This window comes from Vigna umbellata, chromosome 10 (assembly GCF_029865625.1).
Source record: "Vigna umbellata cultivar VRB3 chromosome 10, Vumbellata_1.0, whole genome shotgun sequence".
NCBI lineage: Eukaryota > Viridiplantae > Streptophyta > Magnoliopsida > Fabales > Fabaceae > Vigna > Vigna umbellata.
Genome location: NC_142174.1, coordinates 15,874,062 through 15,946,150, shown reverse-complemented (window position 1 = coordinate 15,946,150; position 72,089 = coordinate 15,874,062). Strand labels below are relative to the sequence as shown.

The window sequence follows — 72,089 nt, the reverse complement described above, 5'->3', positions numbered from 1 at the left end:
TTTATGTTTTCATAATTCCTTTTTATAATCCACCACATACATACATGTAGTCTTATATACAATTATACAAAAAAGGATAAATTTTAGTGTATATAATTTTTCTATCTATTTTATTTGTATATTTTCTTTATTATTTGTTATCTTATCCATATAACTATGTTTTCAAACTATTATAGATTCTGAACACGAGTCCTATTATTTAAATTTTATTAATTATTTTATTTATAAAAATACAGAATCCTCCTTTTCTTTTCAAAAGTGCATTATGACAACTTTTTACATTTATAAACATAGGATCATTCACCTTTTGTCATAATCGTTACTAAAAAGTAAATCTTGTATAAATGCTTCTTCAAATATTACAGCAAAATATTAAAAAAAAGTAATAATACATTCTTTATGAATTTTTGCAATATATTAATCTAACTTATTAAAATATAGAAATTTTTAATAAATTATGCGATTTATTAAATTTATAATTTTGAATAAATTTCAAATAATATAATAGAAGAGAATATCTTAAAAATAGCGGATGAAAAAAAATGAATTCTGACATATGAGGTTGCCTGTTATAACACAACCACCCGAGTCATGCAATTACTTCCTGCACCCATCAGATACTATGCAGGCCTCTCCTCATTATAGCTACAAATAAAACAAAGAAGGGTACAAATGGAATTCAGAAAATGATGGCTGCAGAAAGATATTGATGGGAGTGAAGAAAGAAATTACCCCCGGGTCCTTATTAAACAAAGAGCACTTGGCTAAAAGCCCACCGCCACGCACCCTGAATCTGTTTTAGCGATCGATCGGGTGATAAACGGCATTCGTTTAACGTTTTAATTGCCCAACACGCAACGCCCTACTCAAACTTCTCCAGTTTAAACCCTAGCGAAGGGTTTAAGCTCGCGCTGAGCCAAGCTTCTTCATGTTCTATTAGGAAGGTGCATGCTAAGCTATGGCCGCTGCAAGGTTAACCTCATGTGTGGCAGTAACATCCGCTGCGGTGGTTTCCATGTCCACGTTCTCCGATCGTGCCTACGCTGACTCTTCCTTCCGATTCCCTTTCTTCTCTTCTTCACCTTCCAATGCGCCATCGCCGCCGAACCAGTCTTCCGACACCAACTCGGAGCCTCCGGCGCCTGAGGAACCTAACAAGTCGGGGTTCGACCCGGAATCGTTAGAAAGAGGAGCTAAAGCTCTCCGTCAAATCAACAGTTCTTCCTACTCAAAGCAGGTTATTTTATTTGTGGTTCTGGAATTAAGTCTGCATTATTTGTTCTGGTTTCAACGAGGAGTGACGGATGCTCTTTGTATCGGGAAGGATTGTAGTTTTCTGATTTTGTTTTTGCTTTGCAGGTGTTTGATTTAATGCGAAAGCAGGAGCAAACTCGCCTCGCTGAATTAGACGCTGAGAGAGTTCACTACGAACTTATTCAATCTCAAGGAGATATTGTAAGTGGAGTTTTCCAATAACTTCCACATCTTGTGTACCTCATGATCATTTCAGTTTTTGCCGTATATTTTGTGCTTGACAAAATGGATCAAACTACACTATCAAATACTTGGTACAGTCTTCCATAAAGCTTGGCATACATGCGACATGCAACTAAAACTTGGCCGACTGGTTGGCAATTTTGTCAACATTTTATTTGGTTTGCAATTTTCTTGTTTTTTACGAATTTATCCATATTTTGTATTTTTATAGATTTTCATCGTAATGCTCACCACTGTAGGTTAAAAGTGTGATAACAATTATTAGAGGTTTCTGCAAATCTATGTTCTTCTAAGGATTTATCATCACAGGGAATCATTTTGTGTGTACTTTTTTTAAATATTATCTTCCTCTGAGATGCCAAATAAATTTTATTGCAGGAAAGACAGCGGAAAATGGCTGAAGAACAACGTAATTTAATACAAGAGCAAGCCCAGAGACAGGCCCAGGTGCTGCGATACGAGGATGAATTGGCAAGGAAAAGAATGCAGGTACAGAATAAATAATAAACAATGTACACTGTTGTGTAATTTGTGAATTTGGAAACCTTAGGTATTTATATACCCATCTAGAAATGGTTTTCTGGCAGAGCAAAAGGTTGTGGCTTTGAGAATTAATGTAATTAGAAAAAATATCTAAAAGCAACTGATCTTGAACTTAAACTTATGGTCAGTAAATCTTTTTTGCTCTTTGGTCCTTGCCACTGGATATGCTTTTGGTAGAAAACTTATCATCTGTTAGTCCTTTCAAATTTTATTTTAACGAATTGTATGATCTTATAGCTAATGATTTTCTGGAGAACTTTTTATATTTAGCCTCCTACCCACATTGGTGTTTAAATGGAGCAGTAGGATTTGGGATGAAAATTCTATGAAGTTGTCAAACTGTTAGTGATATTTGAATGGTTGGAGCCTCATGCAAATCAAACTTTGTCAGATTTGAAGTTTTGTAAGATTAAAATGTTTTACCCGGAATAGTTATCCATAAGTTGCTATTCTCAGACAGATCATGAAGCCCAGAGGCTACATAATGTTGAATTGGTCAAGATGCAAGAGGAGTCTTCTGTAAGAAAGGAGCGGGCAAGACAGGCTACTGAGGAACAGATTCAATCTCAGCAGCGTCAGACTGAGAGAGAGAGAGCTGAAATAGAAAGAGAAACTATTAGAGTTAAGGCAATGGCTGAGGCTGAAGGCCGAGTTCATGAAGCTAAGTTGACCGAGGAGCATAATAGGAGAATGCTGATAGAACGACTGCAAGGTGAAAGGGATAAATGGCTTGCTGCAATTAACACAACTTTCAGTCATATTGAAGGTATGCAGCTGATAAGCTTTTGGCCTTTGTGGTGGATCATAGATTTTGATTCTCTTGTCTGTGCTGTGCTACTTATTCCTATTTATGGTTAAATTTCTATGCAGTTTCACTTTCATCATGTAAATATACGTTTTCCTTTTTGTAAATGTGATAAATATCAATATCAGTATACCAATTTTTGGTTGGTAAGTTCATAGTAAAGCAATGTGCAGCAGTACCTCTTGTTTACTGAAAGAGTTTCAACTTGTTGCTATTGATAATTATGCCAAAGCAAAATCCATTCACAAGAATAAACTGGCATATTGAATGTCTGAAACAAAAGGCAATGACGTGGTATAGTGTCTGCATCCACAGTATATTTTCTGTACTTTTCCATGACGGAGAATGGATATCAACTTGTAATATTGCATTCCTTCTGCAAGAATATGAAAATTCTTGGCAGTAGAAGTTCCTGGGATTGTTAACCCTTTCACTTCGATAAATTTACAAGCTTCTTTTCAGTTCTTATCTCATACAGTACCACTCATGTTTGCATGATATTACATATCTGCTTACAAAATGTACAGTTCTGACTGTCAGGTTTTGTATCATCAATAATATTTTTACATGATTATAGAAAATTGTGATTTGAGTTTTAGGTTCTTGGATTGCCAAGGTGTGTGACAGCCAAAGTGTTAATAGCTTGTATTATTCCATCTTACTAAATTGTTCATGGTAACCTTGTTTTTGTTAACTGTTTTCATTGGTAGATGATAGGTCTATCTTTCCTTTGAAAATTACCTCAGCTGGGTTTTTACAATTCGCAGGTGGTCTAAGGGCCTTGTTGACTGATAGGGACAAATTGCTTATGACTGTTGGAGGAGCTACTGCACTAGCTGCAGGAGTATATACAACTAGGTAGATGTGCTGTTTTTCATGTTGCATTTGATACCAAGTAACTATACACAGTTTCAGGGTCTGTTAATATTACAATCATCTCATTGATGTCACCATAATAATGCTTGTCAATGTACTTTTATCCATAAAAGGACTTTGTGAAAATAGTTGTATCTAAAATGCATAATATAGATGTACATTGCTGTTTTATGGTGCCATTGGACGCTATGCAAATGTATAATGACCTATCAATAACATCCACACCATCTGTGGCAACTGTAGATGTGTAATTCTGATATTTATGGGAGGGAATAGTAAGAATTATTTGTGTCTTATGCTACGGAAGTGATGGCCAGTACTTAGAATTAATCTCCCAGCCTCAGGTCAATTACCAACCCTTCCATTCCCAGCCACAAGGAAAAAAAGTGTAATAAATGAATCATATAAAATTATATTTTTTTCATACTATGATGTTACTACCTCCCTTTTCAATGATAAACCAATTCAAGCCTTTATTACTGTGGTGTTATCTTGATTCTTGCACCACTTACAAATTCTTAAATGTTGTCATGAAAACTCTTGGTGATAGATTACTCTAAACCATTTACATTTACAACTTGATTAGTAGACAGGTTCAGTGGATAGGGCCAACCCTTGGTGAATTTGTGTTTGCTGGATAATATACGTACTGTGTTCTATCCTAATTTTTCTAATCCATGTTCATCACAACAATTCTTCCTTTTTCTTAATTTCCTTTTAAAATGATATCTGATTATATTGTATTGTGCTTCCTTTGTTTTACAGAGAAGGTGCTAAAGTCACCTGGGGCTATATTAATCGAATTCTAGGGCAGCCATCATTGATCCGGGAATCGTCAATGGCAAAATTCCCTGGATCAAAGATAATTTCTCAAGCCAAAAATAAACTTCTACATAGTAGTACTTTGGCTGGGGCAGAAAAACCTTTTGGGAATAAAAATGGTCTTGGAAATGTGATCCTCCATCCATCGTTGCAGAGAAGAATAGAGCATCTTGCACGTGCAACATCAAATACCAAAGCCCATCAGGCACCATTTCGTAATATGCTTTTTTATGGGCCTCCAGGCACTGGTAAAACTATGGTTGCAAGGGAAATAGCGAGAAGATCGGTATGATGATGTTTAGTTCTTTAATACAAAGTTCTGATTTATATTTCACTTTTCTCCTTTTACATGATCTGTTAAGCTGTTTTTACTGACAACCTGAAATAATTGTCCGAATGTAGTGTTTGTGATGAATGATCAAACCAAGTAAAATGTAGTGTTTGTTTATCTTGCTAGTCGTGGAATTTTCTTTGAATATCATTTTAAGGCTCATTATTAGTGCTATATGCAGAATTTGTTTAGAAAGCAATTCTTAACTACTGTTGACATTCCTTTTTTACGTGAAGGGTTTGGATTATGCCATGATGACCGGAGGAGATGTTGCACCTCTTGGCGCCCAGGCTGTTACCAAAATTCATGATATATTTGATTGGGCCAAGAAATCTAGAAAAGGCCTATTGCTTTTTATTGATGAGGCAGATGCTTTCCTTTGCGAGTAAGTTAGAGCTTGAAATGCATTTTTAAGACTGCTGCTATAACAGATATCTATATAAATTACTATCTTGCAGCAGGGTAGCAAAAATTATTTGGTTTTGGCATAACATGTGAAAATATAACTGTCGTATTACTACAGTCTACATTGATTATGTTTGTACTTTTATAACGGTTTATTCAATTTATATTGATTTTTAGAATCACGAAGTGAATTGAACTTGTTCGGAGATTTTTTTTTATCATTAATAAAACTCACTTATATGAAGATTAAATACATAGAGGAACCAACAAGAGCATTGTATGGACTTTGTATAACAGATATCTATATAAATTACTATCTTTCATTTTACCTTATTGGCTGTAACTTGAAAGTATTATAATGTTCACCCTCTATACTGTAGAAACAATTGGTGTGATAAGTTGGATAGTGATGATCTCGTTTGTATAGCAATTGCTTAGTGATATTTTTGTATTCAATGCAGGCGTAACAGCACACTCATGAGTGAAGCTCAGCGAAGTGCTTTAAACGCATTGCTCTTCAGAACTGGTGATCAGTCTCGAGACATAGTACTTGTTCTTGCGACAAACAGACCAGGTGATCTTGATAGTGCAGTTACTGATCGGATTGATGAAGTGATTGAATTTCCGCTTCCAGGAGAGGAAGAGCGTCTGAAGTTATTGAAGCTGTATTTAAACAAATATTTATGTGATGACAATAATGGTTCTAAGGGAGGCTTCTTGCTAAAGAAGCAGCCTCAGAAGATTACTATAAAAGATTTATCAGAGGATGACTACAGAGAAGCTGCGAAGAAAACGGAGGGATTTTCAGGCCGTGAGATCGCCAAACTCATGGCTAGTGTCCAAGCTGCTGTCTATGGGCGCCCAGACTGCATCTTGGATTCCCAGTTGTTTAAAGAGATTGTAGATTACAAAGTGGTGGAACATCACCAGCGACTAAAACTAGCAGCTGAAGGTGGCCACCCCGGCCAAATATAGTTTGTTTGAGCATTAATTTGAATCCCTATCGACCTGCTAGCATAGATTTTTGTTCATGATGTTATGTGTGCCATTATTTGTGCGGCAGATGAAGCAGATTTAGAAGAATCTTTCCGGCTTTATAAATCATTAGGACTAGGAGGCTTTAATGACTTGGAAGCAGGATTCCAGCATAACCTTTCCACTTCATGCTAAGGAGAAAGAAGCCATGTTTTTGAGAGCATCAGAGAAGTCAAAATTACATTGATTAATAACTTTTTAGGATACGCTCAAAGTTGTAATTTAAATTGCATTTTTAATGAATTTGATTTCATTCAAATTCCAGTGAAGATTCTTCAAAAGTGAGTATGAAAAATAAGTTTATTTTTTTCCTAAATAGTAATAATTATCTATATTACATTTAATTTCAAAATTCTTCCGGAATTCTAAACCTCAAATTTCCTTTCGTACATTTCAAAGAACATTATTTGTATTTAATATTTTTTCAATAAATTTTGTATTTATAAATATATAACGTAAATATGTTATTTAAGCATTTAGCATATTTGTCCGTGATATATTTCGCTACCAGTTAAAATCTAGGCTCCATGTACATTAGGTTTAGCTGTATTTTTATTTCATAATATTACAACTTCCAATATGCATTTGATTTAAATGAAGTTAAACAATAATATATCATAGTTTCTATTTCCTTCTAATTTCTATCTTTAATGTCTTGTTCACTTTAACTTTAGGGAGTTTGGAGGAGTTGATTTGGGAAGAGTAATTAAATGAATTTGAGAGTAAGTTTTTTATTGTTTATTTAAGTGGATTTGAAGATAAGTGAGAATAGATTTAGAAGTAAAGTTTGTGAGAATTAGCGTAGTATTTGATTGATATCACATTTAAAAAAATTGTTCAAATCATAGAAATTAAAGATTACCAAAATGTCCTAGTTATTAAATATAAAATGAAAATTGTTAATTTATATTTAATTGTAAAAATGTTTATAAAGAGTAAAAAAATTAAAAATAATTATTAAAATTAATTTTAAAATCTAAAAAATTATAATTTAGTAAAATAAATTAATTTTTTTGAAATATAATATTTTTTAATATAATTTACTACTAAGTTGTTTGATTTTATTTGTTATTGAAGGAAATTTAATATTTATAAAAAAATAATTAACCAAAATTCAGCTAACAATATTAACAAATAAAGAGAAGAGAATGAAAAAAACTAGCAAAGAAGTTTACGATATAAAAAAAAGGTGAGAGCATCATAAAGTTAGGGTCTGTGCTACTGAATTTGGGAATAATAGTTCATAGGTATCACTTTTGGCCACTTTGCTTTCGGTTTTTACCTACAAGGTGGCTTTGCTATGGGTATATGGTTGGTTGGTGGTGATAGTCCACCCTAAAAAACGGTTGCGAGGGAACATGTTAACATGAGAGAGGAACCGAATACAGCTCTCAAGGGAAACGAATACACTTATTGCCTACATGCACTTCTTCTCTCTAGTGTAACCAAATTCCACAACATGGAACCGAATACACACATTACTTCATTTCTTCAATTAACTGGAACCTAATACAAATAGGTAGGAACCGAATATTTCTTCTCCCAACTCCTTCAACCTCAGATCTTCATGTTCGAGCTCTTCATCTTCGTAACCTTCATCATCTTCAACCAAACATTACTCCAACTATTCACCATGAATCTAAAATCATGCTTTATTTATTATTAGACATGAAAACATAAATTGGAATCTTTTATAAAATCTTTGGATTCGAATACCTAAATTTGAACGTGGTATTTCCTCAAATTACGAGGACAAAGACGAGATTTCAAAGAAAATCATCTCAAATATCCGTCTTTTTGTGGGTGACTAAAAAAGTGCATAACGCGCAAATTCATTTCGAACACAACGCGTCCCATAAATTTGAGCTCTCATTTTCTCGTGAACAGTAAAATCAGCCCAAGTGAAATCAGTGTAAGCGAAGTAACGTATTTCATTCCAAAATATTCTATTGGGAAAATGTCCGGTGATTGGTAGTTTAGCCAATGCTTGAGCTGCTGACATCAAGCTTAAACATTTATTTCTAGTTCCTTACTGATTTATTTTGGCAACAGGAAATAGATTGCCTTTTATAACAATCTTTCCAGGCATAACTGTCTTTGATTTGGGTATGTTGTTAAGTTATATGAGCACTAATCTCCTGACGTTTTTACCTTCTATTTTGTTCTGAATATAGTGGAAAGTTCTACTGAATTAATGATTCAAAGGGAGTCTATTTTTATTGAGAAAAAAAGCAAGTATCAAATCTCGTAGTCGTTACTTCCTAAGATGAACTGGATGCAATTTTTTCGATAAATATTTTTGATCTAGATGTAAATATGCACTTATAAGTGCCACCTTACTCAAAAATTGGCTTATCCCGTAGAAAAGGAACTGTCCAAAGAATTATCAAAGAATGAATAATTAATTTTAGACTTTAAAAGCACTATCTTAAAATTTGCACAACTAACTAATATTAATTTTATTGTGAGTTATGATATGGTTTTTATTAGAGAGAATTAATTAGGAAGAGATTGTATATCTTGTCGTCTGATGGATTTTTTAAGGAAAGGTTCATTAAGGAAGGGATAAATATTATTTTTAATCCAAAATTTCAAAATAATAAATTTATTATTATTTTTCTATATGATATTTAACTTTTTTACTTTTACTTAGAATTTAAACTCACAGTTTTGACATAAGAGAAAGAAATTTGGGAAATGAAAATAAAATAAAAATAAAGTGAATAAAGTAATACAATTCAGAGGAAATTATTACGCAGGTAAAGGAAAATGTCGCAAGATACATTCCAGAGACTTTGAAAAGAAATCTTCTTTGTGCCAGTCTTCTTTGTTTCTTTAGGGTAACAAGTGTGGTAGATATAACATTTCTCGTAAATTATCATTACATGGATATGGATTGAACGCGATTTGATTATCCGTGAGTAATTGTGGCCGAAAATTCTTCGAATATTTATCAAATTGAATATTTAGATTTTAATTGAAATAAACTGATTAAATTAAAACATAGAAATTCATCCTTATCGTCCATGTTACACTATCAACACGTTAAAAAGAGATTCCATCGGTTGAAGAAAAGAGATATACTCTGAGGGAGATAAGACAGCTTATGTGACATAAAGATAAATGGAAAATATTAGTACCGTGAATTCACTGATTACATCAATGAGTGATTAAAAAAGCGGTGTTCATATTTCACGTTATGCACCCTAAATTCTAACATCTAAGAAATTCTATATATCAATCAAAGCACGGTTCTCCAATAGGTGGAGGAGCAAAACCCGTTTATGCCATCAGATTGCAGCAAAACACGGCCCATTCCGCTGCACCCTAACACTACACGTTTCCTCAACACGTGTCCAAAATCTGCCACTTCTACCCTCAAACTTTCGCCACGTTTCTCCCAACCACCACGTGGACTTCATGCTCCACGCTCTCACACACATCATATATATATATACACATATTATATTACCTTATCCTCCCTTATATTCTCATATCACGCGATACAGGGACAAGGAAAAAGAAAACAGTTTTCGTTGACAAGAAAAAGATAGAGGAAAAATGGGAAGCAGAAAGGTTGTGTTATTGTTGATGGTGTTTCTTGCAGTGTGTATGGTGACATGCAGGCCTTATGACGATCTGGGTAAGGATACCAAAGCCAAAGCAGAGGACGCAAAGAAGTTTGCCTCCGGCGAGCTGCATGATGCCGAGGAAAAACACCCGTCTTTCTCTGATTGGGCTCAAGACAAATTCTCTGAGTAATCTTCTCTCTCACCGTTGTGCAATATAATGCAGTTTCCTTTTCCACCATCTACTGATATATATATTTTAATATTAGTTGTTTTTATTTTAGTTATATATATATATATATATCCAGCATGCATGTTCCGTTTTATAACTTAGAAAGGTACCAGTTTCAAGAAGAAAAGATGCCACCCGACCATTATCTTATCCTAATATTAAGCTATGAGAGGTTTTCATGTCTGGGGAAGTTTTGAATAAGATTGATCATGTATGAGAGGTTTTGAATGTGATTATCTTAGAAGGATGTCTATTGAAAAAAAAAACCGAACATAGGATAATCATGGGAATTTATAAGCACGTCAAGAGGTAGATGTCAATGTGATTGATGTGATAAACCCAACAGTGGTACATGTTATTGGTGTTTGTGTCCTCCTTGTTGATAGATCCAACACAAATGAATCTTAAATATTGTTGTTTTGCTCATTTTTTTCAATTGTTGTGGCAGAAGCTTCGGGGCTGAAGAGGATAAAGAAAAACAACCGACTGAAAACATGATGAATAATGTAGAAGATGTTGCCACAAGTGCCGCGGGGACAATGAAGTCTGCAGCATCAGGTAACATTTGTTCATTCATCGCCACACCATCTCTTTCATGTATGCCTCTCGATTAAATATTGGTATCAAATTCAAACAACGTAGTATCTTTGATTTGTTTGTAGGAGCTTCGGATTACGCTTCCGAGAAGGCTACGGATGCCGTGGAAGCAGTTTCAGGGGCCATGGCACAAGGAAAGGAGAAAATGAACGACGCTTATAATGAAGATGTCAAGGTCATCAAAATGCCAACAGATACCAGAGAAAAATCGGAGATACCTACAACGATGCGAAGGAAAAAATTCAGACGGCTTCAGATAAGGCTTCAAGTGTGGTTTACAATGCCAAAGATAACATGGATGAGTCCATAGAATATGTAAAAGATAGAGCAGGCAATGCCTATGACGAAGGTAAGCAGAAAATGAACCTGGCATCAGAGAAATTCTCCGATACTAAAGCAAGTGAGGTTTATGATGAAGCTAGGGATAAAGTGAAAGGAACAATGGATTGTGGAAATATGGATGTGGATGGATTTGATGAGGCCAATGATTCTAAAGAAAACATAGGCGTGCGAAATGAATATGGAAGGGACAAAGTAGCCGAAACTTTTGACCAGGCTAAACGTGAAGTGGAGGAAGCATACGCATCAGCAAAGAATACAATGACTGAAGAGGCAAAGGCTAAGTACGAGGCTGCAAAGGAGAAGGCTTCAGATGCTGCAGGAGATGTCGGAGCTAAGATGAGAAACACCCCAAACCAATGAACCTATGGTTAGTTACCACTTACTCTTAACTATGAAAAACTCTCTTAGATTCCACAAAGTTATCATCGTACATATGCGTCCAGGGTACATGTTTTTGTATGTTTTTTCCTTAAACACTCGTCAGTTGTTAGTTACTTGTTAGACATTATGAAAACTCTACTCTCCCTAATGTTAGGAGAAGAAAACCCTGAAAGGCCCCACAGTTAGGTTCTTCTCTGATCTATCACGATGCCAGGTAGATTCATACCGTACCAAGTTGTGTTGTCCCATGATGTTTTGTAGGGACTAAATTTGTAGCTTTTAGTAGGTTATGTAAGTGGATCCTCAGATGAATGATATAAATTGTTGGGGCCCTTTACTAAATTGCGTAGTTTCTTATTTTTGTTACAAGAAGAGATCGTGAACATGTAAAAGGTGCATGGTTTAATAAAGGTAATTAATCCTCTCTTTTTAAGTATTTCTTGTGCATTTTGTTAGTGGTTTTCTTTATGGTGGTCCATAACTCCAAATGCCAGTTCATTACTCATTTACTCGCGCTACTAAATAAACTCAAGCATACTTATAATTTAAGATAGCAACTTTTGCCCCCCCCCAACATACATTGCTACCAGTTTCAAATTATCTTACTTAATGGGAACATCAACTTGCACGTCTACTTGCAGGAATCATGGGAATAGCCTCTAGCACACACCATATTTAGTCTACGTGTAGCGTTGCTTATATTTACGAAGCTCTGGAGGTACACCAAAATTTGAGCACTTCTGAAAATAACGAGGATAACTATAGACTGAATCTTATCAAAGATTAGATACCCCAATGAGGTGCATGACAAAATCTTTCAGGATTGATTTTACTTTTTCAATCTATGGCGTTTCTTATGAAACCAAAATGCTTATATTTTTAACCCTTAATCTTGATCAAACGATTGAACTTATCACTGATTTTTTATTCTTCATGGTTTATAATTCTTGTTATCCTAGTTGTTTCTCCAGAGTCATAATATTTGACAGCATTACATTTCAGAACGGTTTTTAATGCTAGCTAGTAATTCTTTTTGTCAGTGAATTTTTCATTTTTTAATTATTCAGTGTAGCCTGTAGAAATTTTAGTTTGATCAATGAAAATGTATGTTACGTACCATGCTTGGAATGATAGAAATGGAATATAGATGCATAAACCAAACTGCAACATTGAAATTAGTTTTTGTGCAGACGTGAAGGCAAGTACGAGTAACAAGAAGTGAAGAACCAAATATATTGCTTATTTTAACCTTTAGAGTTTAACTTTGATTGATATATTATCAACGTTAAAATTAACAATTAAGTTAAATATGACTTTAAAATATTGTAGTTTCAAATCAGCAATTAATTTAAATATGATTTTTATAATTGAATAAAAATCTATAATTGAATAAAAATTTCATTTTTATTGTATTATAATTGAAACCAGATATCTACTCCGTGAAAATAGCTTCAGCTTCAGAAGAAAAAAAAATATCTATAGAGTTGTCTCTGTGCCACCAGTAAATTTAGGAAAGGTAGAGTCAGTTTGAATTAAATGCCATTTTATGCAAGAAATACAATATATTTTTTACACTCTAGGACTAGAATCCCAAATTAGAAAATAATTCTATGTACAATAAAAAATGCAGTCTCTATAGGGCATCAATTCATTCGACATACGCATTATATTATATCCATCCAAGAATTGAACATTGGAAATTAATGTGAATATGTTGCCCATTTTCATCAACTTACTTTGGAACATCTCGGCTCTTGAAATCGTAAATAAAGGGGAAAAGAAAAGCCTTTTCACTCTTCATATTTTGGATTTTTAAATCCAAACCAAAGCTTGTACAATAGAAATGTTTGGCACAAACTCGTACTTGCTATTTACATTATTACTTACCACATTATTCGTAAGTATAAGAAACCGATTCAGATTAATTACTACTCCTGAGTTTGACTCAATAATTGTGACTCGAATCTCATCGCATTTCTTGTGGCTTTTTCGTACAAAATAACTCTACTTTCACCGTTGACAAGTACGAGGGTAAAGGGAAAAAGATAGAACAACTGAAGGGGGAAATTTGTATACTCAGATCCTTCTTTTCGTTATTTATTTGTCATCATTTGACTACATCTTCCTGGTTCGTTCGCGTAGAGACAGTATAATACAGACATTATGCATATTATTATGAAAAGGGCAATTTGAGAAAAAAACGGATATTGTCTGCTAATTCATGTGTCGGCCGGTGTCTATGTATGGAATGAGTAGGAGAGGACAAAATTGTGGTTGGGTCATGACTCGTGAGTGTGGGATCTATTTTCTCTCCAAAGCCTTCTACATTGATGAGCAAGGAAGTGAACAGGTTCACGAACCAACACTTCCATGATTAAAATACAAAAGTTCGTCAAATTATTATGCATGAAATATTGTTACAGCTAGTTAGACCAAGTACCCCATCACAAACAACAACGTATACCAATATCATATCCTACTTCATCACAACAACGACCAAAAACTCGTCTTTTCCCTTTTTCATTTCTTTCTCTATAGTGGTGAAAATGGTTAGTCAGTGGTCACGCCAAAAGAAGAAAGAGGTTAGAAACTGAGAATTAATCCGTACGTGTTTTTCTGCACCAAGAAAATCAGTGCAAATTTTCTATGCTGCCTAGTCCATACGAAAGCGCGTGTTGATTAATAAAGAGCATACACAGCGAAAATGAGTAATTATAATGGGAAGTTACACAGCTGCTGTCAATTTAATGTGTCTATGTGCTATAGCTAGCTAGCTCTAGCTTCCTCTGCTTGAATAATATATATATATATATATATATATGCACATCTAAATCTACAATATTATTGACTTAAAAATTAATCTGGTGTCTCTTTTTGTTATTATTTCTTTCCAAACAAGATGGAAGACAAGGGATGTAGAAAAGAAGAAGAGTGTAGGCTAGGCTTACATTGGGTGCTTCTTGTTATTGTGCATCCAAACCTTGAAAACTTGTCTCTTTACGCCCGCTTGAGAACAAAATTGCTGTACCTCCTGCTCATTATGTTTCTGAATCTTCCAACCAATCTTTTCAGCAAACTCCATCATCCTATCCTTCTGGTGCTGAGAGAATTTAGTCCTAAACCTCTTCTTGGAAGAAAGTGGCGCCTGCACTGATAACTGTGCTCCTCCGGTGTTGGACTGAAACATGTTCAGATCTTCGCTTGAGGACTCAGCTGGGCCTCCAAAGGCCATCATCACTGGGGGAACCAGACTCGGTGTACCACTGCTACCAACTAATCTGTGATGATGGAGGGAAGAAGGAGAGGGTGTAGGGTAGTGAAGGTGCCCATTGTGCTTGTTGGGGTAGTAGCTGTGATAATTGGGAACATGTTGTTGTTGTTGCTGTACCAGTGACAGTGGCGGTGGTTGTTGTGGCTGTAACTCTCCGTCAACCTCTTTCCTGTGGAAGTTGCGGTGACACTCACACGCGGCGCATCTTAGTGATTCCAGCGTACCTTCTTCGCCACTTGCCATGAACTCTCCACAGCCATCCACCACGTGGCTCCCCATGCTTGCCGCGTGGTTCCGAAGACATTCTCGGTACCTGATCGACGGGGTTGAGGTTGAGGTTGAGGTTGTTGCTGCTGCTGGTGGTTGTGGTATTGTTGTTATGTGGGGGTGTGGTGTTCTTAGAGGATTCGATGTGGGAGCAATTGGGGTGGTTAGATCTGGATCTGGTGTGAGTGTATGAGGTTGACGAGGTGCAAGAGGAGGAGGAGGTGGTGGTGGGTAGAGATTATGGTGAGGTGGGTCGTTGAAGATTAATGTGTGAGTTTGATGAGGTGGTTGATGATGAGGTTGATCACGATCATGATGAGTGGTACTTCTTTCACCAAGTGTTGGAGAAGAGAGCTTGGAAGAGGAAGAAGAAGAATCTCTGTTGGGAAGGTTGTAACCTAAACTTGTTGGTATCTCTATTTCCTTATCTTGGCCTCCCATTTCCATCAGACTTTGCTTTCTGTGGGTTTCCAAGATCTACCAAGCTACGTTTGATCTCAACCCTCTATGCTCTCTCTAATTATGACAAGCTCTAATCTTTCCTAAACCATCATCATCTTCCTGATTTTTGCTTTAATTATGGTTGTAGATCTTCCTGTACCCTCCTCAACCCTAATTCATATTATCCCATCTAATACAACACCAGACTCAACCAAAGGCATAATTACTAGCACGCCCACAATTATTCTTTCCTTATTCTGATTTTGACGTTCTGGGTGCTAATCCCACCAACCAATTTTCACTAATCAATCCTATTCTCAGAAGTGAATCAGTGATTTAACTGTATATATAGCACCACTACAGCCAGGGAGGGAATAGCTTTATTATTATTTTATTTATTGGGGAAAAAACAAAGAGAAAAGGATAATATATTTTGGTAGAATAGAAAAACCTTATGGAATGAGACTACAACGGGGTCCCTAGAGACCCAGATAATCTATAAAAAAAAAATACTCACCTCTGTGGCTAGAATGTTAGACTGTGAAGACTTGAGGAGTAGAAGTAGAAAGCTGAATTGCACCAGCAAGAGAAAACAACACAAGAGGTTGGGAAACACAAAGAGTAAATTGTGAAAGAGTTAAGGTTGATTAGGAAATAAGAAAGGGATGTTATGAGTTAATGTTGGATTAGAGGAAGTGGTGTGGAAAAGTTGGTGTTAGGGTGGGAAGAGGGGGAAGAAGAGTGTTGTTTCCTACCAGCCATCCAGGCCCATAAAAACCAAGTAGGAAAGGAACAGGGGAAGAGGTTGTTTTGAACTCAGAAGGAGTGATGGCTAGTACAGTAGTACTGCAAGAATTTGTCTTGCAGAACAACCGACAAGTTCATGTTGGTCCTCTCCCACAGCCTGCACCCTGGTCCAGTTTTTAATGATTGCCTTTCTCACACAATCTCTCCAATACCCTTCAAATGAATGTGTGTCCCAAACCAGCATAATTCAGTACAAATTAAAGGGAGAGGAGAGCATTATCCTACAATTAACCTTATATGCACAAGTTTATGGAGTAATGAGACATACAAATGATAGTGATAACCCAAATTAGAATAAGATAATTTATTGAAGATAAAGATGAATAGAATCCAAGAGGAAATTAAAGGGAGTGAATGGTTGCTGGGCCACTACTACACACACAGCCTTGTCTTGTTATGGTGTGTCAGATTCTCTCTCTCTCTCTATCTATCTATCTCTCTCTTTGTATTGTTGTTGTGTTGTGTTGGTGAGTTTGTGCGCCTGCTGCTGCATTATCTGCAGCCCACTATTTTGTTGGACCAATGCCTCACTTTACTTACCATCTACCTTCTTTCACGATGCAATTGATGCCTTATTTGCTACCTTTGTTAGCATCTTCTTTCACATTTCTCTTTCAGGCATCAATTTGTGCTCGTTTACTTTCTAGTACACTCTCTCCTTGCCCACTACTACCATCAAAAAGACACGCCCAAATCTATATATTTTTCACTTTTCCATCTTTCTTTCATACTTACACTTCTTTTTTACTTTAAATTTCAAACCATGATTTCATACCCCCGGCTTTCACTTCTTAAATACATCCAATGATTATACTAACAAATATCTTTCGGTTTAATACATTATATATATGAGCATTTTTTTTATGTTACAAGTAAAAATGGACAGTTTGATTAATTGTTAATTGGAAAATCAAACAAAATTTTAATTGTAAATTTCATTATTAATATCCTATGACCGACCCATTCACTGAGTGGTGAGGGTCGTTTCCACCTCAATTACTTCTACAAACTGAATGGTTATTTTAAAGAGCAAGTCCGCATTTGATCAAATATCTATTAGACATCTACGTTACAAAATGAATACATTTACATGTAAAACACATTTATCAGTTTTTGTATTGTGATTAGGTCAAATCCAACTAAAATTACTAGTGAAGCAAAGAGATAGGTGATGCATTCATTGTAAATTTAAGGTTTAGTACCTCCTTTGGTCCCTCGAAAGAGGGCAAATTAAATGTTCAATTGGGTCCTACCTTTTTTTAGAAGTTTAATGTGGTCCCAAATTTTGTAAAAAGTGTGCAATCAAGTCCTTTTTGGAAACGGCGTTGATTTTTTAACAGAGCAGCTGACAGGGTGGACTGAAGTTAGCTACGTGGCTGTGAGAGGGTAATACGTGGCTGTGTGAGGGTGATACGTGGCTGTGTGAGGGTGATACGTGGCATTCATCTTGTTCTTGTCACCCAAAATGATCACGGCATTCAGGAATCATGTTATTTAGAAGGAATAGAATCTGCTAGCCGAATTCCATACGCAAACATACAGAGATGAATCTATTGTTAGCAAACATAGTATACTTGAATTTTTTTTTGCTTGAGTTCCCCTCATTCCAAGACCAAGGACCGCCGCTGAAGGAATAAACCAGAAGCTCCGTCCTTCGCCGCCGACGAACCAGGTCGAAGAAGTCGAACCATACCGCGAGGCCAGCCTTTCACCTACAGAAAACCAGAACCAAAAACAAAAACCAAAACCCAGAGATCCAGCGGCCAACCTTGGCGAAGTTTCTTTGATCTCCGCAAACCTGTCGCTCGAGACCCACCGCGCGAACCACCATCGAAACCCCAAGGGTCGCGCCTTTGCCGTTGTGTCGCTCACAAGCTCCGTCGCCGCGGACCACCCCAAAGCTGTCGCGAGTTGTCCCAACGTGAGAGAAAGGAAGCTGCCATATGTATGCAGAGCAGCGCCGAAGGAGAAGAAGAGAAGGGAAAACTATATCTTTCCCTCACATGAGCGTGACGAAGCAGACATAAGAAGAAGAGGGTAGAAAGAAATTGGGATTTCCAATTTAGGGTTCATAATCCTTTCAGATTGGGAGTTTTCCCTTTTAATTCTAATTTTAATTAGGTTCCTAATTTTCAAATTTAGGATTTTTCGAATTAGGAAAACCACGTATTACCCTCTCACAGCCACGTAGCTAACTTTAGTCCACCCTGTCAGCTGCTCCGTTAAAAAATCAACGCCGTTTCCAAAAAAACTTGATTGCACACTTTTTACAAAATTTGGGACCACATTAAACTTCTAGAAAAAGGTAGGACCCAATTGAACATTTGCTCCCTTTCGAGGGACCAAAAGAGGTATTAAACCTAAATTTAAAATCCGACTAAAATTACTTTCGAAACCTAAAGGTGAAGCAAAGAGATAGGTGATGTATTCTTTGTAAATTTAAGATTTTACTATAACCGAATAGTTATATAATTAACTTAAGCATGAGATATTAAGGATTTAGAAAAACTTTGCAACAAAAACCTAGGACAATGTTGAGAGACTTGAAGAAAAATGTAAAATGAGTGTTTTGATTGTGATTTATTAGTTTTTCTTTTTCATTTTCAAGTGCGTTCCTCGCTCTAAAGAAAAGTATTTTCATGATATATTGATATAAAGGGACGTGTTCATATAATATATCTATATTGTATTGTTTATGATGACTTGTGCTGTGTTTTTCCCCCACACTTTAACCAAAAAAAATGTTTATCAGTTACGATATTCGGTAGTGTGTAATACATATTCTTTTCAACAGGATGATTTGGCTTAAGCAAATTCTTAAGTTAAAGTTTGTAAAATATGCAATATATATACCAAAAGTAAATAAAAGCAGAAGCGGAATCACAGTACAAGTAATATGGTCTAAGTTAGTTTAAAATAATTTTATATATATTTCCTTAAAAATTAACACTGTTATTTATTCTTACATTCATGAGTTTAATATGGAGTTATTTTCTTTTTAATTTCCTTAAGAATAAACCTCTTTTAAATTCTAATTAGACCCAGGAAATATCGTTGTCAATGATTCGTAACATAAGGGGAAAATATGCGATGAAATCTTCTGAGTGAACTGGAATAAGAAAAAAGTTGTCAACTAATAGATCTTTGGAGATGCTATTTGATTTTCTTTACATTTTAGGTAAAAGAAAAGTTTAAGGCTTTTCACAACATTTTATAAATTAAAGTCCTTCAAAACCTAAAATAAGTTTATTCGAACAAGTTAATTTTTATAATACATACATACATACATATATATATATATATATATATATATATAATTCTTCCAATAAAATAACTATAAGGCTCAGTTTTTCAGATAAAATGATCTCAAAACAACAGAACTAATCTGACGCTAATCAATCTATTATATATTAATATGTTTAAACTAACTTAGTTTATAAATAAGAAAAATTAATCCAGATTGGAACTTCAATTTGTGATGATTATGTTTAGATATCTTTTTAATGAAATGGAAAAAGAAAACATAAAATCGGTCAATATCACACTTCGACAAGTCCTTCTCATTACTTCAAACATACAATCCTAATTTATTTTATATTACTTCAGTTTTTGTGTCTATCATAATTCTTTATTTATTTTTTTCATCAGCCCATTTGCTAATTTATTATTAATTATTTTTTGTCTTTTCTTTCTCTTGTATCCCTTTCTCCCTGAGATGTATAGATTTCGAGAGAGATTGAAAAAATCTTTTTGGAATAACATGATGACATTGCATGCCATGCCAAACTTTGTTGAGAGAAAAAACAGTACGTTTTTTTTTTATCATTGATTTGAAAAGTAATCATATATAGAAATCTATGGTAGAGAAGTAAAGTTATTATTGTTGTTATTTTAATGCGAGGAATGCATCTCTAACATTTTCCATGCATAAGCATAAAATGAATATAATATCACGTAACATCACCTCAAACACGTAGGAATCATATCTTATCGTACTTGTTTAAATAAAAGGAATTACGGAACTTAAATAATTGTCATTTCTCAAAAAGAGTATCTAACTACTTGTGCAAAGTAATTAAAAAACATTTTTTTTCTTACATTTTTTAAGGAAGATCAACTTAACAAAAGCTATTACATAAAAAAGCTTGTTGCTTTTATTTAATTTTATAAAAATAAAAGAAAACTTATCAATATTGGAGAGAGTAATCAAATGGAAGAAGGAATGTAAGAAGAAAATAAATTAGTTTAATAAATTAAATAACAATTAAGTTTAACAATATTTTAACTTTAAATAGATACAGATTAAAAATAATACTTGAAATTGGAGAAGTTAAATTCAGGAATATTTATTATTGAGTGGAGTTAGAAGATGATCACAAGTTCAAATCCTCTAAAGGACATTTATGGCTTAAATTTGAGACAAATCATGAAGGGACAAGGAAAAGAAAAACGTAATTTCTTTATTTTTCTTTTATTTTGTGCAACTGGGAAGGGAGGGAATAATAGAGGTGGACTTCAATTTCACGTGTCTATCTAATTTTGATGGAAGATGAAGAAATATATTTTTGTAATAGTCTTTAAGTTATATGTGTTATTGTATTAGTTTTTTGTTTCACTTTTTCTGAGGTTAAATGAGAAAAAAAAATTATATAATTTTTATTTATTTATTTATGTATTTCATCTATGACCCTAAAGAAAGCATATAGCCTTTAAGTTATAAGCAACAACCCACATTTTCTAGTAATTAAAATTTACTAAACTACCTTTATATGAAAAATGAAATTTGGTAATGTAATAAACTTTAAGTAATAAAAAGATATAGAAGCCAAAATAATTTAATATAATGATTCAATGCAGCAACCAAAGTTTAAATTGTAAAATGACGACCAAAAAACCGACAACAGATCATATCGAACAATTATGAAATTTTGCACCTAAAAATCACCGTTTTATTTGTCTATTTTTAATTTTTTTTTTAATATAAACTAAAAAAGAGTATCGGAGAATGTAAAATACATAATTTACTTAGAAAGAAAGCATTATTAATTAACATCACCCTTGATGTTTTTAACCAAATGAATGTTGGAAAGAAAAAAAGAAAAACTTTTCAAGTACGACGCATCGTTTTTTGTCGTCTAGTTTTTGTCTGATTGCGAACTGTTGTGTGTATCTATCTATCTCTTACATATCTACGTAATACCAAGGACCTCATCACCCTTTCTCTCTCTCTTTTTCGGGTTCAGAGGAGAGATTCTTCTCTCTTTTTTTTCCTTTTAGAATATGGTACAGGATAGGATCCAGTTTTTTTTTTTTTTTTTATGCACAAAAATAACATTCCCATAATACACTATTTTTACTTTAATCACTAATAATTACTACAAAAAAGCCGAAATGGTTTTCATATGGGCCCTGCAGAAACGACAAAACCCACTAAGCAAAGCCCAAAAGACTCAGTGATGGACCGTCTCACAAGGCCACGAAATATGTATAATTGACTTGTACGAGGCTTGTATGATAAAACTATATGTAAAATAAGAGAATTTCTTTCACCACTACAATTTTTTTTCCTTGTAATAAAATTTCAAAATTATACCTGTGCTGTAATTATAGTTTTGGATTATACAATATGTAGATATTCTTGATTTTATAATCTAAAAACTTAAAAACATTATATTTATACATTCTAAATTATATAATTTGTAATACAAATTAATATTTCAGATTGTATAACATTTTACATAGAAAAGTAAAATAAATTCTAGATTAATCCATAACAAAAATTTATATTTTAAATTGTACAATCTTTAATTTAAATTTAGAAAACAATCTTAAATATAAATTATATTATCAGTAATGCAAATTTACATTACAAACGGTAAAGTGATACTTAATGCCACCATTTGTGTTTTATACCCAACTTCTTCCATGTGTTTTATACCCAACTTCTTCCATTAATTGTGTTTTATACTCATCTTCTTCCACTATGGATTGTATTTTACTTACATTACATGTGTATTGTGTTTTATACCCATATTATTTCATTTCACATGCAAGAGTAGATGACAACGGGTCGGATCGGGGATGGATAATGTCTAACCGCAACCTGACACGACAAAAAAAAACACCATCCGCACGGATACCTGCTTAAAAACTATTTGTGGATATTTTAAAACCCGCAGATACTTGCAAATATTTTAAAAAGTATATTTTTATAAATTATTAAAATAAAATTACAAAAAATATATAAAATATAATATAAATTAAATTAATTATAAATTAAAATTTAATTTTAATTAAATTTAATCTTATAAAATATAAATTAATGTTAATTTTAATTAAATTTAACTTAATAAAATATAAGTTAAATTTTTATTTTTATTTTTTGCGGGGTAGTGGATATTCCCAAGTACGAGTAGTATAATATTCGCACCTAACTTGTTTATAAGCGGATATTAAAATATCCGCTATCCGCAGTCCGCATGTAGTAAATATTTGCGGGTATTAACTATTCGTCGCGAGTTTTATCCTTATGCATAAGTATATGCGAACCACACAAAAATGATCAATATTGAAAGATGGAGGGAGGTGCAAGGGTATGTGCTAAACATGGAGGAATGACCAAAGTTGAAGATGGTGGAGGTGGATGAAGAACATGAGGGTAGAGATGGAGGGAAATATGGAATTGCGGTGGTGGTGGAAGAGGGAAAAAGATAAGGTAAATTTGTCTTTTATTTTGTTTATGGAGGAGAAAAAAGAATGTATGGAGGTACATGAAGAAATACCCGTAAAATGAACTTGTAAACTATACCATTCATGAGTATTACTTCTTGACTACTTGATAAACTAGCTAAAAATTGTAAAACTAATAGAACGAATTAAAAAATTGCTGAATAGAGTTATTTAATGAGCTATTTTGCAGACAAATATTTTATACTTAATTATTTGAGATAAAATGGAATTTCAAATAAATCAGCAAAGACAAAAAGTATAAATTAACTTATTTTATAATTTACTTAAAATAAGTCACAAATGCGAGGTACTAAATGAAAACAAAGCTAGAAGTAGGTTGTATAAAGTCGAGTCAAAATTGTTCATACTCGTTTTTATTTTTCTTAAAATAAAAACAAATAAACACTCCACATAATGTCTTGCAACGAAATCACAACTTTGAATAGATAAATTTCCCAAACTTATAGATTGTTTTTGAAATCAGATTTTGCTATGTAAACTCATCATCTGGCACGTACTTTGGTCAGTTTTTGGTACCTGGCAATGGAAAAACAGAGGAAAGAAATTGCTTGAGGCTCTTATTATAGAGCCAGGGTCGCTCCAGGTGAACCAGGTGACCCGCACTCTTTATGCCTTCATATGTCGCATTATTTCCCACCTTCCTGTCACATGTTACACAGCAAAAAAAATCAGATAGCATTAATTAGAGGCAATAGGTTGATTATCATTGTGTTCAACCCTTCTCGGCTGTATTGTATAATCATTTAATGAATAGTATATGCTTTATTAGACTGGCACGTTGATTTGACTTACAAGTTGAATCATGCAAGGTCTATAAAAAGAAAAAAGGAAACACGCTCACATAGTATGAGATGAAGTGAGTTTCTAATTTTTTCATACACTTGGTGGGCAACCACCGAATGAAATTTGCAAACGTTAATAGGACACATCTTCTGATTTAAATTTTTAAATGACTTTATCATATAAAAAAAATGATCTTATTTTTTTATTTGCAATTAAAACTTTGTCAATGTTTGTGAATACAGAATACCAGATTGTGAGAAAAATCATTGTGAAGAGATGCTATTTCTGCGGTTTGAATTTCTTACTCTTTCATTTTCTGCGCAAACTCTAGTTTAAAAATTTTGTCATCCTCACCCCATAGAAGATGTATTCGCTGCAAAGGAAGAAGTGAAATACTGAAGTTAACATGAGGAAAAGATGAAGACTAAGAAAGAATTTGAATGAAGATGAAGATTATACCTGGTGAAATTTTGGGATTTTGATCTCTTTGTAGCTAATGACTAAGGCCTCCAACAGCTCAGCTCGCTCCTTCCTATTTGAGTACATTGCCTGCAATTGATTGTGCTTACACACTAAGGAAGTAAGCTTTCAAATTCAAACAAAAACTCTTTGTTTTCAAATATCCTTTTATAAATTTCAGCATAACATTTTCTTCAAATATCTTTATTTAATAAATATGAAAAAGTTATAATAATGAATAAAAAAATATAATAACTCATAAATATTAAAAAATAAAGGTATATATATTAAATAACTAATTTAAAGTTACCTTTTAAAAAATAAATAAAAAAACTCCTTAAACAAAAGGAGTAGAGAGTATAATAAAATTAAGGATAGAAATCTCAAAGTGAAACCAATCCTCTTCGTCTTATATGGTAAGTTAAAAATGGGCTATCTCAGTTTAGTTCATTGTTTTTATAATCTTATAATCTTATTCATTCTACAACATGCTGATGAGTTGACTTTACTTTCTTAATTTATTTTATGAAAAGAAAATATTTCAATACGATTTTACATTCATTTTCATTTTATATATTATTTTTACTCTCCCACTTAAAAGAATATTAAATACGCATAGGTAATCTTATTTTACCATTATTCTTATTTTATATGTTATTCATTTGATACATATTTCATTAATCATTATTATAAATATAATAAGTAAAATAAAGACTAGAAAAAGAAATTAATTACATATTTAAATTATTCAAACATTACTAAAAGCTTTAAAAATAAGTATAATAAAAAATGATAAATAATTATATTGATAGATCACGGATTTATATATGCCTTTGTTTATTTTTCGTTAGTAAAGCCATTAAGTGTGCTTTAAGAAATCACAAATAAACTCTATTTTGCATTTTTTACATTAATTGCTTTATAATATTCTTATTCTCGTAAACATAACCAATTTTATTAATCCATAACATAGAACAAAATAACCAAATGAGTATTTAGTCTCCGTAATGAAATATTATATAAAATGTAATTACCATATTATGAAAATTGATTAGAGAATATGTTTAGAACTATTTGTTATACACACACATCTTTTATAATTTTAATATACAATTTAGTAATTATGTTTTTCATTTTAATAATTGTTATAAAATTAAATTTCTGATAATAAGTATTTTTTTATCGTAAAGGAAGGTAACACTAAAAAACATAAAGGCTTACTTATACTTCCTTTAGTAAATTAATGTTCTATGTAACACCTTTTCAACTCCTACAAATAATTTGTATTTATAATACAACATCATTTTAAAACTAGATATTTGTTGACAGTTATATGCTCGGATTTCTAATTACATTCAAATTTGCAGCATTTTTTAATATTATAAAACAGAAATTTAATATTATTTCAAAATTATTTTTGTTAATTTTCTCTACTAATCTATAATAAACTTAAAAATATATATACATGTTAGAGAATTTATTATATTATCTTTATTTTGCTGATTGCCCAAAGCTAATTTTTGTTGTTATTTTCTCTTGCCATTATATCATATTACTTATATTTTGTCAGAATAATTATAGATGATACATTTTTATTTTTATTTAATATACATTACAACTGATAATAAAAAAATATTTTTTATACATTTAAAAATAAAAAATAAAATAATGTTAAATAAATATAAAAAAAATCTGTGTTTGTGAAACTATCGTCTGATTAAGATGTGTTGGCACTTCTCTGCAGACACTTTGTGGTAGGTTTCGTTTTTATCCAAATCTTCACTATGTGACGATAAAAATAAAAGATTAGGTGGTGTGTTGTTTTTCTTATAGTTTGATTTTGTTTATTTGATTTTTAAGGGGTAAGTGTTTTACTTTTCTCTTTTTAAGTTAGAAAAGCGTTTTTTGTTTTTTATTGACTTGAAGATTCTTTTTATTATTAACATTTTCACTGCAAATAAATTTTTATTCTCTATAATTAGCTTTCCTTAATCGTTAAGATGTTTGTTTTAAAGAATTGATTTGGAAAAAATAAATGGATAAATTTGAGGGATTTGAGAATGAGTTTATTGTTATTCTCGTAGGAAATTTAGAAGTGAGAGAGAATTTAAAAGTAAAATTTATAAAATTTAGTGTAGAATTTCACCGATGTAACAGATAAAAAAATATTATTTAATTGATAAAAATTGAAGATTATCAAAACATTCGTAATTATAAAAGTAATATAAAATAATATTTGTTAACATTATATTTAATTGTAAAAATATTTATAAAAAAAATAATTTTTAAAATGTAAAAGAAAATGTAATTTAATAAATTGAAGTAATTTTTTTAAATATAGTATATTTTAAAAAACACAGGGGAACCGAATCCATGAGAAGATAACCGAACACAACGTGAAGTGTATCTCATCTATGCACTGAAACCGAATTCATGAAGAGGGGATCGAATACAACATGAAGCTGTATCTCTTCTATACATTGGAACCGAATCCATGAAGAGAGAACCGAATATAAGATGAAGTTGTATCTCTTCTATACATTGGAACTGAATCAACGCCGGCATAACCGAATACACCCATTAGTTGTATTATGCAACATGGTGGAACTGAATACTCCCAACCCTGGAATCGAATCCACGCGTGAATAAAGTCCTTCCTCAACCTCCTCCAAACGTTAAGAAAAAAGGTTGTGGTATTTTACAAAGGACCGCGATATTCCAACAACATTTTCTTAACACATTTTTTACAACGTCAAGTGTCGTGCTTTCATTGGTTTGTTTTAAAAATAATATTTTATAAAAACCTTCAAAATGGAAGTCCGTAACCCTTCTTTTAACTGAAAATCCGAAAATACCCCTTTCTCTATTTCATTGGAGACAAAGGTCCCTTCTCGTGAAGGTCCAAGGTCACGTTTCGCAGAGAAACTTTTATGCGTGCCTTAGAGGACCAAGAATTTCTAATTGAAGAACTTAAAAGGAGGGTTGCAAGTTTGGAGGCACAATTGGCTGAAGAGAAGGCAAGAAGGCAAAACAAAGATGACGTTGGACAAAGTGTGCCGCGTAGAGAACCATCCGTGAACACTGGTTTTGTATCCCCTACTGACATTGACGGAAATGAACAACCTTTGAAGACGTATGTTAGGGTTCGTTACAAGGAAAGAGCACTTAGGACTCCATACACCAGAACCGTAGTGCTTAGAATAAAAAATGAGTGATATGTGTATTTAGTTGATTAATGGAAAGTAAATGATAATTGTAATAATTGTAAATAGATTAAGAAAACAAAGTGTAATGTATCGGATTTAGTTCAATGATATAAAATTTGAGTTTTTGTTTGAATTGGTCTCATATTTTATTTTTTCAATACCATTGTTATTATGAGTTGTGGGTTTGTGGATTTCAGAATGTGGTCAAGTTTAGTGTCTCCTAAGTTGCAGACTTGTTTGTAAGATGTTGGTGTTTGAGTGGTCATTCTGGGTAACATGGGTGACCAATGTCAAAACCAGTTCATTTGAATGACAATTTGAGTGGGGGTGATGTGATGTGAGGCCAAGGAGTGTGGAGTGACCCCTCATCACTTGGAGGACCAAGCTGTGCAAGGGATGACTGAGGGTGTTGAATAAATGCTCTGGTAATCGTTTACAACTTCCTGGTAAACGATTACCCGAGAGAAAATGAGATTTTGTACAGAAAGTCCAACTGAGGTAGTCAGTCAGGTTAACAGGGGTGACCATTGTCAAAAAAATTGGGTTTGAGGCACTTTTGCACTTGTCTGAGGCTGTTCCTGGTGTTTCAAGGGTGGGAGAGGGTGGTTAGTGATGTGATGATGTCCCAAGGAGGGTGGAGTAACACCTCATCAGTTCGAGGAACCAGCTGTGCAAGGGATGACTGAGAGTGTTGAAAAAAGGCTGTAGTAATCGTTTACAACCTCCTCGTAAACGATTACCCGAGAGAAAATTGGATTTTGTACAGAAAGTCCAACAGAGGTAGTCAGTCAGGTTAACAGGGGTGACCATTGGAAAAAAAAGTGAGTTTTAGGCACTTTTGCACTTGTCTTAGGCTGGTCCTGGTGTTTCAGTGGTGGGAGAGAGTGGTTATAGATGTGATGATGTCCCAAGGAGTGTGGAGTGACCCCTCATCAGTTGGAGGAGCAAGCTGTGCAAGGGATGACTGAGAGTGTTGAAAAAAGGCTGTGGTAATCGTTTACAACCTCCTAGTAAACGATTACCCGAGAGAAAATTGAATTTTGTACAGAAAGTCCAACAGAGGTAGTCAGTCAAGTTAACATGGGTGACCATTGTCAAAAAAAGTGAGTTTTAAGCACTTTTGCACTTGTCTTAGGCTGGTCCTGGTGTTTTAGTAGTGGGAAGTGATGTTTTGGCACCCCATGATGGAGGGAAAAAACAATGTTTATGAGATGAACAACTTGGGTGAGATAACATGCTGTCAACTTTGACCTTTACTAGCTATTTTACTGATAACTTTTCCCACTGACCTCCAAATGATGTGATTCTTTTTTTATTAGAAACTAGACTCAAAAATCTTTCCAATGACTACTAATTTGTAATTTGTGGACATCTGAGTTGGTACATTTTATTCTTTAAAGTTAGCGTTTCATATATTTTTGCCAACTCTGACATTTGCTTGTTCTTTTGCTCATAACTTTCTCCACCGAACTCCAAATGAGTTGATTCTTGTTTTGTTTGAATCTATACTCAAAGACCTTTCAAATTATGCCTTAGAAATCAAGTTTACACCTTTTTTGACACTGTAATCGATTACAAGGACACTGTAAACGATTACCGAGAGAAAATTAGATTTTGTACAGAAAGTCCAACATAGGTAGTCAGTCAGGTTAACATGGGTGACCATTGTCAAAAAAAAGTGAGTTTTAAGCACTTTTGCACTTTTCTTAGGCTGGTCCTGGTGTTTCAGTGGTGGGAAGTGATGTTTTGGCACCCCATGATGGAGGAAAAAAACAATGTTTATGAGATGAGCAACTTGGGTGAGATAACATGCTGTCAACTTTGACCTTTGCTGGCTATTTTACTGATAACTTTTCCCACCGACCTCCAAATGATGTGATTCTTTTTTTATTAGAAACTAGACTCAAAAATCTTTCCAATGACTACTAATTTGTAATTTTTGGACATCTGAGTTGGTACAGTTTATTCTTTCAAGTTAGCGTTTCATATATTTTTGCCAACTCTGACCTTTGCTTGTTCTTTTGCTCATAACTTTCTCCACCGAACTCCAAATGAGTTGATTCTTGTTTTGTTGGAATCTATACTCAAAGACCTTTCAAATTATGCCTTAGAAATCAAGTTTACACCTTTTTTGACATGTAATCGATTACAAGGACACTGTAAACGATTACCCGAGAGAAAATTGGATTTTGTACAGAAAGTCCAACAGAGGTAGTCAGTCAGGTTAACATGGGTGACCATTGTCAAAAAAAGTGAGTTTTAAGCACTTTTGCACTTTTCTTAGGCTGGTCCTGGTGTTTCAGTGGTGGGAAGTGATGTTTTGGCACCCCATGATGGAGGAAAAAACAATGTTTATGAGATGAGCAACTTGGGTGAGATAACATGCTGTCAACTTTGACCTTTGCTGGCTATTTTACTGATAACTTTTCCCACCGACCTCCAAATGATATGATTCTTTTTTTATTAGAAACTAGACTCAAAAATCTTTCCAATGACTACTAATTTGTAATTTTTGGACATCTGAGTTGGTACAGTTTATTCTTTCAAGTTAGCGTTTCATATATTTTTGCCAACTCTGACCTTTGCTTGTTCTTTTGCTCATAACTTTCTCCACCGAACTTCAAATGAGTTGATTCTTGTTTTGTTGGAATCTATACTCAAAGACCTTTCAAATTATGCCTTAGAAATCAAGTTTACACCTTTTTTGACACTGTAATCGATTACAAGGACACTGTATACGATTACCATAGTGTTTTTTCTACAGATTGGCTCTGCACTTGTCCAACTTGGTCCCCTAAGTAAGAATGGCTTCTTCTCCACTTCTTGGGGTCACCTCCCATCAATTTCCACTCTCTACCTCGACTGAAACACCAACACCAAGTAAATACAAGTGGACTTGTGCCTGAAAGTAACAATTTTTACCAATGATCACCCATGACACCACAGCTGAGTACTTCAGTTCAACTTTCTGTACAAAACAGTGACTTCTCTCGTGTAATCGTTTAACAGGCCACTGTAAACGATTACAACAGTGTTTTTTTTGTAGATTAGCCATGCACTTCTCCAACTTGGTCCCTTCAGTAAGAATGGCTTCTTCCCTACTTTTTGGGGTCACCTCCCATCACCTACCACCCTCTACCACCAGTCAAACACCAGCACCAAGTAAATACAAGTGGACTTGTGCTTTAAATTAACAGTTTTTGCCAATGATCGCCCAGGACACCACAACTGACTACTTCAGTTCAACTTTCTGTACAAAACAGTGATTTCTCTCGTGTAATCGTTTACGAGGCCACTGTAAACGATTACGACAATGTTTTTTCTGCAGATTAGCTCTGCACTTGTCCAACTTGGTCCCCTCATTAAGAATGACTTCTTCCCCACTTCTTAGGGTCACCAAACATAACCTCCCAACCAGTAATGACTCTTAAATTCACTTGTATGGTTTTTTGGTCAACAAATTCCACAACTTATATTCATTTCTGAAACCATTACCTACATTTTAAATACTTATTAATATTTTGCGGTCTTTTTTCAATATAACACCTTTGTTCATTATAACACACATAACGTAAAAAGAATTAAATTCATGACACCCAAACCGCCACCAAACTTCGAATCAGAAAAAAATACAAGAATAGGGTTAGAACGACAGAGAAGATAGAGGTTAGATCGAGAGAGAAGATAAAAGGGATGAAAGAAGTGTAGAGGTGAGAGCAAAAAAACGAAAACCGCGAAACCAAAAATGTTAAACTTGTAAACTTTTCTTCCAATTTTGCCCTTAGTCAGATAACCTCTCTCTATTTTTTTTTATTAAATTTGACCAATGCAAAGACGCCACCTGGCGTTGTCAAATTGTTGGCAAAAATTTGTTGTCGACATATCATTTTTCTTTTACAAAAGTTTGAGAGTATGAGTAACATTTTATATGGAATCTGCTCAAATCTTTAACAAATGAGCGAGATAAGAAAAAACTGTGAATCCTACAAATTTTCGCAAATGTATCTTTGTTGATTTGTCCAAACAAACACATATTATCTCTCAAATCCATCATTCGTAATCTTCTTCAACATTTAACTCCTCTCATACGAACACATCATAAATATTCATAGGTAGTGTTATGTTTATTTGTTTATTTATTACTATTTTATTTTTTTTTTTCTAAAGAACAGAGGTGAGTGTTTTATTTTTCTTATATGAATGTTTCATTTTTATTTCAAGTTTTTTTTATTGATTACTAACTTTTTTATTTATGTACGAAATATTAAAACAAAATGTTAGAGTATTAAAAGCAAAAGGTAAGAGTTTCGAGTTTTAGATTTGTAAAAGTTTATTTATAGACACGTATTAATTTTTATTTTTTAACTTTTGATAAATCTTATCAAAGACAAGAACTGCGTTTCATTTCTGAATTTACAAATAAACCCATTTGCTTATTCATAGCATTATTTATGAAAATTGAATTTGAAAAAAATGTCTAATTTTAAATTTAAATTAATTAAATTATAAACATTTGAACTTTGTTTTAGAAAAACATAGATTTTAAAAAAATAATAAATTTGATTATTTAAATTTAGATCTATAAAATTGAAATTAATTATTTTAAATAATAAAAATTTATAATTTAAAATCATTCTTTATACTTAAAGTGAATTTATATTTAATTTAATTATAATTAATTAAACTTACATAAAAAATTTCGAAATTAAATTAATGTATATTTTAACTAAATGTTAAATATAAGATCTTATATTATACCATATTTTATTACACTATGTCATAATTTTAAGAAGAGTCATAATTTCTTAATATAAATGTTAACTTAACATTGGACTCTTCACTTTAAAAATTTTAAAATTAGAAAAAATAATGAATTTATCACTTAAAAACAAAAAATTTAAAATATAAAAAAATTAAAACTTAATATATTAAATATTCTTGACATTTCACATATAATATTAGAAGAAGTAATAAATTTATTAACTTAATATATTAAATATTGTTCTTAATAACTATTTTAAATATATACATTTATTTATTTAAAATAATACTTTAATTAAGTTTATAAACAATAACATATATTTATAAATTAATTTAATATTCATAAATCACACATAAAAAGTTAAATATAATATTAAAATAACATACTTAAAAAATCACATTCAAAATTTTACATAATTTTAATCAAAACATGAATTTAAAAATAAAATTACAAATTACAACAAAAATATATAACATAATCATTATTTCAATGCCCTCATAAAATACTAATATTTTTATCCATTTCAAAATGTCAATATATTAAAATAAATATTAAAATATTAAAACTATTTACAAAAATAGTATTCAAAATTAATCTTTTTATTATGCGTTGAATTATTTTTCTAAATTTTTTGTAGTTATTAAAATTATTTCTTATACTATACACATCATCAATTAAAATATTATTAATAACATTAAAGTAATATCAATAATAATACATCAACTAAATTATAAAAATACTTTATTAGTAACATAATAAATATAAATTTTTTTAATTTAATAAACTATTAACACAAATAAAGAGAAATAGTAAAATAATAAAAATACATTCATTTGACTCTTCTTCAATAATAATAATAATAATAATAATAATAATAATAATAATAATATATTAGAATTCTAAATTAAAAATAATATAAATATAATTAAAATATTATTATTTTGAATTTCATGATATCATCCTCCACACCTAAAAGTATCCACTGTTTTCAAACCAGTTTATTCTTAAAGAAGAAATATGCAAGGAAATGCAAAGAACGTGATGTGATTTACATGCGTAGAAGAGAAAGAAACCTGTAAGAAGTCTGCGTAGAAACGGTTGGGTAAGGAGAGGTTTCTGTAACAAGCAACGGAAAGAAGGGTCTTCAGTTCCCCAACGGACACCGGCAACAACATCTCCGAACACGACGAATACCCAATCCCTTCCACTGCTCTCGAAACTACAGAATCCGTAATAGCCACAACGGCGCCAGACACCACTGCACCCTCCACCATCTCAGCGTACATCTCAGCCATTTTCAACGCCACAAACCCTCCATAACTGAACCCAACCAAAACGCACTTCTCCACCCCGAGCTTCCCCAACCCTGCCGCCAAACACTCCGCTTGAAACTCCGGCGACCGTTCCGCCTTATCGGTGACGGATCCACCGAAGAAGAGAAGGTCCGGAACATAGACCGCGTAGTCTCTCGTCAAAGCTGCTACCTGACACTGCCAGTTGATGATTCCGTCGCCGCAGAAGCCGTGCAGGAGAACCACCACTGGTTTGGAAGAAAGGCATTTGGCGCTCGAGACGGCGTCGCATGGCCCCCAGAATTTTAGAACCGTCCCTGGCTCTATCTCCACCATATAAGGTGTCAACCCCACCGCCCTCAGTAGCCAATGCAACAACCAACCATATGCTGTTACAACGTTAACCATTTTCAGTCCCTCAATCTCTTCACCCACTCAGTAGAATACATTTCAATAGAAGTGAAATATTATGATACTTATATTGAATCGTTCTCTTACACCTCCATAGCTATGATCCTGCACCACCTTATTTACATTGTTGTCTTTTGATTTAAGAGAATTACATTTTTGTCTTTTGATTTGAAAGAAGTACGTTTTTGTCTTTTGATTTAAAAGAAGATTGGACCCGTATGAGTTATGATCGAGTATCAATGGTATTTACTTTTTACCAACCAATTAAATGAAGTTGTGTATGCATCTTTTTCACTTCTGTTTTTACTTACTTCCTTATTTTTCTTTTGTTTCCATTGTCCATTTTCGTAGTCTCCGTGGTAGTCCTAGTGGTACTAACTGTTGTCGTGGTGGTCTCTAATAATTATTTTTTAGACCGACATTAAACGTAAGTGGATCGACTTTCTAAAATCGGTTAAAAATTAAATATAATTAGAAATACATTTAATTCTTAATTGATTTTTTAAAATTTATAAATTCTTAATCGATCAAAATCGATTAAGAGTCAAACTTATTTCGAATTATGTTTCGTCCTTAACCGGTTTTAATGTAACATTTGCTGGATTTGAAAATTAATGGTTAATTATTATGTTTAAATTGAAAAATTAAAACATCTATATTTATCAAATAATGTTGTAACCAAAAGAGGTAAAAGTGTCCACCGCGTTGCATGTGATCATTGTGCAGTTAATTTAGAAAATATGGGGTCCATGTACGATCTTGTGGCAAGTGTTAGGATAAAATTTCATGTTAAATATTTTTAGATTACATTATCTTGAGCAATCCTCCCTCCATCTCACTCATTTATTTCTGCACCTCTTATTTTATACATTTGTCTTTTATTTATTAAATTATTTATTAAAATCAAATAAAAATTAATGATGAGTTAATAATTTCCTAACTATCAACAACCCTAATTCTCATTTTATTGTTCTACATGTACCCTTTCCTCTTCTTATTATTTTTGACTTTAAAATAAAATGATAGACAAATCAAAAAATAAAAGATATTCCAAAAACATATTCAATATTATTTTATCATAAAATATAACATAAAAATAAAATTTATAAAATATATAAATATAAAATATTAACACAAAACTATATAAAATATTAACCAAAATAAATTAAATATACTAACATAACATTTCATACATATATTTTTTTAAAAAATTTAATACTATAAATAAATATCAAAAATACTAAATAATAAAAAATATAAAGAAATACAATTTATAAATTTTAAACAAATTTAATTAAATATAATAAAAGAAAATAAAGTAATAAAAGAAACCCTAAAAAAAGCAAGCAGCCCATATCCAAGTGAAACCCTAAAAAAGCAAGCGACGCAGCTCCAAGTGCGGCCACCGTAAACCGCAGGTTGAAGTGCGGCTAGCCTTATCCGCAGTTCCAAGCGGCGACTCGTCAACCGCAGTTTCAAGTGTCGTTCTCATCCCTCCCAATCACACTTTCATGTGCGGCGGCGCCTAATCCATAATTCCAAGTGTGGTTAAGAAATAAAAACGAAACAAGCACAAATTTTATCACACTCAATGCATCATACAATGACCTGCCCTTGAAGTTAATTCTCTTAGAAGAAGAAAATCTACACTCTTCCACCAGAAGAACTTGAAAACAAATGAAGTTGATGATGAGGGAGGAGTAGAGGAGTGCGGGAGGAAAAAAAATGTGAGCTTGAAATGAAATGCGACAAGGAGAGGCAAGGAGGAGGAAGGGGTGTAGGGTTTACAAAATAATCTTAAATGTAAGTTAGGAAGGGGTGTAGGATTGTTGCTTCAATTTAATCATTAAATGAGTCAGCTTTTTTAAAGTAAAATATTCTTTCTGAGAAGGGTAGAGTTGTAAATAAAAAAAAAAAAAAGGAGGTGCAGGATGATGTTGGTGAGGTGCAAGGAGAACCTCTCCATTATCTTTTGGCAGTACAACTATTATAAATACCTCTTCAAATATATAATATTGTATTTATATTTTCAAAAATTCAAATTTAAAATCACTATAAACACAAATTTATGTAAGTTGATTGATGCACTGATTGAAATAAGTGTTAAATATAATTTTCGTCCCTTAAGTATCACACGATTTTGGGTTTAGTTCCTACTCGAAACTTTGATGGTTTTTAGTCTTCGTAGTTTTAAAATTCTTACAATTAGTTCTTAAAATTGGACGGCGTTAACTTTTAGTAGATGTGGCAAACGGCGAGACCACGTCTTATGCCAACTTGCCTCTTCACTCTCTGCCACGTTGCTTGTGCTTGAGAACTTCGTTCGTCTTCTCCGGCAGAGCCTAGCCTCCATTGGACCAGCCGTCGTGCCGGACCTTCCGCTCAGTCCAAGGCGTCGCCGGCGACACTAATCGCCACCGGGACCATTGTCGGTCGCGACGTCGATTTCTCCCTCCTTGCCTTTTCTCCGCGCACGAGAGAGAAGCTCTCTCGTTCCTCCGCCAATCACCGCCTGAGAGAGCCCAGCCCCCGGGTTCCATTGACAAATAATACTTGGGGTTTTTACTTGGTCAATTTCAAGCTGAAATCCCAAAGTTTCTTGGCCAAATCAGCATCAGTCCCAAGTGAGGTTGGTTGGGCAACATTACTGTCTGAAAAATACTTGTCGCTAACTCCCTTCACTTGTGGGTGTAATGCTACATAGCATGTTATTGCTGCTCCCTGCATTACAAGGTCAGCAAGCAAGTTAGAAGATTCTCAGACTAGAGGACACTGTATCCTTATGGACACTATATCTAGGTGAATTGTCAGTTATCTTCAGGTTAATTTCATGATAAACGTTTTAAATTGTATTGGATATAATTAAGAACAAATAAATGTTTGGCATCTCAAATGAGTATTTGTGATCATGAAAAAAAGATGGGGTCTAGAATAATGCCCTAAATCACAGCATGTCAATGTCCAACATTTATAATGATGTTACCTGGGGGAGGTTTTTAAAAACGAGTCTACCAATAACATTAATTATACCTGCACAAATCAAACAGAAATATGCACGTGAAACTCAGCTAGTCGTTATCTCAAATGAAAAAATGAACAAAATTCTTAGAGATGAATTGATATTTAAAACTAAAAAGACCATTTCCAAGTGACCATGAGAAGTGCTTCTGTTACGTGCCTGACCACGTAACCTTGCTTTACACAATGAACGTAACAGTAAACAAGTGAATAAAACCTCTTTATTAATGGAATTCTGGAAAGATCGAACAAAAACCAAATGACTGGGAGCAGGTTCTCCTTCAGCCACACGAGAGCATAACCTCTCTTACAATAAACTCAATAATCAAAAGATATCCTAACCCTAGGTGCCTCTCCTAATTAATACTAATTACGCCTTCCATAAAAGGTAAGGAATAATCATAATTGTCAATTTATTATAATTAAACTTAATTGCCTATTTAATGTAATTATCTGGAAAGAATAAATCTGTCCTAATTAACTCTATTTATTACTGTCTTAATTACAGTAATACTCTGCCTATCCATCCGCTGTCCAGCTATTCATTATGGACGCTCGTCCTCGCCCCTCGCAGGGACGCTCGTCCCCTCGTCCATGTTAGGACGTTCGTCCCCATTCTGCTCGTCCTCGCTCGTCCTCGCCCCTTGCCCTGAACGTTCGTCCATGTTAGGACGTTCGTCCCCATTCTGTTCGTCCTCGTTCGTTCTCGCCCCTTGCTCTGAGCGTTCGTCCATGTTGGGGCGTCCGTCCTCGCCCCTCATCACCCTCCTGTATCTCTTCCTCTCATACACACGCCAGGCCCTAACATTACCCACCCCCTGAAGATCAACCTTGTCCCCAAGGTTGAAATCAGGATATTGATCGTGGATGGTGAGGGCATCTTCCCATGTAGCCTCGTCAGGACCTCCCCCTTCCCATTCGACCAACACTTCCTGACGTGCGTCCTCCCCCTGGTGTGCTTGCCTGTTATCCAACACTCGGGCCGGTCGTGGAGACGGTTCTTCCACCTCCAAATCTTTGGGTAACTCGGGCTCGACCGGGTGGTCCCCTACTGCCTTCTTTAATTGGGACACATGGAACACGGGGTGAATTCGGGCGGTCTCTGGTAATTGCAGCTTATATGCGACTGCCCCTACCTGCTGAATGACCAAGAAGGGACCAAAGTAACGTGCGGCCAATTTAGATTGCACCATGGACGACATCGTCGTTTGACGGTGAGGTCTAATCTTCAAATAGACCCAATCTCCCACTCTTATTTGGGACGGTCTTCTTGCCTTATCTGCCTGCCTTACCATCAATTCCTGCGCCCTGGCGAGATGGAACTTTAGCTGGCGGAGGGCTTCATCTCTCGTCTGTAATTCCTGACTGACGGACTCCACTAAGGTCTCTCCTGGGACGAACCTATGCAGGGAGGGTGGCGGTCTCCCGTAGACCGTTTCGAATGGCGTACATTTGGCTGATTCTTGATAGCTGGTATTGTACCAATATTCCGCCCACGGTATCACCGTACTCCAGCCCTTGGGCTGCTCTGAACAGAAACATCTCAGATACCCTTCCAGGACCCTGTTGAGAACCTCCGTCTGTCCATCCGTCTCCGGATGATAAGCTGTGCTCATCTTCAGTCGAGTGCCTTGTAACTTGAACAGCTCCTTCCAAAAGTTACTTAAGAACAGTGGATCCCTGTCACTTACGATCGAGAGTGGTACCCCATGTAAGCGGACAACCTCTTTCACGAAGATTTCGGCTATAGTGCGAGCGGAATATGGGTGTTTTAGGGGTATGAAGTGTCCGTACTTGCTGAGCCGATCCACCACCACTAGGACAGCATCATATCCTCTTGACTTGGGTAGTTTGACAATAAAATCCATACTTATCTCCTCCCAGATAGCGTTGGGAATGGGTAACGGCTGCAGCAGTCCTTGCGGAGATGAGGTTAGATATTTATGCTGCTGACAGACTAGGCAGTGGGCCACGAAGTCGGTCACTGCTTTCTTCATTCCCACCCAGTAAAGTGATTGTGCCACCTTGCGGTACGTTCGGTAAACCCCTGAATGGCCTCCTGTATGAGTGGAATGAAATTCCGCTATCAGCTTGGGCACCCAGGCCGAACGAGCGGACAGCACGAGCCTCCCTTTATAGTGCAAACGCTCGTTCTCCAGCGTGTACGAGGGGTGCGAGTTGGGATCCTTCTTTAAGTCCTCTATGACCTTCCGTAGCTCCTCATCCGCCTCAACTTCTTCCAAAATCTCCCTGAAATCTTGCCAATATGGCCGAACCACCACCCTTAACTCCTTCTCATCCCGTAGCTCATCTTCATCCTTGCGTGAGAGGGCGTCAGCCACCTTGTTGGTCACCCCGGATTTGTACACGATCTCAAAGTCGTATCCCAGGAGCTTGGCTAGCCAATTCTGCTGATTTTGTGTGGTAATGCGTTGCTCCAAAAGGTACTTCAAACTCCTTTGATCCGTGTGAACCACAAACCGTTGCCCTAGTAGGTACGGCCTCCAATGTTGTATGGCCAAAACCAGCGCCATGAGTTCCTTCTCATAGATCGACTTCCCTAACGTTCCCTCCGACAGCGCTTTGCTAAAGAAAGCTATGGGCTGCTTCCCTTGCATGAGGACCGCTCCTATCCCCCTCCCGGATGCGTCACACTCAATGTGGAACGGTTGATTAAAATCCGGAAGAATCAATACGGGTGCTGTCGTTATGGCCTTCTTCAACTTAAGCATGGCGACCTCGGCTTGTTCCGTCCATGCGAACTGCCCTTTCTTGAGGAGGTCGGTCAAAGGCCGGGCAATCTTCCCATAGTCCTTAACGAACCTCCTGTAGTAGCCGGTCAGCCCTAGGAAACCCCTCAAGGCCTTTACTGTCTTCGGTTTCTCCCACTCCAGCACTGCCCGCACCTTGTCCTCGTCCATCTCCACTCCCTTCTCTGATATCCGATGGCCGAGATACCCTATTTGAGTCCTCCCGAATTCGCACTTCTTCCGGTTGGCAACCCAGCTATGTGTCGTCAATTCCCTTAGCACCGTCGCCACCTGTTCCAAATGCTCGTCCCAAGTGCGGCTATACACCAGTATGTCATCAAAAAATACTAGTACGAACTTCCTCAGGTAAGGCTGTAATAGTTGGTTCATGGCACTCTGAAAAGTGGCTGGCGCGTTGGTGAGGCCGAACGGCATTACCATGAATTCGTAGTGGCCCTGGTGCGTCCGGAAAGCAGTCTTCTCTATGTCACCGGTTCCCATTCGTATTTGATGATAGCCTGACTTCAAATCCACCTTCGAAAAGTACTTGGCTCCCCTCAGCTCGTCCAACAACTCCTCTATCAATGGAATAGGGAATTTGTCAGGCACGGTGGCTCGGTTGAGGGCCCTGTAGTCCACGCAAAACCTCCAGCTGCCATCCTTCTTTTTCACCAAAATTACAGGGCTTGAATACGGGCTGGTGCTTGATCTTATGACGCCTGCCGCCAGCATTTCCGCCACCTGCTTCTCAATCTCCCCCTTCATTACATGGGGATATCTGTATGGCCTTACGTTTACGGGGTCCGTGCCTTCCTTCAATGGAATTTGATGAACCATTCCTCTATCAGGGGGTAGTCCCTCCGGCTCGTGAAACACTTCTGCGTACCGCTCCAGGACTCGCTGCATGTCGAGCGTCTGTGTCGGAGTCAGTTCTGGACCGAACGTTTCTTTTTCCGGAACGTACGGTTTGGGTCCCTTCTCCTTCTCGGTCTCCCCTAGCTCCCACACCAATGACCATATCTCAACTTCCGTCAATTTGAGCAAGGCTGACGGTTCTACCACCCTCCTAGTTAGCGTTGGATCTCCCTTGATAGTCACCTTGCTCCCTGCTTGTACGTACGCCATGGTTAGCTGCCTCCAGTTAATGACTACCTCGCCCAGCTTAGCCAACCATTCGACCCCCAGTATCACATCCACTCCGCCCAAGTCGAACAAGTGAAAACGTTCGTTAATCACCACATCCCCTACCTGGACCGTTACGGACTCACAACATCCTCGCGTCTCCTTCCTACGTCCATCCCCCAAACTTACCCGGTAGGATGGTGTATCCATCACGGGTAAGGCTAGGTCTTCTACCAGCTCCCTGCTTATGAAGTTGTGGCTGGCGCCACTGTCAATTAGGATCAGAACCGGTTGCGTCCCTATCTGGCCGTGCAGCTTCATCGTTTGGGGCTGGGTGAGCCCTCCGGCTGAGAAAGCAGACAGCTCCAGTTGTTCACATTCTACCTCTTCCTCCTCTTCTCCTCCTGGTTCCTCTTCTTCGGCCAAGATCAGCGTCCTAAGCCCTCTTTCTGGGCATCGGTGGCCTGGACCGAACGGTCCATCGCATCGGAAGCACTTCCCCTCCTCCCTGCGCTTGACGTACTCTGCGTACGGTAAATCACGTACGTTCCTGCCTTGAGCGTTAGAGAACGTACGCTCATTCCCCCTCCTGGGGCCTCCTTCAGCGTTCGTTCGGTTCTGGTTATTGCGGTTAGGGTCCACCCTTGCCACGTGCCCGCTCGTTTTTCCCCACGACTGGCCTTTGTTGCTGATTCCTCCACTTCCCCGCGTACCTGTTTGGAACGCCTCTACGTCCCTGGCTAGCCTCATGACATCCATAAAATCCTTCGGATCTAGCAACCTGAGTTGGTTACGAATCCCCTCTTGTAGGCCGGCCATGAAATACCCCAATAGCTGTGCCTCGGGTATGTGTTCTGCCTGACTCACCAACACCTCGAATTCTTGGATGTAGTCCCCCACGGGACCCGTCTGTCTACATGCTGCCAGTCTCTCAAAAACCGTTCCTTGATTCCGGCCTCCAAACCGCACCACTAATGCTTCCTTTAACCCGGCCCATGTCCGGTTGCTGGCCTTCTCCCTCCAAAACCTGAACCAGTGTCCTGCTATTCCTTCCATGCTGATGTACGCCAGCCGCAACTTCTCGTCCTCGGGCACCCCTTGGAGTTCGAAGAATTTGTCCGCCCTGTAAATCCAGTTCATAGGGTCGCTGCCTTCGAATATGGGCAATTCAACCTTCTTCCTCCAATAAGGTTGGTCTTCCCGGTGTCCCCCTCCTAGTCCTCCTCCAGCTCTCTCATCCTCGTCATTCCTTCTTCCCTGTACTGACCCCTGGCTGCTATCCAGGTGTCCCTCCTCCCGTCGACCTCGCTCGCCCAGTATCCTTACTAGTTCCTGGACCGCTGATTCCAGCCCGCCCATGGAGATTTCTAGGGTCTCTATCCTCCCGTCCATGGCCGTCATTTTCCCTTCCATCACGCTCTCCCTCCTTTAATTTGATCCGGCAGGTCGGACCAATTTGTTACGTGCCTGACCACGTAACCTTGCTTTACACAATGAACGTAACAGTAAACAAGTGAATAAAACCTCTTTATTAATGGAATTCTGGAAAGATCGAACAAAAACCAAATGACTGGGAGCAGGTTCTCCTTCAGCCACACGAGAGCATAACCTCTCTTACAATAAACTCAATAATCAAAAGATATCCTAACCCTAGGTGCCTCTCCTAATTAATACTAATTACGCCTTCCATAAAAGGTAAGGAATAATCATAATTGTCAATTTATTATAATTAAACTTAATTGCCTATTTAATGTAATTATCTGGAAAGAATAAATCTGTCCTAATTAACTCTATTTATTACTGTCTTAATTACAGTAATACTCTGCCTATCCATCCGCTGTCCAGCTATTCATTATGGACGCTCGTCCTCGCCCCTCGCAGGGACGCTCGTCCCCTCGTCCATGTTAGGACGTTCGTCCCCATTCTGCTCGTCCTCGCTCGTCCTCGCCCCTTGCCCTGAACGTTCGTCCATGTTAGGACGTTCGTCCCCATTCTGTTCGTCCTCGTTCGTTCTCGCCCCTTGCTCTGAGCGTTCGTCCATGTTGGGGCGTCCGTCCTCGCCCCTCATCACCCTCCTGTATCTCTTCCTCTCATACACACGCCAGGCCCTAACAGCTTCACATGAATGCTCAAACTTTTCTTCAGTATGCCCGTATTCAAAATTCAACAGGGCTAACTTGTAAAACACTTGATCATGGTCCTGATGTAAGCATCAACGTTGAACAAGACATGGAGGAGTTGTAGACTTATAACTAATCTGAAGAAAAAAAGATATCAAACATGTTGATACAATGTTAATGGAAAATGAAAATCTAAATACATCCTATATTTGTAATCATAACAAAACAATATGGGGAGAGAAGTTATGCTGCTAAGTTTGCTAGTTAATTAGACCTAGCAGAGAGGTTATTGGGGGAAGAAGAGTGGTAGAATGAAAAGAACATATGTAGGATCACACCATAAACTAGCTCAAGACCTTATAAACCCCAAGTCAGTTTACTGAGGAGCTGATTCTAGAACAATAAGAGCATTGTTTCTTTCATTCGAATAAAAATGTTTACTACCAATTATCATTCTTGGTATTGGTTTTTCATAGATATTTGTGTACCAAATTTATGACATAAACACAATGCACACATATACGAGCTTACTGCATTTTAAAAGGAAATTAAAAGTAAATAAACAAGAAAATGCAGAATAAATGATTTAGTAGAGCAAATCTCAGGACCTATACAATTCTTAGATAGGACATGAATAGTATAATGCCATAGTTACCGTTTATTGGAGTATGACGGAAAAGATTGGTGGTAATTGCTCCAGGATGAAGAGAATTTGCAGAAATCTCCACCCCATCTTCCTGTTCAAGATGAAACAGCCAAAATTTCATACAAAAAAAAACATCAAATGTGGCAAAAACAAAGTGACGTTTTTACTAACCCTACAAAGTAAAAGAAAGCCACTGAAAAGCGGAATAAGAAAGTAACACAATGATCCATGATTGCATTTGCATAACCAGCAGGTATTAGGAAAGATGTATTGTGAAAAAGAAAAATACTCTTAAAATTAAGTAATTCTATATTAGATCCTAAATAACTTTATAGCTTCCGAAATAATATGTAAATTACACTACTATAGAGGAGAAGCCAGCTCACCCTAAGACGCCTTGAAAGTTCATTCGCATGTAAAAGGTTGGCAAGCTTTGACTGCCCATATGCACCCCAGGCTCTGTAACTGAACACAAGGAAGCAAACATAATTAAATATGTATGTCATATAACAGTTTTCCAATTGACAAACACTAGAGGTACAAGAATCATGTTTTCGTGCTTAATTTTTTCAAGAAAATTAAAGTGAATCAATTGTTTCAGCTGTAAACAAGGAAGCAAACATAATCGAATATGCATAACACTTCTCATTTCAACAAGTACTACAATAATCATGTCTCTATTCTTAATGCAATAAATGCAACTAAGAAGTGCATAGAGTCTACAATTATATCCACGAGCATTTGATCCTGTTGAATGTATAACTGTTTGAGCAAATTAACAAACAAAATGCATTAGACTTTGTATTATTTTATTTTAAATAAGTTANCTTATTCCTTTTGAAATGTCGTGAGAATTTTTGAAACAGACCATCATCAATGACAAAAAAGAACTATGATCATGATAATTATTATCAATATGATTTCAATGAAAAGAATAAAAATTATTTATTATTTATTTTAATATATCAACAATAAACTTTATATATTTTTTTATCACATGAACAAGTAAAAAGATACAAGACAATATAATAACTATTTTACCCAACTAACTAATAAAAAAATTAAATGATAAAAACTCAATAAAAAATAATAAAATTTAAGTACTCTATATATAAAAAGAATTAATAAAAATTCAATTAAAAATTATTTTTAGAAAATTGATACTTAATTAAGTATCATCCTATGAAAAAAATTAAATAACTTTTGATTTTAATTATGTTTTTTACAAATTTTTATTTTCGATAAAATAATTCAAACTATCAAAATTTATTTATTTTTTACTTACACAGAGCCAGCTATCGTTAAATATAAAAAGTGAATTTTAACATTAAGAAAACTAATAATTTAAAATTAGTACTTAATGAAAAAAGTTTATTAAGATTTTGTTAACTCGCATGAAAATCATATGAATAAGCTTAATTTTCACTGATATAAATTACTATGATTTTAATTGACATATCTATTGGCCAAAAGTTTTGTCAATCGATATAAAAAACTAACTTTTAACAAACTTTTAACAAACTTCAAGAAAACATTATGTGAGTACCAAAACAAGTCATGTAGTTATTAATTAAAAAAAATAACAAATACACGTAAATGTAAAAGAAAGTCTAACTAATATATTGACTGAAAACATTTCCTTATATCAGTAAAAAATATTATCCTTCGAACATTTATAAGAAATTTTAATTAATATTGATAAAAATAATTATGTTAACATTCAACAATAAAATTTTGACTAATATCAATTAAAAAAGAAATTTTAACTTTATATTTCATAAACAAATCTGATTAATATGAATTAAAAATGACCGTAATTAATACCGGCAAAAAATTTACATTTGACATTAATTAACTTTTCTTTTACAGATATTGATTAAAAAATATTTAACTAAAGCTTTTTAAAAAATAACATTGGTTTATATTAAGAAAAAGGTAGTTACAGATGAAAAATAAGAACAAATTACTTGATCATGAAAAAAGGAATTCCGTTGACATTATTTAATACAAAATGTTAAATCTGCCAAAGCTTGAGAAAAAGAAAAAATATAATGACAATGGACATTAAATTGAAAGACAAAATTATATGGAGAAATTCAAATTTTTATTTTTTTAATTAATTTTTTGAAAAAAAATTAAAGTTCTAAAACAATGCAACTTTTTAAGTTTATTACTAAATTTTTGGAAAATTAAAAAATTCTAAAACAAAACAATTTTTTGAGTTTGTGGTTTTTTGAAAAATACATTTTTTATCTCTTTTAGCTGGGTAAAATATAATTAAAATATTTTTTACAAAAAAAATTGTGTTTTAATTCTTTTATTCATACAATAAAATGAAAAAAATAGGAAATATGAAAAAAGAATCAAAACCCTAGAAAAAAAAAAAGAAAAAGAATAAAACGTAAATTTTGGAAGCAAATGAAAGAGACATTCAAAGTACATTAACAGTTTTGATGTGAAATTCAATTCGAACCATAGATTTAAACAGAATGAGTATTATTAAACTCTCTTATTATTGTTCTCATGTTAGTTTTGAAAAAAAAAATTATAATTTACAATTTTTTTTTATAAATTAGATATTTAACTACCTAATAGATGAATCAGTTAATTTTTCATGGAATTCTTAACTTTTATATTCCTTCTCAAATATAAAAAATAATAAATATATTGTGTTAAAATATCGTCGAAAAACATGTATCAAAATATTTGTATCCATATATATATACATAATATTGATATATATATATATATATATATATATATATTATATTGAGTACAAATTACACGGTTGTACTGTTTGGTTAAAATAGGTACAGAATTTTTGGAAGAAAGAGATGGTTTGGAAGCTTTGTAAGTGACAGAGCAGATTATTGAGTAATGGAGAGTTGTAACAATCTCTGGTTTTGACCATCACTTCATAACAAACAGTAACTTCCCACTATAAGTGGCTCAGAGAATGCAACATATCAATTTTTGTGTGAAAGCTACCATGCTAAAATCCGAAGGAAAAACCACATTTCTAAAAAATGGCCCTCTTACTTTTACCCACATTTTACATTCACATTTTATTCTTTAATCTTTATTTTCTTTTATAAATATAAAAATTCATTTTTTAATGACTACTAGATTGTCAAGTTGTGTTAAAAACATTTTTCTGTATCTTTTCCAACTTTGTTAGGAAGAATATGCTATTTTCTGTAGTTTTTAACTTATTGATACCATAAACAACGTAAATAGTAATAGAAGCAAAGGTTAAAAAATCGATAAGTTGTGAATAAATTGAATTAGTTTAAGCGATGGTAAGTAGATGTAGTTTGTATACATAATCCTTTTTATGGACTGAGTTAGATTTGATTTCCCTACAGGCAGACCTTCCCTGACCCACAGCCAACGTAGCAGTGAAGGTAGGCGAATTTGTATGCATTACTTTTATGGAAGTGGACTTCAAGTGATGAGAGTATTATTCCATGTTTGGACAATATTATACAAGAACAAGGGCCACTAAATGCAGATTCCCCACACTACATATCTTCTCAGTTCCTCATACTCCCATCAAACCATCACTCCATTTTCCAAATGCTTTCAAACTATCTCTACCTTCAACTTCAAACACTAATACTTTCTTTCGCCAAATTCATCTCTTATCCCACTCTTTCGGTTATCAAATCCAAATTATAAATGCTTTTGTTTGTATGGTTGAGGTTTTATTTGTTCTTTCAACTCTAGGTTAATTTTTTTTTATTTCATATTTATTATGAATTGGAGAATTACGTGCACAAGATACTTCGATATTAAAGTCAATAAAAATTTGGCGATACTAACAATAAATGCATATTAGATGTAACCAACCTATCATAATATCTTTGTTGAAAGTCTCATGTCCACCAGAGATAGAAACCAATTTGCAACAACTTTTTTTGTGGAATTAACTTAGACTTAGGGTGTGTTTACTTTGGAAGAATGATTTAGAGGAGAGGGAGTTGATGATTTTTAGAAAATTTGAGGGAATTTGAGGGTAAATTAATTTTTGTTTATTTGAGTGGATTTGGAAGTAGGTGAGAATTGATTTGGAAGTAAAATTTGTGAAAATTAGTGTAGAATTTAACCGATGTGATAGATAAATTAGTAAAAATTAAACATTATCAAAATGTTCATAGTTATTAAAGTAATATAAAATAATAATAATAATAATTATTATTATTATTATTAAAGAAGAATAAAAGTATGAAAATTATCTATCAAGGGTAAAAATGAGATTTACTCATCATTTCTTCCAAATCTTCGCACGGACGTGGTGATTGACAAAAAGCAAAATCCCGTAATTTCTTCTATTTCATTTTTCGTTGTTTTTTGAAAGTAAACACATTTTTTTTAATCCATCTCGTTATTCTGTATAAACAGTACTTTATGTTCAAACAAACCTTAAAATCCAATTTCTTAATAATCTTAAATATATTTATAAAAATCATTTGATCTTAAGTTGACTTATTAATTATTTATGAATAAATAAACTCTAGAATATATATATATATATATATATATATATATATATATATATATATATATATATATATATATATATATATATACATATATACCTATATATATATATATGTATATACATATACATATATATATATGTATATATGTATACATGTATATACATATATGTATACATATATATATATGTATATGTATATACATATATATATATGTATATGTATATACATATATATATATATGTATATACATATATATATGTATATACATATATATATGTATATGTATATACATATACATATATATATGTATACATATACGTATATATATGTATATACATATATATATATAATGTAAAACTTCAGAAAATTGTGTTTTAGAAGTGGTGGTAGTCTAAAAATAGTGAGACTCGATTATTTTAATATTAAATGGTTTTATTATAAATAGTGTCAACACTCAATTTTGTCCGGGTTGAAAAAAAAAAAAGAGAAGTGTTTTTTATTGGTTTTTTTTTTATTTTATTTTACCTTTTTGTTTTATTCTATTTTTATGTATTTAGATTTTTGCTTTTAATTCAATTTTTACTTTTCTTATCTTCAATTTTGTTTTAATAGAGTTAATAATTAAAATAATTAAAATAATTAAAAAAATTGAAAAGTAAAATTAAAATTAAAAATAATGAAAATAAATAAAATAAAATTGAAAAAGTAAAAAAAATGGAAAAAGGGAAAACACGTGGAAAAGGGTATGTGGGAGGCGTGTATCAGCAAGGGGGACAGGGTAGTTAGAAAGGAATATTTTCCAAGGATTTTGGGGGGGGATTTTGTGGGGATCAGAGAACAAAAGCGAGAAACGGCATACGAGTAACGATCCATCTGGAATCATCATCCAGAGTCAGCATTGGCACCGGCACCGGCGAGAAGAAGCCACCGTCTACGCAGCGAACGATAGCAGCCACCTTAACAGCAGGTAAGTCTCTGTGCTTCCAGAATCATCGTGAACACTTACTGCATAGCTGTTTCTTATGCTTTTTCCATGATGAATGCTTGTCCTCTGAACACCATGAGTTCCCTCATCACCAACCTCCCCTTCTTTTCATTCTCTGTTACACCATATTTCCTCTCTCTGCTATAACTCCCATGCTCACGGCCAATCTCAACAAATCAAAATCCAAAACCCATCGCAATCCAAGAATGAAGAGATGAACTGGAGCGATGGCCGATGATGGTCTCAGCGGTGAAAGGCGGAGAGCTCGACGAAGAAGAGGCAGCTCGTATGTTTGAACTGGCGGAGACGAACCCCTCCCTGGGTTGCTGGTATCGGAGAGTGCAGACAAGAGCAAGGAAGCAGTGGCGCGAGGGTATTGAGTCCTGCCTGGAGCTGTTGAGAAGGAATTTGGTGGCCGTGGAGGTGGCCGAGGAGGTGGATGAGTATAGGCACGAGGAGAGACATTATCGTGACAGTGATCGTGTTCGTCGTGGAGGTTTTAGCAATGGTGAGGTTGATGTTGATGGATGATGATAGCACGAGCGGATTGGAGATGAAGACGGAGGAAAACCATCCCTGAGAATCTCGGGTTTTCGAAGAGAGAGAAGTGGAGACGGTGGTGTCTTGGCTGACGGTGGTGCTGATGGCGCGAGGTGTCGCCGGCGAGGCCAAGGCTTATTCTGGTTGAGGTGACGGTGGCCGGATATGGCAGATGTGGTGGTGAGTTCGTGGTGCAGAGCTTGGACATGGGGTCAGAGAAGAATCAAGTTGGGGAAGGAGTGAATGAGAGTGAACCTCCTGAACCCCTAGAAAATTCTAGGTTAGAAAGCACTGGACTGGGCCAAGCCCAGAAATGGGCGTACGTCTGGTGCATTGGGCCTCTTTGGAGCGCTCGTTATTTGGCGTCCGTTCGCCATCTCCCCACAACGAACGCTCATCATACAAACAAACGAGCGCACGTTATCCAAACGAGCGAACGCTCGTTATCCAAACGAGCGAACGCTCGTTAGCATTAAGCCTTTTCTGACCGTTCGGTCAGCTTCTACCTAACGAGCGTTCGTTATACAAACTAACGACCGTTCGTCCTTAAGCTTCCACATTTGAACGTCCGTTCGCCATTTCAATAACGAACGTTCGTTCTTAAGCTTCAATTTTTGAACGTCCGTTCGTCTTTTCATACAACGAGCGTTCGTCCTTAAGCTTGCATTTTTGAACGTCCGTTCACTAGCTTTACCAATGAGCGCTCGTTATTTTGCTTTCAAAACGTCCGTTCGCTTTGCACTCTCACCAACGAGCGCTCGTTATCCAAACGAGCGAGCGCTCGTTATCTTTAAGACTTTTCGACCGTTCGTTCAACATTCCAAACGAACGAGCGCTCGTTATCCAAACGAGCGAACGCTCGTTATCCAAACGAGCAAACGCTCGTTATCCTTAAGACTTTTTGACCGTTCGCTCAGCACTCTCACCAATGGGCGCTCGTTATCCAAACGAGCGAACGCTCGTATTCTTTAAGACTTTTTGACCGTTCGCTCAACCTTCTCACCAACGAGCGCTCGTTATCCAAACTAGCGAACTCTCGTTACCTTAAGCATTCTTGACCGTTCGTTCAAATCTTCTCCCTGAAGAGCGCTCGTTATCCAAACGAACGAGCGTTCGTTTCCGAACCAAAGAACGCTCGTTACTCAGCCTTAATTTCCCAACGTTCGTCCTCTCTCCAAACGAACGAGCGTTCGTTTCCGAACCAAAGAACGCTCGTTACTCAGCCTTAATTTCCCAACGTTCGTCCTCTCTCCAAACGAACGAGCGTTTGTTTCCGAACCAAAGAACGCTCGTTACTCAGCCTTAATTTCCCAACGTTCGTCCTCTCTCCAAACGAACGAGCGTTCGTTTCCGAACCAAAGAACGCTCATTACTCAGCCTTAATTTCCCAACGAACGCTCGTCATTCTGAATACTGTCCCCAACGTTCGTCCAGCCTTTCCCATTTCTTTTTTTTGTTTATTTATCTTTCTTTATTGTCTTATTTTATTCTATTTATTTATTTTAGACATTCACTTATCCTAAAGTATATATTTAATAATACAATATTGATAGTTTAAATAAAAAGAATTTATAAGAAAAGTTTTAAAGGTTTAAAGCGCACGTGTGACCGCTCGCGTCGTCCTTGTGCTAAAAACCTTTTCTTCTTTTCTTAAATAAAATTTCAAAAATACGTTTTAAAGGTTTAAGCACACGTGTGACCGCTCGCGTCGTCCTTGTGCTAAAAACCTCTTCTTCTTTTCTTAAATAAATTTACAAAAATATGTTTTAAAGGTTTAAGCACACGTGTGACCGCTCGCGTCGTCCTTGTGCTAAAAACCTCTTCTTCAAATTTACAAAAATATGTTTTAAAGGTTTAAGCACACGTGTGACCGCTCGCGTCGTCCTTGTGCTAAAAACCTTTTTCTTCTTCCGTAAATAAATTTACAAAAGAAATACGTTTTGAAGGTTAAGCACACGTGTGGCCGCTCGCGTCGTCCTTGTGCTAAAAACCTTTTCTTTTCTTAAATAAAAAGAATTTCAAAAATACGTTTAAAGGTTGAACACTCGTGTGATCGTTCGCATCGTCCTAGTGTTCAATACTTTTCTCTCTTATTTACGTAATATTAAACGAGGGTATGAGTACTCGTGCGATCGTCCGCATCAGCCTAGCACTCAATACTCTCAAGTTTTTCTAAATAAGTAAATAATGGTATGAGTGCTCGTGCGATCGTCCGCATCAGCCTAGCACTCAATACTCTCAAGTCTTCCTAAATAAGTAAATAACGGTATGAGTGCTCGTGTGATCGTTCGCATCGGCCTAGTGCTTAATATCGTTATCTCTCTTTTCAAAAAATAATTAAAAATATTTAAATATCATTTTAAAGGTATGAGTACTCGTGCGACCGTTCGCGTCGGCCTAGTACTCATTACTTTCTTTTTCTCGAAAATATTAAAAACATAAAAATCTCCAAAAATTAAAAACATCTGCTTTTTCAAACAAACAAACAGTCTTTCAGCTAGAACTACGTAACCCTTGATTCTCCATCGAAAGTGGAGATACGTAGGAGCAAGGCTAGCCCTTGTCAGGTTCACTTTCCCAAAAATCCAAATTTATCCGTAATCATTTTCTCAAACAAATCTTTCAATCATCTTCTCAAACAAATCTTTCAATCAATTTCTCAAACAAATCTCTCAAACTTTTTCAGCTAGAACTACGTAACCCTGATTTCTCATTTTGAATGAGAATACGTAGGAGCAAGGTCAATCCTTGTCGGGCCCAAAAAACTAAAAAAATATATTTGTTTATTTATAATTTTATTTTAGGGGATAATTAAACATTTTGAAAAACCACATCATATTCGTGCATTTAGTTAAAGGTACTGCCTTAGGGCAGGCGTTGTGGGGTGCTAACACCTTCCCCATGCGTAACTGACTCCCGAACCCAATCTTTGGTTTTCGTGGACCGTGCTTTATCATTTTGAGGTTTTTCCATAGTTTTCCATAATAAACTATGGTGGCGACTCCAAATCTTTTTTTAAAACCCGTTTCTTATTTGGATCGTCGTCCCGTCGCGATTCCGGTTGCGACAGATGGCGACTCCACTGGGGACTGTTAGAGAGTCGAGCCATTTAATTAGATGCGCGAATTTGATGTGGTTTTGCTTTGTGTTTTTCTTTCCCTTTTTTCTATTTTATGCTCGATATTTGGAATAACTGCAATAACTGTTGAATATTGAACCCTAGGGTAGACAATATGTTTATATCTGCCTGGGAATTTTTCTGGTTGTTTTGCAGGTGAGGGTTTGGGTGTGCATAATTTCCTCCCTTCACACACACACTTTTGGCATATCATGAGTGGGGCCCTATACCCGGGTCTGAGCGTAGCTTAGAATTAGAGGAGTTGTGTAGCGGTGTCACTCTGGGATGTACTTCCTGTTTGGCTATCGTGAGAACTCCAGCTAGAGTCTGTTCTCTTCATATGTGTTTCTACACCTAGTTGATTACTCGACTGTTGTGGAAATGCTATGAAGGGGGCCATAGCTCTAGTGACCTTTGACCTTTAGGTTCAGGAAATCATCCTCTTGAGATTGCATATACTTGACCTTGAACTGAAAGCAATGAACCTTTGGTAGGGCACGAAGGGAGGAATATATGCTTCTGTAACCCTCACGCTGTTCGTTTTTTTTTATGATATTACATTTCATACCATGCATGTGCTTTGTTTTGTCATGTAATTTTATTATCATGCATCATATTCATACATCATTTAGTAACATGTTAATTTTAAGGGAAATCACAGGTACCTACTTGACTTCATACGAGATGGATGTTAACACAAGATTCGATGCTACACAGCACACCAACTCTTCCGACTTAAGAAAGAAGTATAGTCTAAGGACTCATGTGGGAAACTTGACCGGGCTGATAAACTTGGGCAAAAGGCTTAAGACGATAAAAAGAGAAACCTTTCAGAGAAGATATGGAAATTTGTTGAATTTAATGGAGGTTGAAGTACAAATACCCGCTATCACAGCCTTGGCACAATATTATGATTCTCCGCTTCGATGTTTCACATTTCAAGACTTTCAGTTGGCGCCAACCATAGAGGAGTTCGAGCATATCTTGGGTTTACCATTGGAGGGCACCACTCCCTACCAACATTTAGAGCATCATGCCTCTATACCCACTGTTGCTACCATCATGAAATTACATCCCAAGGAGCTTGAAAACAGGATGATGATGAGGAATCAAGTGCATGGGTTATCACAGGGATATCTAGAGCAGTATTTACATCATCTGGCTGATAAAGAGGATTGGGAAACTTTCATAGATGTATTAGCCCTCACCATATACGGCATTGTCTTGTTTCCCAAAATAGAAGAATTTGTGGATTACACCGCGATAGACGTCTTCGTGGCGAGTAAAACCAGATCAGAGAATCCTGTAACAGCAGTTCTTGCAGATGTTTATGGGACTTTAAGTTTTTGCCATGAGAGAAAGGGAAAGAAGATTCTTTGTTGCTTACCGGCGTTGTATACATGGATGACAACGCGCGTGTTTAAAGAGATGGTCGACGTTAAGAGTCTATCGGAGACTTTGTCACACCAAGGGCTTAAAGGTAAAGGAGGAAACGATTGGGCCCGATTCCTTGCTGGCTTAAGCGAAAGAAGTATAAAATGGCGCCTTCCTTGGCTCGGAAATAAACTGGCTATACAACATTGTGGTAGCTTTCCTAATATACCTCTCATAGGTGCCCGGTACTGTATAAATTACAATCCTCTTTTGGTGCAAAGACAATTTGGGCATCCTATAAAAGGGGCACCTTCATCAGATTACCTTGCTACCCTATTCATTTATTACGAAGACGGGCATTTCATCGAACTGTTAAGAAAGGTTAAAAGCGCCTGGGAAAATGTTGTTCGAGCAGAGAAGGACTTAAGGGATGGAGTAGTGGATAGCAGTGTTAGTTATCACACCTGGATTCTGGAGAGAGTGAAAGTAGTCAAGTTGCCTTTCAAGCCAATCAAGGATCAATCAGCTAGTGAAGGACCATCTCAAGCCCCAGAAAGTGAAGAGGTGCAACAATTGAAAGCTGAGATGGAGAAATTGAAAATTAGGAATGCTAGGTTGGAGAATGAATTACAAAGAGCGCGTAATGATCTTGTGGATATGAGAAATGATAATGAAGAAAAGTCGCGGGCTTATGAAAACCTTGTCAAAAGCCAGAAGGCTGAGAGGGATTACACATTTCGAGTAAAACAGGATCTAGCTGCCGCGAGTAAGGAATTATCCATGAGGGTAAATGAGAAGAAGGTGGCTTTAGAAGAGGGTAAGGAGTGGAAGCACCTCTACGAAGAAGCCAAAAGAGATAAACGAGAAGCCCTGAAGAGATTAAGAGAAGCGCAGATTCAGATAGAAAAAGCGGGGCATGAGATGAAAGAGATGGCCATGTCATTTGAGGCGGATATGAATAGGGAGCGTTGGAAGCTAACAGAAGCAGAGGAAGAGCATCGAACTCTGATAAAACAAATGGAGGAATATATCGAGGAACAGGAGGAGCGATGGAGGTCGATAGATTTTGAAGAAAGGCATCAGGCCTTGATAAAGCGAATGGAAGAGCACATCGCCGAGCAAGAAATGACTGTAAAGCACTGGAAGGAAAGATTCTCTCAATTGGCTGCTTTGGCAAACGGGGCAATTGAAGACATCCCCAGGATGGTGTCGAATGCTGAAGCAAGCACTCATTTTTGTAACTCACCAGCGGAAATAGAATTGTTTATTAATCATTGTAAATGGTTGGTGGGAGAGATGAAATCTTTCATTGCCCGGGCGCGGGATTGATGTACATAGGAATTATGCGTTTTGTTCCTTAGACTATGTAATGGATCAAATTTCCTTTAAATGAAAGATAAGGGATGTTTGTTGGTATCGGCTTGTGTTAATTTTCCATCAGTATTGTCATCGTTATCCTGTGATTTCCACTTATCACTAGCATGCATCATGTTTTCTTTCGTTTTGCATTTTTCATCCTTATCTAATTTAATTTAATAAAAAAAATAATAATCGGCAGTACAAGTGAGAAAACAACGGCAAATTTTCCACGACATCCGTACAGGACCAGAGCTAACTCGAAGGTCATGGAGAATTGGGAGCAGTCACACGAATCTATTAAGGCCGATGTCAACCAGTTGAAGGATCAGATGGCCCAAATTTTGGCGGCTCTCGAAGCCCTGAAGACTACGGGAGGGGCGACGCCTGCGCAAGTCGAGGGAAGTGCTCAATATTACCCTCCGGTGTTCAGTTCTGGGAGCCAATCTGTTCCATTCCCAATGTATGGATTACCTCCAGGTTACACCCCACCTATGGGAGAATACACAGAAGGGGAGCAGACTTCATTCTCTTTCCCTACCACTGCCAACGTACCGCCAATCAGTATTCAGGGACCTGTTGTAATGTCCGCGCCCATGATAAATGAAGGAATGCATGCAAACATGTCGGATGGAATACGAGTAACTCCGGTGCCACCTGTGATTACCGGAGAGGGCTTTTCTACAGGGGCTGCACCACATACCTCGTTTCAGGGAGTAACTAGTAATGTCGATGGGGCAAAGGATAAACTTGAGAGCCTAGAGGCAAGATTGAGGGCTGTGGAGGGGTATGAAAGTTATGGATTTGGGGATGTTTCTAGATTGAGCTTGGTTCCTGGCGTCAAAATTCCACATAAGTTCAAGGCGCCAGATTTTGAGAAGTATAAGGGAAATACATGCCCAAAGAACCATCTAACCATGTTTTGCAGAAAGATGGCTGCATATGCTTATGATGAGCAGCTGCTCATCCATGTTTTTCAAGATAGTTTGGCTGGAGTGGCGTTAAACTGGTATACCCATTTGGAGCCGACTCGAATTCATTGTTGGGCAGACTTGGCTGATGCTTTTGTGAAGCAGTACATATACAATACACATGTCGCGCCAGATCGTTTACAGCTGCAAAACATGTCGAAGAAAGACAACGAAACTTTTAAAGAGTATGCTCAACGGTGGAGAGAGTTAGCTGCACAAGTCGAACCACCTTTGTATGATAGAGAAATGGTGGCAATGTTTGTGAACACTCTCCAGCCGCCATTTTACGAGCACATGGTCGGGAACGTGTCTGCTAATTTCGCTGATATCATTATAATAGGCGAAAGGATAGAAATTGGGGTTAAAAGTGGGAAAATTGCATACAATTCGCCCGCAACTGCAAATTACAAAAAAAACAATTTCAATGCGGGAAAGAAGAAGGAAGGGGATGTGCATGCGGCATCGGCAATGCCTGTATGGAGAGGTCAAGCTCCCGCTCATAGCTTCCGACCATACTTGGGGCAACCCCCTCATGCAGCTAATGCGGCGTTTGCTCATCAAGCCAGGCCTCAACAACAACAAGGGTATTATCAACCGCCATTGCCCCCAACTGATACTTGGAGGGCTGGGGCAATTGCAGGTCCAAATCAGAATGCGGGCCAAAATACTTACCCAAGAAGGAACCAATTTGTTAATTTCACCCCTATCCCTACAACTTACACGGAATTGTTACCTCAACTCGTCCAAAGGGGTTTGGTTGCTATTTGTCCAATGAAGCCCATGCAACCTCCGTATCCCAGGGGTTATGATGCAGAAGCCAAATGTAGTTATCATGGGGGAGGTGTCGGTCATTCAACTGAGAGATGTCTGGCTTTTAAACACAAAGTACAGACTCTAATCGACTCTGGGTGGTTAAAGTTTCAAGAAGATAAACCCAGCATTGAGACTAACCCACTTTCTGGGCATGAGAGTGCCTCGACGAATGCCATCGAGGATGAACACGGGCCATATAACAGCCATGGAGGATGAAGATAGCTTTGAATGCTCAAGTTTCGTGCGGGCTGGCTCCCAAGGTGCACTACTCAACAATTGGAATTCCGAGTTTACCCGTGATGCTTAATTTGAGTAAATGTAATAGTTTTAAGTAATCCTATAGCTTCACCCGGGGCTTTAGGATTCATGACTTACGGGTTGACGTTTAGTTTTTGTGCTCAGCGTGATAATCTAGTTTGTCGTACTCTGTGTTATCTCATTCAATAAATACTGCATGGTTTCATTCATAATTTTTGTTTGCACGCTTCTTGAAATATTGCATGTCGCGCTGAGCTTTTAGGTAAATAAAGGAAAATAAAGGTAATGATAATCAAGCACACATGAGTAAAAGCATCACGGGTATATTCGGTTGGCACCAGCTCGTTCCTGATGGATGTCGTGAAAGATTAAAAAAAAAGAGAATAAAAATGCACATGTTGAATTCATTGTCAATTAAGTTGTCTAGGGCATAGTACGTTCTAAAAAAAAAAAAAAAAAAAAAAAAAAAAAAAAAAAAAAAAAAAAAAAAAAAAAAACTGGAAATGGCAAAGATGCAGAGTCTTCTCCTAATTCAGAGTTTCGGGGGTAACCTGTGTTCATTTCTCGTTAAAGCATCCGCTTTCTTATTGCGTGAACCCCTAACCTTTTCATTTCCCTTCAAAACAAAGGATTGTCGTGGATAGAACACTGGGGCAGTTGTCATCATTGTACCCATGCCCAATGATCCGCGATCGGGGATCAAAAATTAAAAAAAAAAAAAAAAAAAAAAAAAAAAATGAAGTCGATGTGTCAACCGCTACAGAATTTCGTCTCATGGTTAAGGTTGTGGAAAGCAAGTCAAGCAAGCTTCAGGATGACGTGTGGCCGTTTTTCTTTATCCAAATGATAAAAGAGGTTTAATCAATTGCACCCACTTTGAGCCGTAAGTTGTAATCATTTTTCATTACCCTAGACAAGAATCATTAGCATATCGACGTCAACTCAAAAACATACATCATAAGCATCCAAAGTTGAGGAGGAAATCTCTAAAAAAAAAAAACAAAACAAAAATGAAAAGGAAAGTATCATAATGGACCACAGCAGGGGCAACAAAAAGAATGATCCACAAGGAAAGAAAGAAAAAAAACAACAATAAAGGATGCCTGAAGTTCAAATCTCTAAAGACAGTTGACTAGGCATCTTGCAAATGATTCTTGTTTAAAAACTTTAACCGTCATACACTTATTTGGGCCTTCATTATCCATTTCTTGCATAACCCGTTTGCCTTTTAGCCACGTTACAAGCCGATTAAAGTCCACACCGACTGAAGATTGTTTGTCCTGGTCTTTCTTACGAACTTAACTCTGGGAAGGAATGATGTAGTGACTGATAACATCGCTAAAAGAAAAGAAAGGACATTGAAAATGAAAAGTGAAAATACAATGTAAAGTCTCCCCGTCAATCGTCATGTCAAGAAGGAATCCTCAACTGGGGCAATCCTTCCTACCCAAACCTTTTCACCTCCCCAAATCGTACTTTTTGTGCACAACAAAATTGGGGCAGTCTTGTGGGCCCTACATGTTTCTATGTTAACCATATCTCCCAAGATGAGGAGAACACAAATGTTAGCTCCACATACAATCATTCAGCTATCTACTTCTCGTCCCTATTTTTCCCTCACCTTCTCGGGTTCAGGCCAAATTGGATTGCAGGAAGCGATAAAGAGAACTTGAACTCATGGTTACACCTTTCTCTTTCTCATTAGAGGGCTCACTGTCTCCTGACATTTTATGATTACGTTTTGAACGTACATTAGGTTTGACGACAATGTTGACAATGAGTTTCAAACATAGGCAGTCTAAAAAAAAAAAAAAAAAAAAAAAAAAAAAAAAAAAAAAAAAAAAAAAAAAAAAAAAAAAAAAAACAAAGGTTTCATGTGTTTATTCATTCATGCACCCTCATGACATTACATCATACATTTCATAGTAAGCAAGGTATTTTGTTTGAAAAATCCTTCAGGCACAAGAGAAGTTGTGAAAAGGTTAATACAACATTTGCTTTTAAGTTTATTCGATGTTTTGCTAAAGTGTTTACCAACGTTTCAGAAAGTTTCAAATCCAAGTTTTCTTCTGCGATACCGACCCTCTGCTTCGCAATGGTCAAATTCAAGTTTTTCTCCTACGATATTGGCCCTCTGCAAGGCATTGGTCGAATCCAGTTTTCGCTTTATGGCCCTCTGCTAAGCAATGGTCTAATCCCATCTCGTTGTTGTATTACTGGCCATCTGCTCGGCAATGGTCAATTTCAGCTCGTTACTCTGTAGTGTTGACCCTCTGCGTGGCAATGGTCGAATTCAAGTTTTTCTCCTACGATATTGGCCCTCTGCAAGGCATTGGTCGAATCCAGTTTTCGCTTTATGGCCCTCTGCTAAGCAATGGTCTAATTCCATCTCGTTGTTGTATTACTGGCCATCTGCTCGGCAATGGTCAATTTCAGCTCGTTGCTCTGTATTGTTGACCCTCTGCGTGGCGATGGTCGAATTCAAGTTTTTCTCCTACGATATTGACCCTCTGCGTGGCAATGGTCGAATGCAAGTTTTTCTCCTCTGTTATCGACCCTCTGCATGGCAATGGTCAAATTTAAATTTCTGTTCTGTGATATTGGCCCTCTGCGAGGCAATGGTCAAATCCAGGTTTTAATTTTCTGTTATCGACCCTCTGCATGGCAATGGTCAGATTTAAATTTCTGTTCTGTGAGTTTGGCCCTCTACGAGGCAATGGTCAGATCCAGGTTTTAATTTTCTGTTATCGACCCTCTGCATGGCAATGGTCAGATTTAAATTTCTGTTCTGTGAGTTTGACCCTCTGCGAGGCAATGGTCAAATCCAGGTTTTAGTTTTCTGTTATCGACCCTCTGCATGGCAATGGTCAGATTTAAATTTTTGTTCTGTGAGTTTGGCCCTCTGCGAGGCAATGGTCAAATCCAGGTTTTAATTTTCTGTTATCGACCCTCTGCATGGCAATGGTCGGATTTAAATTCCTGTTCTGTGAGTTTGGCCCTCTGCGAGGCAATGGTCAAATCTAGGTTTTAGTTTTCTGTTATCGGCCCTCTGCACGGCCATGGTCGGATTTAAGTTTCTGTTCTGTGAGTTTGGCCCTCTGCGAGGCAATGGTCAAATCCAGGTTTTAGTTTTCTGTTATCGACCCTCTGCATGGCAATGGTCGGGTTTAAATTTCTGTGCTGTGATTTTGGCCCTCTGCGAGGCAATGGTCAAATCCAGGTTTTAGTTTTTGTTACTGATACTCTACTTGACATTGGTCATTTGGCATTGTGATTTGAATTATTTTGTTCGTTTTCTTTCATGATTGAAACCCGGACAAAATTAGTGTCTTTATCTTTACTTAGCTTTACTTAAATAATAAGAAAAGATTAAATTTTCATATTATTTAGTAATATCTAAGTAAAGAGGGGCAGCTGTCAACACTCAATTTTGTCCGGGTTGAAAAAAAAAAAAGAGAAGTGTTTTTTATTGGTTTTTTTTTTATTTTATTTTACCTTTTTGTTTTATTCTATTTTTATGTATTTAGATTTTTGCTTTTAATTCAATTTTTACTTTTCTTATCTTCAATTTTGTTTTAATAGAGTTAATAATTAAAATAATTAAAATAATTAAAAAAATTGAAAAGTAAAATTAAAATTAAAAATAATGAAAATAAATAAAATAAAATTGAAAAAGTAAAAAAAATGGAAAAAGGGAAAACACGTGGAAAAGGGTATGTGGGAGGCGTGTATCAGCAAGGGGGACAGGGTAGTTAGAAAGGAATATTTTCCAAGGATTTTGGGGGGGGATTTTGTGGGGATCAGAGAACAAAAGCGAGAAACGGCATACGAGTAACGATCCATCTGGAATCATCATCCAGAGTCAGCATTGGCACCGGCACCGGCGAGAAGAAGCCACCGTCTACGCAGCGAACGATAGCAGCCACCTTAACAGCAGGTAAGTCTCTGTGCTTCCAGAATCATCGTGAACACTTACTGCATAGCTGTTTCTTATGCTTTTTCCATGATGAATGCTTGTCCTCTGAACACCATGAGTTCCCTCATCACCAACCTCCCCTTCTTTTCATTCTCTGTTACACCATATTTCCTCTCTCTGCTATAACTCCCATGCTCACGGCCAATCTCAACAAATCAAAATCCAAAACCCATCGCAATCCAAGAATGAAGAGATGAACTGGAGCGATGGCCAATGATGGTCTCAGCGGTGAAAGGCGGAGAGCTCGACGAAGAAGAGGCAGCTCGTATGTTTGAACTGGCGGAGACGAACCCCTCCCTGGGTTGCTGGTATCGGAGAGTGCAGACAAGAGCAAGGAAGCAGTGGCGCGAGGGTATTGAGTCCTGCCTGGAGCTGTTGAGAAGGAATTTGGTGGCCGTGGAGGTGGCCGAGGAGGTGGATGAGTATAGGCACGAGGAGAGACATTATCGTGACAGTGATCGTGTTCGTCGTGGAGGTTTTAGCAATGGTGAGGTTGATGTTGATGGATGATGATAGCACGAGCGGATTGGAGATGAAGACGGAGGAAAACCATCCCTGAGAATCTCGGGTTTTCGAAGAGAGAGAAGTGGAGACGGTGGTGTCTTGGCTGACGGTGGTGCTGATGGCGCGAGGTGTCGCCGGCGAGGCCAAGGCTTATTCTGGTTGAGGTGACGGTGGCCGGATATGGCAGATGTGGTGGTGAGTTCGTGGTGCAGAGCTTGGACATGGGGTCAGAGAAGAATCAAGTTGGGGAAGGAGTGAATGAGAGTGAACCTCCTGAACCCCTAGAAAATTCTAGGTTAGAAAGCACTGGACTGGGCCAAGCCCAGAAATGGGCGTACGTCTGGTGCATTGGGCCTCTTTGGAGCGCTCGTTATTTGGCGTCCGTTCGCCATCTCCCCACAACGAACGCTCATCATACAAACAAACGAGCGCACGTTATCCAAACGAGCGAACGCTCGTTATCCAAACGAGCGAACGCTCGTTAGCATTAAGCCTTTTCTGACCGTTCGGTCAGCTTCTACCTAACGAGCGTTCGTTATACAAACTAACGACCGTTCGTCCTTAAGCTTCCACATTTGAACGTCCGTTCGCCATTTCAATAACGAACGTTCGTTCTTAAGCTTCAATTTTTGAACGTCCGTTCGTCTTTTCATACAACGAGCGTTCGTCCTTAAGCTTGCATTTTTGAACGTCCGTTCACTAGCTTTACCAATGAGCGCTCGTTATTTTGCTTTCAAAACGTCCGTTCGCTTTGCACTCTCACCAACGAGCGCTCGTTATCCAAACGAGCGAGCGCTCGTTATCTTTAAGACTTTTCGACCGTTCGTTCAACATTCCAAACGAACGAGCGCTCGTTATCCAAACGAGCGAACGCTCGTTATCCAAACGAGCAAACGCTCGTTATCCTTAAGACTTTTTGACCGTTCGCTCAGCACTCTCACCAATGGGCGCTCGTTATCCAAACGAGCGAACGCTCGTATTCTTTAAGACTTTTTGACCGTTCGCTCAACCTTCTCACCAACGAGCGCTCGTTATCCAAACTAGCGAACTCTCGTTACCTTAAGCATTCTTGACCGTTCGTTCAAATCTTCTCCCTGAAGAGCGCTCGTTATCCAAACGAACGAGCGTTCGTTTCCGAACCAAAGAACGCTCGTTACTCAGCCTTAATTTCCCAACGTTCGTCCTCTCTCCAAACGAACGAGCGTTCGTTTCCGAACCAAAGAACGCTCGTTACTCAGCCTTAATTTCCCAACGTTCGTCCTCTCTCCAAACGAACGAGCGTTTGTTTCCGAACCAAAGAACGCTCGTTACTCAGCCTTAATTTCCCAACGTTCGTCCTCTCTCCAAACGAACGAGCGTTCGTTTCCGAACCAAAGAACGCTCATTACTCAGCCTTAATTTCCCAACGAACGCTCGTCATTCTGAATACTGTCCCCAACGTTCGTCCAGCCTTTCCCATTTCTTTTTTTTGTTTATTTATCTTTCTTTATTGTCTTATTTTATTCTATTTATTTATTTTAGACATTCACTTATCCTAAAGTATATATTTAATAATACAATATTGATAGTTTAAATAAAAAGAATTTATAAGAAAAGTTTTAAAGGTTTAAAGCGCACGTGTGACCGCTCGCGTCGTCCTTGTGCTAAAAACCTTTTCTTCTTTTCTTAAATAAAATTTCAAAAATACGTTTTAAAGGTTTAAGCACACGTGTGACCGCTCGCGTCGTCCTTGTGCTAAAAACCTCTTCTTCTTTTCTTAAATAAATTTACAAAAATATGTTTTAAAGGTTTAAGCACACGTGTGACCGCTCGCGTCGTCCTTGTGCTAAAAACCTCTTCTTCAAATTTACAAAAATATGTTTTAAAGGTTTAAGCACACGTGTGACCGCTCGCGTCGTCCTTGTGCTAAAAACCTTTTTCTTCTTCCGTAAATAAATTTACAAAAGAAATACGTTTTGAAGGTTAAGCACACGTGTGGCCGCTCGCGTCGTCCTTGTGCTAAAAACCTTTTCTTTTCTTAAATAAAAAGAATTTCAAAAATACGTTTAAAGGTTGAACACTCGTGTGATCGTTCGCATCGTCCTAGTGTTCAATACTTTTCTCTCTTATTTACGTAATATTAAACGAGGGTATGAGTACTCGTGCGATCGTCCGCATCAGCCTAGCACTCAATACTCTCAAGTTTTTCTAAATAAGTAAATAATGGTATGAGTGCTCGTGCGATCGTCCGCATCAGCCTAGCACTCAATACTCTCAAGTCTTCCTAAATAAGTAAATAACGGTATGAGTGCTCGTGTGATCGTTCGCATCGGCCTAGTGCTTAATATCGTTATCTCTCTTTTCAAAAAATAATTAAAAATATTTAAATATCATTTTAAAGGTATGAGTACTCGTGCGACCGTTCGCGTCGGCCTAGTACTCATTACTTTCTTTTTCTCGAAAATATTAAAAACATAAAAATCTCCAAAAATTAAAAACATCTGCTTTTTCAAACAAACAAACAGTCTTTCAGCTAGAACTACGTAACCCTTGATTCTCCATCGAAAGTGGAGATACGTAGGAGCAAGGCTAGCCCTTGTCAGGTTCACTTTCCCAAAAATCCAAATTTATCCGTAATCATTTTCTCAAACAAATCTTTCAATCATCTTCTCAAACAAATCTTTCAATCAATTTCTCAAACAAATCTCTCAAACTTTTTCAGCTAGAACTACGTAACCCTGATTTCTCATTTTGAATGAGAATACGTAGGAGCAAGGTCAATCCTTGTCGGGCCCAAAAAACTAAAAAAATATATTTGTTTATTTATAATTTTATTTTAGGGGATAATTAAACATTTTGAAAAACCACATCATATTCGTGCATTTAGTTAAAGGTACTGCCTTAGGGCAGGCGTTGTGGGGTGCTAACACCTTCCCCATGCGTAACTGACTCCCGAACCCAATCTTTGGTTTTCGTGGACCGTGCTTTATCATTTTGAGGTTTTTCCATAGTTTTCCATAATAAACTATGGTGGCGACTCCAAATCTTTTTTTAAAACCCGTTTCTTATTTGGATCGTCGTCCCGTCGCGATTCCGGTTGCGACAAATAGTTTTGTTATAAACGAGTTTCATTATTTTAAAACGTATCATCTCTCTAGAAACTACTTTTCTAGAGTTCTCTACTATCTCTTTAACCTTTCTTACTCTTGGATCATCTGTTCGACGATCAGGAGGTGTCTAGATGATCATGGCGTCAAGATCTACCATTCTATTCGATCAATTTGTTGTTAAGAGCAAGTAAGTTAGAAACTCCTTTCTTTTGTATTTTAGGGTTCTTGATTCAGTAAAGCATTTATGTTTTGCATGTATTAAGTGATCTTCTTCCTTGATTATTGGTTTATTTGTTGTTCTAAGGTTGGTCTCTAATCATCAATCGGTGATTTGTAGGTATTCTAGAAGTTCCTTGTGCCACAAGAAAATTTGTGGATCGTTTAGAGGTTTTGGAGCTGTTGAGTCGAGGTAAGGGAAGCTAGAAACGTCTTTAAACTATAGTTAATTGCGTATCTTGTTGAGAATATGATCGTGGAACTGGTTGAGCTGAAATCATGTTTTAGGGTAAATAAATATGATGAAATTTGATTGATTTGAGTATGGAATGATGAAATGAGATTTTGAACTGTATGAAGTGATGGTTGCTCTGTTATTGGATGTTTATAGTATTGGAAATATGTGATGTTATGAGTGGTCAGGAATGTATTCAATTCTTGTTTTGGTTTTAAGTTAGTTTTGATGAAGTGGAGTAGTGGAATTGAGAATTTGGGGTTAGATACATGATTGGTCTGTTGGGATAGTTTGAGTGAGTCAAATGTGACTTGTTTGAAGTCTTACCTTGCTGAAAAATGTGTCAAAAGTGATAAATCATGAATTGGGTCCTTAGGGGTTGGAATTGTAAGTTTTGGAGTAGATATTGGTTCATAAACACTTTAGATTGATGTTAGGAAGGTTTAGAATCACTTAGTCAAATCTAATTAGGTTTATAAAACAATCTAGGGGTGTTTGAAGTTGGGAAAAATAGATAGAATTGGTATTTGGTGGTTGAGTTGCATAATTCTGCAGAATTGCAGATTATGCAGACTCGCTGTGCGAATGGATTCCCACAGCGAGTCACCCTGGCGAGATGCTCTCCGTCAGGGCATTCGCACAACGAATAGACGCGGTGTGCGAATGGTTTGAGAGGATTGCTCTCTGTTTGATGATCCGCATGGCAAATTGAGGCGCTATGCGACTGGTTGGAGTCTGATTCAATTAGGAGTTTATTCGCATAGCGTGTTTAATCGTTGTGTGAATGGTTATGAGGGGTGGGTCTCTGTCTGAGGATTCGCTTGGGTCACTGTGCGAGAAACCTCTGGATTCTCTCTGCAAATGTGTGCGCTGTGCGAATGGTCCAGGTTTAGTTCACTCTTTTCTTTTAGTCTTAAGTTGATTTAAATGAATTGTTGAGTGCAATATGAAGTATGTATGATCATGTATTATAGTAATTGGTTGTTCATTTCTTGAGTTAAGTTTTAAAGTGAAAGTATGTGCTTTCAAAGTATGGTTGATGGACATAATTCCATGATCCTCACGGAGAGGTTACATGGTGGTGCCCTATGTTGTGATCCAAAGTGAATTCTCTTGTTGAGATTCAAGTATATTTAGAATGAATGCAGGAGTTCAGTCTTGGGGGTTATCCTGAAACTCCAATGGTATTTAATTCTTAAGTAGAGAGGATTGATCCATGTCGTGAGGAGTAGCAGGAGGTCCTAGTCTTAGGTGCTTCCTGTATGATCCAATGTGAGTGATAACGGACTAACCTCGTGAGTGTGGTAAACTCATTGGCAATGCTTTGCAAAGTAGTAGAAGTCACCACGAGTGCACAACCCGCCATAGCTCGACATTCATTCTAAGTCCGGACAGTCCACTTATAATAAGTGTTATACATAAAGGGTTGATGATTGTGTAGTGATATATTGGTTGTATATAACATGTTTTAAATGACTTTATATATATATATATATATATATATATATATATATATATATATATATATATATATATATATATATATATAATTTCTCAATTGTAAACTAGATTATCCTTGCATTTTCTGTGGTCTGTCTTTGTTTGTGGTTTCTCTATTGTGATATCACCTTAATAGTGTGAGCTTAGGAATACAATCTTTCAATTGACTCAACGGGAGGTTGAGAGTGAAACTTGCAATATAGATTGTATTTTTATTGTTCAGGTGAAAAATTTTATTCTTCGCAAAAATTCCTAGTTCTGTTATATCATTATTAATGTAAGAGTCATTTTAGTAGTTTTATATTTGGGATGTTACATATAACATTTATGAAAATTATAAAATCACAATTACGAATTATAACTATTTTTAATTATTACTTTTAGTTAAAGTAATTGCGAATGGAGCGCATAAGTATGACAATTAGGGTTTTATCAAGATACATTAAAAACCAATGAATAACAAAGATATTGTAATTGTTGGTCTGTTTATATATACGATAAAAAAATGTGAGCCTTGTGTGTGTGGATATAGATTTCCTATCTTTAATAATACAAAAATTATTCGAAAAAATCCATATTCTGTAACTGACTTGTCATTTTCAGCTTGATATTCCACAAAACTGACGTCACCCATTTTTAATGCAATCACTAATTTTATTCCTGCCGCAAATATTAAAATTGGGAATATCTTTTAACTCATCATAAGGTTGGTTCTTAAAAGCTAGTGACATCTTTTTTAAACTTAAAATTTAATATCAGATTCTGAAAATCAGATATATTATTCATATTAGTTATTTAAATAGACCGATTTTTCTAAAACAATTAATTTTGTCTGTTAATATCGGGTCAGATGTGCCTCTCCCCAGTCTCTTTCACTGTACACAAATATAAAATTGAAATGAAATTGAAATTAATATTTATTGTTCACATTGATCTTTGAGTTTTTTACTTTTATTTTTCCGTCATCTTATCCGTGTCTTTTTCTTTTTCAACTTTTCTTTATTTTTTTCTTCTTTTCTCTCTCTTTCATTTTAACGTCTCCTTTTCTTCTTCTATCTTCTTTATTTCTTTTTTCTTCTTTAAATTTAAGTAAATCACATCTGTTATATCAACTAGTTTGAGACTCTATTTTAAGACCAATGCGTACATACGGATCGTCATTTTTTATTTTTATTTTTAAATTTTTATTAAGAAAATTAATATACCTATTATTATATTTAAATAAATAATTTATTAATACAATTATGTTTAGATGTTATAATTATAGATATAATACTTAAATGAAGAGTTTAGTAATATAAAAAATTAATATTAAAATATTTAGTTATAATTAGATTTGTAAATAATAAAATCTATAATAATAACAATAATTGAATTAGTGCATAGTAAAAAATTATATAATTATCTTTTGTAATGTTGAAATAAATAGTTAAATAAGATGGATATTTGTTCTAATTATTAATTATATGTTTTCAAAGTTTAGTACTTACTATGTATATTGAATATAATATTTGGTATAAAAGTTATATTGAAGAACCTATTATATTTTCTTGACATTTTGGATTTTTGTAACATAAAGTTTGTGATAAGTAAATAAAATGAAAGTTGAGTTAAATGATTTTTTTTTTCGTTTTTAGCACATAAAACTGAAAGAAATAATTAAAGAAACTGAAGTGACGATAATTATACACAGGAAATGAAGATGAACTAATAAGAAAAAAGATACTAAGTTTCTCTAAAATAAATTGTTGTGACTTTTTGGTTTGGATGCATGTGATTTGGAACAGTAACAACTACTGAAGAAAAACTACAGACTACAAACTACAAAGTTCATGAATGAATGGTGTTTAATAATTTCTAAGTAACAACTACTCCATTTCCAAACATTGTTATCAAAGTAATTCCATGTATTGATACAGTATAGTTGGTTTGTCGTAAAAATAGAGAGATATAGACAAACCAACTATTGAAAGACAGTATCTTTACAGAAGAAAAATCCCTTTAGCATATGCAGTAATCATGCACAGTTGAATAAGATTTAAAAAGTATGATTGGCAGTACAAATCCGTAAATAAACATAGTACAAATATACATGGAAGAAAGACACAATTGGCTGGCTAATCACGCAAACAGAAAGTATATGTTCCATTGATGCAGCAAGGTGATCAATCAAATCACCAAAAAGAGGATCTTAAGCAGGAAGATATATACGATATAGCAAGTTGAAAGAAATTTTAAGATTTTGTAGACTTAGAAATTCAAAAAATATTCTTGACATTCCTATATTTAAATTATAGTAAGATATATATATATATATATATATATATATATATATATATATATATATATATATATATATATATATATAAATTTTGTTATAAATGTGAGATTGAGATTATTTAAAAGTTCCTATAGGAAGTTAATTAAGAGAAAAATATACAGTTTTGCATCTTATAACACAAGCCAAATCAAACTTACCTGATTAGCATCAAGGCAATTATCCTGTATAGAAGCTTTACCATCTATATTGCAAATTTCAAACCTTATGATTTTGTACTTTGACCATACTTTGGTTTCTACAAATCGTAATCTCATTAATTAGTAAGAAAGTTAACTAATGTTTTTCTCTTCTCGTTTATTCTTTTCTATATTTTGTAAGTATATTTTGTAAGCGTGATTTATTGTTTATGTTTGTGTAGAAATCTCTATGGAAAACTAGTTATTATGCTAATCTAGACTCTAAAAATTGTGAACATTTTTTTATTTGTACTTCGTTCATCATTATTAAATTTGAGTGTATTTTTTTTTCTTTTGAAATAAATATGGGTATTTGTTATGAGTTAAATATGTTTTTAATTTTTTAAATTTTGATGTGAAATTGAAATTCTTCTATGTTTAAAATTTTGATACAATTTAGTGTCTAAACTTTAAAAATAAATAAATATATTTTTTCTAACTCAATTGCATTAAATTTTTCTACGTGTTAAATGTCATTTTATTTTAGTGACACAGCTCAAATATTAATCAGAAACACCCTTTAACATAAAAGATATTAAGATTGTTAGCTTAAAAGAAATATATTAATTTATTTTAAAATTTAAAATAAAGATGTATCAAAATTTGAAATACGAACCAATTCTAATTTTGTATTTTGGAACTACAAATATTTATTCTATCTTTATTATAATTTATGCCTAGGTAAGCTACAAAATCAAATTAGGTGATAGAATGTTTGGTAACTTTATTTTACTATTACTTTTGGATCAAAACAAATGATATTTCAATTAAGTTTGGTTTGATATTACAATTTAATTTTTTTAATTACACTTATTGTTTTTCAAAATCCAGATTAAAAACAAAAGTTATGGTGGTAATATAGATTGTATATGTTTATGATCTTGTGAATCGATAATTTTTAGGGTTAAATATGTTTTTAGTCCCTAAACTATTGGCCGTTTCTGGTTTTCGAGGACTAAAACAAACGTTTCGAAAAGAATGAGGACCAAATTGTACCTTACTTTGAAAGAGGGACGAAAACCAGAAACGGCCAATAGTTTAGGGACTAAAAACATATTTAACCCTAATTTTTATTATCTTTCATGCATTTTTACATTTCAATTTATTTTATTAAACCTCCTAAATTATATCTAGCACTCCAAGAAATTTGTGTACTTCAAATGGACCTACGTGTAAACTTATATAGCAAAATATAAGGAAAATATAGCTGTTATGACATTAACTCGTTACCCCACATAACTAAATTTTATTAATTGTTTTATTTCAAACTTAAAAGCTCATATACTAGGAAACGAAAATTTGTTTGGAATCGGAAATATGGACATTATCACTTGGCCCATTGTTATAATCTCGGGTATAAACTAATTATCAATATGTGGTTTGCCAATGCATGGACTATTAACTAATACACAATAAAAAGTAATTAAATAACAATCAAATTAAAAATAATTAGTTATTATATTGATTAAATTAAATATCACTCTATAAACTAAAATTAGTATCTAAAAATAATCTTTATTATTAATAAAAATTATAATTAATTTATGAATTAAAATTTAAATTAATTTATAATTTTAGTTATTAAAGTTTTAGCTTTCGAAATTTTAACAACTTATAATTATTGATTTTAAATTAGTTTTTATATTTAAATTAAAAACTAATTTATATTTAATAATAATAATTAAATAAAATTGGGTAATTATTATTAAAGATCAATTTAGATTTTAACTCACAAATAAAATATATTTTTTTCTAATCAATAATAAAGACTATTTTAAATATTAATGATTTTTATTATTTATTAATTTTCTTATATATGCCTTAGTGTGAGTGACAAAATGAGGGAATATCTTGGTTAAAGGCTTGAGTTATTAGGTGGTGACCCATGAATAACTTTATGTTTATCTAAAGCTGTTGACGAGTGTGACCTTGATGACATTTCTCATATTCCACTTGTCCTTTGTCCTAGTTCGTATTGGGGTTCCTATGGGGGAAAAGTTGTACTTCATGTTCGCTTCTTTTTGAAAATCCTACAGCCTTAACGAATAAACCCTCCACCACCATTCTTCCTGCTTATGTGGAGCTAGCTTCACCATTTCTTTACCTTGTCAACACCCCCTCCTTCACTAAAACCACCTTCATTTTCCTATCATTATGATGAAAATCAATGATTTCAATTCTCTAGAAATCTGCCTTAAAATAGCTATTGCTTTTAAGTACTAAACCTCAACTTCTTATCTTCTGATTCATGGAAAGAATGGCAAAGAAAAACGAGAATAGGTGACACAAAATCTGTAAGGGTAAAGGCACAATGAGATCCTCAAAGAACATGTCTGACGCATTGAACATGGTCAAGTATCAGATCCCTCTTAAACAAACAGTATCGTTGACACCTCAGGCATTGGTAATAATGAATATATCTGATATGATACACCACCTTTTTCCTGTTACATGAGCCAACAGAAGGGCAGATATTCCTAAATTCCATTTTGTACAAAATACGTAATCCATTAAATCTACAAGTGACCAAGAAAAGTGACAATAATATGTTTCTTTTTTGAAAATGACTACACATTTCTGTGTTGGCTCTTTATA

General features: G+C 35.5%; 4 protein-coding genes, 1 long non-coding RNA gene and 1 pseudogene across 6 annotated transcripts; 3 read left to right on the top strand and 3 right to left on the bottom strand.

Moving 5' to 3' along the window:
• The first annotated feature begins 829 nt into the window (after positions 1 to 829).
• On the top strand, positions 830 to 6,630 carry LOC124824470 (uncharacterized). The gene is made up of 8 exons (XM_088100412.1): positions 830 to 1,237; positions 1,360 to 1,455; positions 1,876 to 1,986; positions 2,497 to 2,806; positions 3,613 to 3,703; positions 4,487 to 4,829; positions 5,111 to 5,259; positions 5,741 to 6,630. The coding sequence occupies exons 1-8, from the start codon at positions 959 to 961 to the stop codon at positions 6,252 to 6,254; spliced, it is 1,893 nt and encodes a 630-aa protein (XP_087956538.1). The 5' UTR covers positions 830 to 958; the 3' UTR covers positions 6,255 to 6,630.
• A 3,180-nt stretch (positions 6,631 to 9,810) lies between these two features.
• On the top strand, positions 9,811 to 11,777 carry LOC124824469 (uncharacterized; annotated as a pseudogene). Its single transcript, XR_015782695.1, has 3 exons — positions 9,811 to 10,072; positions 10,564 to 10,673; positions 10,778 to 11,777. The product of XR_015782695.1 is annotated as an uncharacterized LOC124824469 (transcript).
• A 2,333-nt stretch (positions 11,778 to 14,110) lies between these two features.
• On the bottom strand, positions 14,111 to 16,568 carry LOC148192018 (zinc-finger homeodomain protein 7-like). The gene has a single exon (XM_088100964.1). It carries the CDS (start codon positions 15,418 to 15,420, stop codon positions 14,380 to 14,382), a length of 1,041 nt encoding a protein of 346 aa, XP_087957090.1. The 5' UTR covers positions 15,421 to 16,568; the 3' UTR covers positions 14,111 to 14,379.
• A 6,639-nt stretch (positions 16,569 to 23,207) lies between these two features.
• Positions 23,208 to 34,039, bottom strand: LOC148192017 (uncharacterized). Its single transcript, XM_088100984.1, has 4 exons — positions 33,255 to 34,039; positions 24,214 to 24,303; positions 24,060 to 24,127; positions 23,208 to 23,612 (listed from the first exon to the last, which is right to left on the bottom strand). The coding sequence occupies exons 1-4, from the start codon at positions 33,879 to 33,881 to the stop codon at positions 23,474 to 23,476; spliced, it is 924 nt and encodes a 307-aa protein (XP_087957110.1). The 5' UTR covers positions 33,882 to 34,039; the 3' UTR covers positions 23,208 to 23,473.
• Positions 34,040 to 36,858: 2,819 nt separating this feature from the next.
• Positions 36,859 to 44,004, bottom strand: LOC148192016 (uncharacterized). The gene is made up of 3 exons (XR_015782537.1): positions 43,927 to 44,004; positions 43,550 to 43,631; positions 36,859 to 36,914 (listed from the first exon to the last, which is right to left on the bottom strand). It is a non-coding gene; the product is annotated as an uncharacterized LOC148192016 (long non-coding RNA).
• Positions 44,005 to 56,011: 12,007 nt separating this feature from the next.
• Positions 56,012 to 57,415, top strand: LOC148192015 (uncharacterized). Its single transcript, XM_088099989.1, has 2 exons — positions 56,012 to 56,056; positions 56,129 to 57,415. The coding sequence occupies exons 1-2, from the start codon at positions 56,012 to 56,014 to the stop codon at positions 57,413 to 57,415; spliced, it is 1,332 nt and encodes a 443-aa protein (XP_087956115.1).
• The last annotated feature ends 14,674 nt before the right edge of the window (positions 57,416 to 72,089 follow it).

Coding starts and splice junctions, on each gene's coding strand:
- LOC124824470 (XM_088100412.1), top strand. CDS start 959: ATGGCCGCTGCAAGGTTAACCTCATGTGTGGCAGTAACATCCGCTGCG. Junction 2,807..3,612: donor AACTTTCAGTCATATTGAAG/GTATGCAGCTGA, acceptor TACAATTCGCAG/GTGGTCTAAGGGCCTTGTTG. Junction 5,260..5,740: donor GCAGATGCTTTCCTTTGCGA/GTAAGTTAGAGC, acceptor TATTCAATGCAG/GCGTAACAGCACACTCATGA.
- LOC148192018 (XM_088100964.1), bottom strand. CDS start 15,420: ATGGAAATGGGAGGCCAAGATAAGGAAATAGAGATACCAACAAGTTTA.
- LOC148192017 (XM_088100984.1), bottom strand. CDS start 33,881: ATGGTTAACGTTGTAACAGCATATGGTTGGTTGTTGCATTGGCTACTG. Junction 24,128..24,213: donor AAATCCCAAAATTTCACCAG/GTATAATCTTCA, acceptor CTTCCTTTGCAG/CGAATACATCTTCTATGGGG. Junction 23,613..24,059: donor TTTGCGCAGAAAATGAAAGA/GTAAGAAATTCA, acceptor AACATGTGACAG/GAAGGTGGGAAATAATGCGA.
- LOC148192015 (XM_088099989.1), top strand. CDS start 56,012: ATGATAAATGAAGGAATGCATGCAAACATGTCGGATGGAATACGA. Junction 56,057..56,128: donor ACATGTCGGATGGAATACGA/GTAACTCCGGTG, acceptor ACCTCGTTTCAG/GGAGTAACTAGTAATGTCGA.